Here is a 69,992-nt window from a genome sequence, read left to right as displayed (position 1 = left end):
TTTGTTTGGTTTTGTTCCTTATAATCTGAATTCAACACTGATGAACTCTGTATTTCAGGGAGAGGCCAGTTCTCCTTAGCCACTGCTGTTATGGAACAACCAGCAACACAGGCATGTTTAGCAATCAAATGACTACCTTCAGTTCTTAGAAGAAAAGAATGCAGATGAATACACAATACAGGGGTTTTCCCACTTGGTAAAATGGAATGCACTCTATGGAACTCATCCAAAACCTTGGCTGAGCGCACACATTATTTCAGAGGTGTGCAGTAAAAGCCCTGTGGTGTGGGAGTACCAACTTCTCTTTCTCCCCTTTGGTAATAGGAGAAGCCCGTTGCCTCTCAGGAGTTCATGTTGAGTCTCTTCCTCAAGATAGTATTGGCCCTAGAGAGCTCCTCAGGGTTGCCAACTGACCTGGACAAAACTATCTTTTCCCCTTAAAAGAGGGTTAACATGTGGACATGGACAGCTGAAGCTTTTCGGGCATGGAGGTGATAAATGACACCTGACAAATGGTATCCCACGGAGTCTCTGTTAAAGAGCCCCAGGGTATTGTTTTCTCCAGGCAGTTGGCAATCCCAAAGCTGCCAGATTTTCAACTGATCCTAGGGTTGCCAACTTTGGTTTGGGAAATTCCTGGCGATTTGGGGGTGCAGCCTGGAGAGGGGAGGGTTTGGCGAAGGGAGGGATTTCAGCAGGGTATAATTCCTCAGAGTCACTCTCCGAAGCAGCCATTTTCGTCAGGGTAACCTGATCTCTGTAGCCCAGAGATCAGTTGTAGTTCTGAGAGGTTTCCAGGTCTCTCCTGAAGGTTAGCAACCCAGCTGTATAATACACACCAACGCCTGTGTTTTTAAGAAGTTATGGAGTGTTTTAGAAGTAAGAAGTATGAGTAAAACATACTAAGAATGGGAAATGTATAAATGTTTGCTAGTTCCAGATGAATTAAGTGGTTCTCAAAAGTGCCACTTCTTGTTGAAGGCTACAAAAATGTATTTACAGTCCAGAAAAGTGTGTTAAGTCACTGACTCTCCAGGGTATAGTTGAACCAACTGGAAATGTAAAGGACATTTAATTCTCCCCCAGAGTGGGCTTGAGAGTGTGGAAAATGTTGTGGAAGCAAGAAAAAATACCAGAGAAATGGGACTGGATCGTGAAAGTTTTATCGTGGAGTGAGATGGACAAATTAACAAGAACTTTAAGAGACTATGATTTGGACGTGTTTAAAAAGGAGTGGAAGAAATTTAGAGGATATATAGAGCAAGAGTGGAATGTAAAAAGACATTGGACAATTTTTTAATACGAATGTGAGAAAAGAAAGACATTGAACTTTGATTGGTTAAGGGTACCTTTATAATTGAACTTAAGTATACAACCTCGGCGGGAGTCTAGTAACGGAGGGAGGGGGGATTGAAAATATCATATGGGTTAGAGATAGTAAAGATATAATTAGACATTCTAACCATATTTTATCAATAAAATTGTTTTTAAACCTAAAAAAGAAAAAAGAGAGTGTGGAAAATGTGGTTTATAGTAGCAGCACACTCTAGGATGGTATATATTGTGAACCTAATCTGTGCAAGTTGTATTGTGTGGATATTGACTGTGTTCAATAACAAATATAACAAGTAATATTAATTGTAATACTGGTAATGCATACTTAGAGATTGGCATTGTAAAATACCACAGGTGTTGGTGTGTATTATACAGCTTTCCTGGAGGTTGGCAACCTTAACTAGTCTTTCTGGCTGTCCCCTTTAGTTGCAGTCTGATCTCTAGATAGGATTGCCAATTTCCAGTTGGGACCTGGCAATTTCCTGGAATTACAAATGATATCCAGATTTTTCCTGGAGGAAATAGTTGTTTTGGAAGATGAAGTCTATGGCATTATACCCTGGTAGGGCACATCCCCTGATTCTATCCCAAAATCTCCAGGAATTTCCCCACCCAGAGTTGGCAACTCCATCTGTAAAGAATGTGCTTGAACTTCATGCCATCACAAGTTTGTAACTGCTTGGTCCAAGCCTAGGGCTGCCAGGTCCAATTCAAGAAATATCTGGGAACTTTGGGGGTGGAGCCAAGAGACTTTCAGGGTGGAGCCAGGAGACTTTGGGGTGGAGCCAGGAGCAAGGTTGTGACAAGCACAATTGAACTCCAAAGGGAGTTCTGGTCATCACATTTAAAGGGATGGTGTTCCTTTTAAATGCCTTCCTTCCTTTGAAAATAATGGAGGATGGGGGCACCTTCTTTTGGGGCTCATAGAATTGGACCCCCTGGCCCAGTCTTTTTGAAATTTGAGGGTGTTTTGAGGAGAGACACTGGATGCTATGCTGCAAATTTGGTGCTTCTACCTCAACACACAGCCCCCCAGAGCCCCAGACACCCGCAGATGAATTCTCCATTATACCCTATGGGAATTGGTCTCCAAAGGGAATAATGGAGTCCCTAGAAGACAGTTCCCTCCCCCCCCCACTTTCTGATGACCTTGAAGTGGGGGGAGAGCCTCCAAACTGGGAGATCCCCTGCCCCCACCTGGAGATTGGCAACCCTATCCAAGCCTCCAAGCAGGATATCTGAGCTAAGTGCTGGACCAAGCTGCCAGGCCTTTGAGGAGATTGTCCTAGGTGGGGGACATCTCACTGGTCCATAGAACACAGATCTAGGATGGTATAGTGCTTAGAGTATTGGATTAGGACCAGGGAAAACCAGGTACAAATTCCCACTCAATCTTAAAGCTAATTGCAGGGTCTTGGGCAAGGCCGGCTCGCCCACTAGGCAAACTATGCAGTTGCCTAGGGCGCCGGGAGGGTGGGGACACCAAATTGGACTCCCCAGCCCCCTCCTGGTGCCCCAGGCAAGCACCTAGTTTGCTTGCCTCCCCTGCCCACCAGCTGCTACCGCTGCCCGCCCCTCCATTGCCTTCCCTTCGCCTCCCCCCGCGGTTCCGCACCCCCCACGGCTCCCCCATCCCCGCCGAGCCTCCTCCCCTCCCCGCTGCACCTCCTCCTCCTCCTTGCTGCCTTCAGACCCTTCCCCACCCCATGTCAATTTCAATGCTGGAACTGGCTCTAGTGCTGCATTCCGACTATCTAAAGCCCCCCGTCCCCGGCCGATCACTCAATCGTGGGTAAAACTGCACCGCAGGGCCAGAACGCGCTCACAGGGTGTCAGGACCAGCGTCCTGAAAGCGCAACCCTGCTACCGCTGACTCCTCCCCTCCCCACTTCCTGGATGGGAGAAGAGTCAGTGGCAGCAGGGTTGAACTTTCAGGATGCTGGTCCTGACACACTGTAAGTGTGTCCTGGCCCCACAGCATGGTTTTACCCGCGATTGAGTGATTGGCCGTGGGGGGGGGGGCTTTAGATAGCCGGAACGCGGCGCTAGAGCTGGTTCCGGCATTGAAATTGACATGGGGTGGGGAAGGGTCCGAAGGGAAGGAGAAGGAGGAGCCACAGGAGGGAGGTGCGGGGGCGCTTGGGGGGGGGCGCCAAACCGTGAGTGTGCCTAGGGCGCCATGGGGTGTTGGGCTGCCCCTGGCCTTAGGACAATCACTGTTGCTCACTCTCACCTACCTCACAGGGTTGTTATGAGGACAAATGGAGCCACCCTGAGCTTCTTGGGGGGAAAGGCAGGATTTTAAAAAAATGGATCAGTGCTTCCTACTCAATAGCTGAAAGCAGTGTGGTGCAATGGTTAGTGCACTGGACTAGTATTGGGGAGACATTGGTTCAAAGTTCTACACTGCCATAAAGGTCACAAGGGTAACCCTGAGCCAATTATTCTGTCTCTGCTTAACCTGCCTCACAAGGTGGTTGTGAAGATTAAATGGAAGAGAAAGGAAAACAAAGATAGGATAAAAATGTATCCAGAGGAAACAAGTAAGGTTATAGCAACATCACAACACTGCTATGCACAGCCTTGAAACAGGTATGAACAAGACTTCACCACAGAATTTACATTTGCTTGCCTGAGGAATTCTTGCAGTAGTTCTGAGATTATTATTTTTTTTGGTGGAAAAGAGGGACCTGAGGCTGGTTACTTACCCAGCAGGGAGCACAAGGTCCAGAAGATGAGAATTTCCTTCATTAATAGCCCGGCAAGATCAGATGTGAAGCAAACCTGGCCAAATAGGTTTGGGATGTTTTCAAATTCCTGCCCTGGTGATCTTCAGCTAGTGGCCGGAGGTATCAGCATGGCCTCTTCATTCTCACTGCAGCACATGGAGTCCAGTCAGTGTCTCAGTGAGTAAAACCTTCCACGATCTCTCCTCCACCTAAGTGCCATGGGCATAAGACGGGAGCACGACAGAAAAGGTGCGCAGCCCTCCGGTCTTCTGAACTAAAGCCAAGTGAATTTCCTGATAAGGTAGGAGTTTCCTGCTGGCATTTCTCATAACAGGAGCTAGTTTTTCTGGTTTTGTGGCTTTTGTGTGTCTCACCTCAGGAGGTAGAGACAGCACAGTACGCATGTGCCTTTCACTGTGGGACTTCTGCAATTCTTGTTGCTCCATTGTGGCAGGAGGTGAAATACAGTTCTTTTAAAAATTTGCATATGTGCTGTCACAAATGTGGCTTGGGCCAGTGTTTCAGTTTTTAACAGTGTGTTTATATTTTATTCTGGGCTATTAGGGGTTTTTTTTGGGGGGGGGGGTAGGGTCATTTATTGCTACACATTCCTATCCCCAAGTTTGAACAGGCTAGAAATGTGAGTCAGTAATGATCAATGCAATGAAGATTGCATCAAAGTTTCATCCAGCGTGGCATAGTCATGAGAGTCTAGGACTAGAATCTGGGATATTTGGGTTCAAATCCACACAGTCACTGATGCCTAATGGGTAAACCCCTCTCAGTCTAACCTGTCTCATAAGGTGCTACAAGGTGCTGGTTATCACCTTTAAAGCCCTATATGGCCGAGGACCTGCCTACCTTAGGGACCGCCTCTCTCCACATGTTCCCCAGAGAGCACTAAGATCTAGCTCCCAGAGTCTTTTAAGGATCCCTGGACCAAAGGAGGCCAAACTGAAAGTAATGAGGGAGCAGGCCTTCTCTATAATGGCCCCCCACTGGTGGAATCAACTACCGGAGGAAGTGTGATCCCTGCGGGACTTTAATCAGTTCCGCAGGGCTTGCAAAACCACCCTCTTTCTGCAAGCTTATAAGGAACCCTGAAAGCGACATCTAGCCATCGGAATATACCTATTGAACATAGCACCTAAATTTATTGTAGTTTTAAATTTTATGTAGCTGTTTTAAATGTATTATTAACTGTATTTTATAATTGTTTTATATAATATCATGGTATACACCATGTCCTGTTAGCCGCCCTGGGCCTGCTTCGGCGGGGAGGGCGGGATATAAATAATTTTTATTATTATTATTATTATTATTATTATTATTATTATTATTATTATTATTATAGGGTTCTTGATTGTGAGGATAAAATGGAGTCACAGAGAATGATGCTTGTACTTTGGTTTAGATCCCCTCTGCAGAATTAAGCAGGATATAAATATCTCTATTAATGCTCTGCCTATAAATCTGACTTGAATTACACCAAGGAAGCATCACGGATGAGAGGAATCTAGAACTAGTTCATGTGATCTGATTCTTGGGCTTGGGGGTTGGGGCAAGGAGAACTGAAAGGAGCCCTGGCGTGACTGAGCTATGTGGATATGAGCAAGCTGTGACCAGACTCACTAGAGACCAGAGACCAGACTTTGCTTCATTTCAACAATCCCCCTTTTATTCTATGCAAATTATCAGTTGATGTTCATTCTCATGGGAAAAGCAAAGCAACACAGGTAGGCAGATTTGCTGGAAAGTTTTTAGAGCACTTAGGCCAAGGTTGCCTACCCCAATGTATATTTTCCCCTTAGGTCTTCCTCAAGTGTTTGTAATTAAAGAGCCAGATAGTGTCAAAATTCAGAGCAAGAACCTATACAACTTGACAGATAATTAGCCATGAGGATTAATAACCCATAAAATTCCCACAGCCCTAACACTTGTTGCGAGTCCTTTATCACAAAGATCTCAGAATAAATAATAAGCATACACAGGAGCACCCAGCATGGTGGTTTTAGTACATTGGCATAAATCTGTGTATGGTTCACATCTGGATTACTGGCAATTATTCACCTCTATTATTTCCTTTTTTAAAAAGGATCTCTAAGGAGCCCTTTAGTCCCATGGGAATCTCTGCCTGGTCTTCCATTTTTATATACTGGTTATTCTGAATCTCATCTCTTCAATATGCCTTGACTTAGGTCGTTTTCGCACTTACCTTATTCCGGAGCGACGTCCCTCTTCACCGCGCAGCGCCTGAGCGGATTTCGCTCTACTTGCTCCGCAGAACCCGGAAGTCCCGCGGCTTTTGCGTCGCAAATGTAAACCGCCAAAAACCAGATTTCATTTTCTTTATTTGGTTCCACGTTGTGCCATGTTTGACTCTGGGGCCATAGGTTGCAAAGCCCTGAACTAACTTTCATTCAGCCTCATTAAAAACAAAACTGCAAAATTTTAAATTAATTTCCAGGTGGTATTTGACCCCTGTAAGCCTGTACCATGCAAAGCATGTTTCAAATCCTAACTGTTGGAAGGGTTGTAAAATCCCAGGTTCATTTAAGCACTATTGATGGGAGTACCTGTCTATTGTTGACTTTTGGAAATAAATTATACCTTTAATTGAAGAAATTAGAAACCAAAAAAATTCCAGTAACTCCTGAATCAATTTTATTGAATTCCTGGTCTAATTAAATTATGTCAATTTACAAAACAGAATGTACCTCTTTCCTTTCGATGGCTGCCAAAATTTTAATAGCATGAAATTGGAAATCAAACTCCATCATTAAAACAATGGTTTCGAAAGGTCTGGGATATAATGGCAATGATTGCTATGCAAATAGTGCAGTCGGAGGTTCTAACTAAAACAAATAACTTCCTAGAAAAATGGTACCCTGTTCAATCTAATCAAAAAGAACATTGTAAATTGCCTCAAAATATATGGAGTTTGTCTTTTATTGAATCTTAACAATTTAGACAATAGCCTAATGTTTGAAGAACATGTAAGCTTTGTTAAGTTAATTGTAGTCTCTTGCTCTTTTGCTCCTTTGATTGCCCGGAAAGGAAAATGGGAAGGGCAGCTACAAGTGTTGCCTTGATTTCTTTTTGAAAAAAAGAGAATTGTTATTGTTGGGGTATATTAGTTAATCTGTATCATAACTAATAATATGTTGATTGCATAAGGATATAAAGTAATACAAATTTTAAGTGAAAAAAAATTGAAACATTCAGGAGGAAGTTTGGAACAACCCTAGGGAAACCAGGGCACCCTGTCGTTGCAGCTGTGAAATCTGGTAATCACTTTCAACACCAGGGCATTCTTTGAGCAGGAACACACAGGAATGCAGTTCCAGCTGGCTTGGTGTCAGGGAGTGTGGCCTAGTATGCAAATGGGTTCCTGCTGGGCTTTTTCTACAAAAAAAGCCCTGCTCAGCACTGGGTATTTGAGGGCAATATCTCTGCAGCAAAATGGCATATCCCCATCTTTGCATTTCCAGCATTCATTTTAAAAATACTCTCCAGCCCTTTTCTTTGCAGAGAAATAAGGGGAAATGTGCAAACAATGTTTGCTGTGATTGTCTGGGAAGGAATATGGGAAGGGCAGCTACAAGATGGGCTAGAATTGAGTTACTTAACTCCTTCCTGACCAAGTTCATTATCATCTATCCTATCACCCTTTCTCCCTGGGCCATAAGAACATAAGCGAATGTAAGAGAAGCCATGTTGGATCAGGTCAGTGGCCCAACACTCTGTGTCATACCAGTGGCCAAAACCCAGGTGCAATTAGGAGGTCCATCAGCAGAGCCAGAACTCCTAAAGCCCTCCCACTGTTGACCCCCAAGCACCAAGAATATAGAGCATCACTGCCCCAGACATCTGTACATTGTGGCTAATAGACACTTATGGACCTCTGTTCCACAAGTTTATCCAATCTCCTCCTGAAGCTCTTTATGCTTGTAGCCAGCACCACTTCCTGTGGCAGTGAATTCCATGTGTTAAATATTCTTTGGGAGAAGAAGTACTTCCTTTTATTTGTTCTAAGCCTACTGCTCATGGATTTCATTGTGTGCCCATGAGTTCTTACATTGTGAAAAAGGGAGAAAAGTACTTATTTCTCTACCTTCTGTATCCCATGCATAATTTTGTAAGCCTCTATCATGTCACCCCTCAATTGTCATTTTTCCAAGCTAAAAACCCCTAACCTCTTTAACCTTTCTTCATAGAGAAGGTGTTCCATATCCTTAATCATTTTAGTTGCCATTTTCTGCACCTTTTCCAATTTGGTAATATTTTGAGGTGCAGTGACCAGAACTGTGCACAGTATTCCAGATGAGGCCGTGCCATAGATTTATATAGGGGCATTATGATACTGGCTGATTTGTTTTCAATTGCCTTCCTAATAATCCCCAGCATGGCATTTGCCTTTTTTTATTGCAGTTGCACACTGTTTCGACATTTTCAGTGGGTTATCTAACACAACTCCAAGATCTCTCTCCTGGTCAGTTACTGCCCGTTCGGACCCCATCAACATATATTTATAGTAGGGTTGCCAAGTCCAATTTACGAAATATCTTGGGACTTTGGGGGTGGAGATGGGGGACTTTGGGGGTGGAGCCAGGAGACAGTAGGGGTGGAGCCGAGATTAAGGCTGTGACAAGCATAATTGAACTCCAAGGGAATTCTGGCCATCACATTTAAAGGGACGGCACACCTTTTCAATGCCTTCCTTCCATAGGAAATAATGAAGGATAGGGGCACCTTCTTTTGGGGCTCATAGAATTGGACCCCCTGGTCCAATATTTTTGAAACTTGGGGGATATTTTGGGGAGAGGCACTAGATGCTGAACTGAAAATTTGGTGCCTCTACCTCAAAAAACAGGGGGGCCCCCAGAGCCCCAGATACCCGCGGATCAATTCTCCATGATTTTCTATGGGGATAAATCTCCATAGGGAATAACAGAGTCCCCAGCAGACATTCCGCTCCCCTCCCCCCGCTTTCTGACGACCCTGAAGCAGGGGGAGGGCCTCCAAACCGGGGGATCCCCTGCCCCCACCTGGGGATTGGCAACCCTAATTTATAGGTTGTTGGGTTTTTTTGCTCCAGTGTGTATTACTTGTACTTGCTCCTGTTGAACCTCATTAGCCACATTGATGGCTACTTGCCCAGCCATAACAGATCCCTTTGGAGCCCCTTACAGTCCTCTGTCACCACCCTCTACAACTTAGTGTAATTTGCAAACTTAGCCACTTCACTGCTTACTCCTAACTCCAAATCATTAATGAACAAGTTAAAAAGCACCAACCTAGTACCAGACCCTTCAGTGCCCCACTGGTTACCACCTTCCACTGTGAAAACTGCTAATTTATACTCATTTTCTGTTTCTGTTAATTAACTGTTTTTTTTAATCCACAAGAGGACTTATCCCATGATTGCTGATTGTAGTGATTGCATATTCGTGTTCGGAGATCCACAAGTTCTCATTTGAGTTCTCTCAGAACTCTTGGATGTATGCCATCTGGGCCTGGTGATTTGTCAGTTTTTAATTTGTCCATTAGTCACAGGACCTCCTTTCTTGTCACCTCAATCCAACTCAGGTCTTTTGACACAGATCTTTTGACACTTCTCCTAAAATTGGCGGTTCCCTGGAGTGGGAAAGCACCTCCCATCTTCCACAGTGAAAACAGACAAAACAGTGACTTCTCTGCCATTTCCCATCATCCTTTAATAATCTTTTCACCTCTTGGTCATCCAAGGACTCCATTGCCTTCCTGGCTGGTGTTCTGCTTCTAATATATTTATTGTTAGTCTTTATGTTTTTTTGCAATATGCTCCTCATAATCCCTTTTTGCCTGTATGATCACTGACTTGCATTTTATTTGCCAAAGCCTGTGTCCCCTTTTATTTACCTCACTCAGACTAGCTTTCCACCACCTAAAGAAATGGTTACCTTTTGCTGCTTCTGTGAACTTTGTTAACCAGGTATACCTTTTAAAATACCTATTTGTACCTTTCCCAACCTGTGGCATAAATTTTATCTGAGCTTCCAGTATTGTAGTTTTAAATAGTCTCCAAGCTTCCTGAAGGGATTTGACCCTCCTTACCTTTCCTTTGTTTCTTCTTCACAAGCCCCCTCATTTGAGATAAGTTACCTCCTTCTAAAGTTAAATGTGGTTATGTTACTCTTTTGGGGGCAATTCTTTGTTTACATAAATGCTAAACTTAATAGCATTATGGTCACCAGGGTTCCCTCTGAGTTAGCATGAGCTAGCTCACAGATTTTTAGCCTCCAGCTCACACAATTTTTACTTAGCTCAGGAAGGATGACTCCAGAGCACAATAATTTATGCAGTAGCTCACAACTTTAATGCCAGTAGGTCACAAAGTAGAATTTTTGCTCACAAGACTCTGCAGCTTAGAGGGAACATTGATGGTCACTGTTCTCAACTGGTGCTGTTGTGTTCACATCTCTCACCCCTGGTAGGTTCTGTGATTATCTGCTCCTTGGCACAGTCATTAAGAGTATCTAGGAACCCAACCTCTTTCTCTTGTGTGCGTAATTAAAGTTACCTATTATGACAGTTATTTTATCTAGCTGCTTTCCTTATTTCTTTTGCTTCTTAAAAATCATCCTCTAATGTTTGATCTGGTGGTGATAACAGACTCCCAAAGTTAAGCTTCCTTTAGGGCCCACTATTTCCACCCATAGTGTTTCTATAAGTGAATCTATTTCTCTTAGATTCTCAATTTTACTGGACTGTATACCCTCTCTGACATACAGAGCCACTCCACCTCTGACCCTACCCTCCCTATCCTTCCAATATAATTTATATCTAGGAATCACTATCCCACTGGTTATCCTCATCCCATCAAATCTGTGAATGTCTGTCTGTATTCTCCTCTAGCTCTATAAAACAAGAGTCCATTTGACAGAAAACTAGAGTGAGATTTATACTAATTTAAGGTTGCTTCTTTTATTTGCATTGGGAAATTTATCTGAAGAGTATGTAGGACCATGGGAGGAGTAGAAAGATTAACCTCCAGTTTCACTCAGCCCATTACCAGATTTTAACCATAAATTATGAATCTCCTTTTTAGGGTTTGTAGAATCTTTCGGGCTCAAGTGCCGTGTTCTACTGGAGAAAGTTTTTCTTCCAAACGTTTTGTTCTCAGCTGCGGAGAACATCCTCAGTGGCGTTGCAGCCGGAGCAGGCGCTCTGACCTTCTTGGCTGCTGTGCATTGAGTGAGGCCAGGGCTGCTGGAGAGCTGCTATTTCTAGGCTGGAGGGGGTGTGGTGAAAGGGCAGTTGGTTTGTGGATGTGCCCATTGTTTGGTGGGGCTTCCTGGAAGGGTAGTGATAAGGAAACTGGCTGTTGAATGTGACTTTTTATAACTTTCTTGTGTAAAGGAATGCATACCTCTGAGCATGTGCAGAATGCCTTTTGCTCACCAAATAGGAGTAAGAGTTATGCTCCCCCCGACTAATAGATTGAAAGACTTACCATATATGTAAGAAGATGTTCAAGGCAAGATGGATTCAGAAAAAAATAAGAGCCATTAGAGATCATATTGCAAATTTACTATGGCTACTGGAGAATACCAGAGAATTTTAGAAGACAATCACTGTGTTTTAGAGATTACAGCGAAGCTTTTAACTGTAAGGATCACAAAAAGTTATGGTTTGTTTTAAAAGAAACTGGTCTGCCACCACAACATCTGATTGTTTTGATGAGCAACCTGTACTCTGGACAAGAGGCTACTGTTAGGACAGAGTATGAAGAAATTGAGTGTTTCTAACTGGCAAAGGGGTCAGACGAGCATGTATTTCTCCCTGTCTCTTCAATCTATGTGCTGAGCATATGATAAAGAAAGATGGATTAGATTTGGGTCATCAAGTTGGTGAGGCTTGTTTACTATCCCTGGTGTTGTTCCCATTCCTGAATAATCTGTTGTAGGCGGGTGCGCTGCCAGGCCTGTTGGGTGTCAGCTTGCTCACCTTCCCACCAAGCCTGCTGGTTTCAGGTGTGGTTCAGGGCTCTGACCACCCCTGCCATCTCTGCCTCAACCTTGCTTCATTCCTGTTCCAAAACGTACAACCGGCGGTCCCATTCCTGCAGGTAGCTAATGCAGGCTGCTGCATTAAGCATAGAGAGCTGTGCAGCTGACAGTGGGTTTGTCTCACCAAACTGCAATGGTGCTCGTCAGGGCACTTTGCTGGCGCTGGGAGCTTCCTCCTGCTCCGCTGCTGTGCCCTGGGGGGCTGGTACAAGCTGTTGGTTGAGGTGGGGAGGAGCTGGAAGCGCCTACCCCAGGTCTGTTTGAATCCGCTCCTATACTGCTACCGATCACAGAAAGATTTACCTCTACATCCGGATGGGTTTCCTTGTGTGCAGGTGCTGCAGCCGCCATCTCGGCTTCATTTTCAGCTGGAAAAAATGCTAGGGGCTTCCGAAACCCATTTCTCCATGGTGGGGCACCTCCCGCAGTGCAGGTTGCACCCCCTGGTGCTTGGGGGTGTTCCCCCATCAGGGTCTGCCATTCGTTCCTCCAAACTTAAGTTGATAAAGGTTGTTTTGGATGAAAATCAGAGTCGAAAGCAGAGCTCTGCTAAGACGCACCCTCTTCCCAGAATGTTAGGGTTCAAGCACAATTTACTCAGAGGTGCAGAGACCTTTATGAAATCATCCCAATATGTAAGGCCTGCCCCCCCCCCCACTCTCCCCAAGCTGTGATCGCAATGGACAATCTTGTACATGTGTACAAATGATCCCAGTTCCTACAGCACTACTGTTTTTAAAAAGCATCCTAGGCAACTGAGGCTACACGAGAGGTGTTATATAAACCCTACAGTGTTGCTCATTATTCCCTTAAACCCTGTCACCATGGCATTTTTTCATACTAAGAATGCAAAAACAGTGTGCCAGCAGCATGTGTGAGATCACAAGCATATGATCTTTCCGCAGAACAGCCATGTGCCCACCCAGGATGCACTCAGTGCTTTGTATGTCAGGTGGCTGGCAGAGAATTACCTACTACTCCATGTTTTTCTTTCTTGTTCCCTTCAGTCCTCTGCTCCCCTATTGTCAAGGCCTGGCAAGAAGTTCCCCACCTCTAGCTCCAATCACCCACCCTCAAGAAATTGAGTGGGAGAAAAAATGGGCTTCATAGAGCCTCTCTAAGATTTCCCCCAGTCTCTATGGTCTTTACCACAGAGATTAGGAAAAATTCCTACAGCATCACCCAGAAGTGACATCACTTCCTTCCCAAATTCCACCCTCCCCTAATCTCCAAGAATTTACCTAGGGAGGAGTATTCAAGACCCTTAGAGTTTCATAGAGGGACTTATGAAGGGAGAGCAATAAACACATTCTTAGGGGCCATGCTGGAGATCACTGTACTAACCCATGCAGCATACAGGCTCCAGTATGTTTTTATATTCATGCTTTTTGTTGTTTTAAATATGCTGTTAAGTCTTGAGCTGTCTCTGACATGGTGGATCTATCTATCTATCTATCTATCTATCTATCTATCTATCTATCTATCTATCTATCTATCTATCTATCTATCTATCTATCTATCAATCAAGATTCTGGTGTAGAACCAACATTTTTAGGGACTGCTGGCTGTCCCTGACCAAAAGGGTCAGACTATGGCCCTTTCTGCAAGTACAGTTTATGGCATTTTAACGCAGAAAATCCAAGGAGTTAATCCTTTAAGCCTGACTTCAGATTTGTGTTCCTACCATACACATCATTCTTTTCTCTGGTGTAATTATTATGTATTTTGTGCATGTGTTCTGAAGCTACAACCAAAACCTGCAGTTGGGAATGTCACTTGTGATGTGTTGGGGATGGCGTCCAAAGTTTTTTTTTAAAAAAAAAAATTATGCCCTACTGCAGCTGTGCAGTAGCGTCCAGTGAGAGCTTCCCATTCAAATCCTCCTTGTTCAGTTCCATGAATGAAACTGACTAGAGCAGCTGTGAAACTTCCTTTTCTTACTGCCAAGCTCTAGTGCACGGGTGGCCATATTGTGGCTCTCAAACCCGCCCCCCCCCACCACCCCGTTGGCTGACTTGGAGAAGACGTTTCTCCCTATAAATCATTTCTCCAAGCCCAGCCAACTGCCCACTTGAAGAATGCATTTAAAGATAAAGCTGCTTTCCACCTCTCCCTCTCTCCCCCATCTATTTTCCTTCCTTCCTTCCTCTCAAACTGTCAGACTTGGAACTTCAAAGTAAAACGGACCATCGTTTGTAGCAGATTAATCCATTTATTTGAGAACTAGTTGTCTAGGACAGGGACGAGTTGAGATTGATACATTTCAAAGCAAAGCAAAGCATGCCATTTTAACCTCTAACATCAAAAGCTAAACAATAAAACCATTCGCACACTTTCAGGAGGCAATAGCCGGTTCTCAGGCCTCCTTATCTCTTTCTCAAGGAAGGAACCCTGCTGGTTACCTTGAGGCTCACTATCTTCAAAGCTCTGTTACGTTTGTTAGTGCTATGCAAAGAATTCCCATGAGAGTTAGTAACTGTTGCAAAAGTGTTTGAAATGCAAACCTTCATTCCCAGGGTTAGTAGAACCATTCAAAATGGAGTTAGTTAGGGCAAGGGGACATGAACAGTTTAAGGCACATTTAAACAAGTAAGTTCCAATGTCTGACACAAACATCTGATGTTCGTGTCTTCTAGCTTGCAAATGTCTGATGTTTATGTCTGCTTTGTTGTCAGTCAATGTGAAAAATGTGATTGAGTTGACCTGATGCTAGTCTTTCCCTCCCCCCCCTTACAGAGCTTGTAAATTTCATTCCATGCAGCCTCATCCCCCTCCCTTTGTTTGCATTCAGTGTTGAGTTTGCACACTGATGAAGGGGTGCTGATAGTGGCTGAGTGGTTGCCCTGGTGCACCTGGCCTGGAGCAGCAGGTAGGCGAGAGAAGGGAAGGGTGACCTGAGGAAGAGGAGCCAACATAAGGAAACTGCTGCCAACTTGGCTGACCACATGCACAACAGAGGGGGCACACCAAGGCTGTAGTCTCCAACAGGACTAGGGTTGCCAAGTCCAATTAAAGAAAAATCTGGGGACTTTGGGGGTGGAGCCAGGAGACTTTGGGGGTGGAGCCAAGAACAAGGATGTGACAAGCATAATTGAACTCCAAGGGAGTTCTTGCCATCACATTTAAAGAGATAGCACACCTTTTAAAATGCCTTTCTTCCATAGGAAATAATTAAGGATAGGGGCACCATATTTTGGGGCTCATAGAATTGGACCCTCTGGTCCAATCGTTTTGAAACTTGGGGGGTATTTTGGGGAGAGGCACTAGATGCTATACTAAAAATTTGGTGCCTCTACCTAAAAAAATAGCCCCCTCAGAGCCCCCAATACCCACGGATCAATTTCTTTATTCCCTATGGGAATCATTCTCCATAGGGAATAATAGAGTGCCCAGTAGACATTTCCCTCCTCCCCACACGCTTTCTAAAGGGGGGAGGGCCTCCAAACTAGGGAATCCCCTGCCCCCTCCCTCTCACACACACACACTTACCAGATCTTCCTCCGGACAACTCTACTTCCTGTGAAAACGAAAGCAAAAGAAAGGGAGGGGCCGTTCTCAGAAGCCCTTTCTGCTTCCTGCTTCCTGCCCAGCCTTAAAGGGGCAGACATTTTGCAAACGGCTCAGGAGCTTTACAACATGAAGCCTAAAGGTATGTTCTCCCGCCCCTCCACCCCCCACCCCCGCTTCCAGAGTTTTGAAGAGTGGGAGATGAGGCTGCGAACCCAGAAGTCTCCCGCCAGAGCGGGAGGTTTGGGAAGCCTAAACGGGGCAGTAGGGGCAGCATCCCCTCTCAAATTAGGATGTGCCCCTACTCCACAGCCTGCTGGTCCCCCTCCCTCCTGGTGTCCGAGGGAGCCTGTGGTGACCGGTGGTGACCACATGGCTCCTCCTCCACACCGGCTCTCTCTGTGCCTTTCATCTCTTCCCTCTGTCTGATAGCAGAGCAGAGGGGTTTTAAACTCCCTCTCTGGAGTTGTGCTGTAGCAGTGGCACAATCTCTCGATTGGATACAATGGGGACATCCTGCCATAGTGATTCAACTCCAGAGAAGGGGTTTAAAGTTTAAACCTCCTCTCTGCTCAGCTGTCAGGTTTGGGGGGGAGAGAAGGGGGAGCTGTGGTCTTCATTGCCTGCGGCCAAGTCTTCTTTCTTCTAGCAAGCAGAGAAATGACTTGCTCAGCCAGGAAGCCATCAAGAAGAAGACGAAGATGATATTGGATTTATATCCCGCCCTCCACTCCGAAGAGTCTCAGAGCGGCTCACAATCTCCTTTCCCTTCCTCCCCCACAACAGACACCCTGTGAGGTAGATGAAGATATTGGATTTATATCCCGCCCTCCACTCCAAAGAGTCTCAGAGCAGCTCACAATCTCCTTTCCCTTCCTTCCCCACAACAGACACCCTGTGAGGTAGATGAAGATATTGGATTTATATCCCGCCCTCCACTCTGAAGAGTCTCAGAGCAGCTCACAATCTCCTTTACTTTCCTCCCCCACAACAGACACCCTGTGAGGTGGGTGGGGCTGGAGAGGGCTCTCACAGCAGCTGCCCTTTCAAGGACAACCTCTGCCAGAGCTATGGCTGACCCAAGGCCATTCCAGCAGGTGCAAGTGGAGGAGTGGGGAATCAAACCCGGTTCTCCCAGATAAGTGTCCGCACACTTAACCACTACACCAAACTGGCTCTCCCAGAAGACCCAGCAAGGGGAGAGGGTCGTGGCTGCCAGTTGCATGGCCTCCTCATTGCTGGCTGCCCAGTCTTCTTCCTTCTAGCAAGCAGAGAAATGACTGGCTCAGGCGGCAATGAAGCGGGGCTGCCTCTCTTTCCCCTCCAGAGAGCCTGGGATGTCAGAGAAGGGGCCAACCACTGTATGTGTATTTTATTAATACTTCAATTTTTGTGATGTCACACCCTCCAGTGGCTCCACTGCCCCTCCCAATTCCTGCCTACAGGCCAAGGACCCACTTCAACTTCCCCTTTCTCTCCTCACTCCTCCACTCTTTGGTTTACCACCGCTGGGCTTCTCCAAACATGGACATGAGCTTGGCAGTTGGCTGGCTGGTCTGTAGGTTTGTGCTTTGATGGTGGTGACCTTGATGTGGGCAGGGAGTGGTCTCCAAGGGGAAGGAAAAGGGGGGGGATCCAAATGAATGTCTGCTTTTGAATTTTACCTTTGGCTTTTAAGTGAAGCAAGAGGAAAGACCACCACAAAACAACTCTGAGAAACCCTGGGAAAAATGGAAAGCAAAGCAATCACTGAAGGGCAGTAGAAAACAAAAAAAGAAAACCTGATGGACATGCACAGAGACGGGGGGGGGGATGACAAAAAAACCCCACCCAATGGTGATGCATGGTGAAAGTGAGGAAAAAGACCAGTACATAGGGGAGGGACAGTGGCTCAGTGGTAGAGCATCTGCTTGGGAAGCAGAAGGTCCCAGGGTCAATCCCTGGCATCTCCAACTAAAAAGGGTCCAGGCAAATAGGTGTGAAAAACCTCAGCTTGAGACCCTGGAGAGCCGCTGCCAGTCTGAGAAGACAATACTGACTTTGATGGACCAAGGGTCTGATTCAGTATAAGGCAGCTTCATATGTAGGAGGGACGGTGGCTCAGTGGTAGAGCATCTGCTTGGGAAGCAGAAGGTCCCAGGTTCAATCCCCAGCATCTCCAAAAAAGGGTCCAGGCAAATAGGTGTGAAAAACCTCAGCTTGAGACCCTGGAGAGCCACTGCCAGTCTGAGAAGACAATACTGACTTTAATGGACCAAGGGTCTGATTCAGTATAAGGCAGCTTCATATGTAGGAGGGACGGTGGCTCAGTGGTAGAGCATCTGCTTGGGAAGCAGAAGGTCCCAGGTTCAATCCCTGGCATCTCCAAAAAAGGGTCCAGGCAAAGAGGTGTGAAAAACCTCAGCTTGAGACCCTGGAGAGCCGCTGCCAGTCTGAGTAGACAATGCTGACTTTGATGGACCGACAGTCTGATTCAGTATAAGGCAGCTTCATATGTCCATATAATAGGCCTATATTTCATTTTGCCAAAACTATCCAGCTGTTTTTAAAACAAACTTAGCTGTCTTTATGGCTGCCTGGCATTGTGTAATCATGTTCAAGAATCTCTCCTATCAAGGACTCACAAGGACCACTTCAGTAGAAGTTTTGAAACTTTTTATTGTTCCCTCTTTTGGGGGACTAAAAACATATAGCTTGTGGCAGTGTAAACTTTTAAACAGGAGCACTAGGAACACTTTGAAAAAGAACACAGTCGGACAACACAACACACAGTCTATTGGTTGCAACCTGGAAAATTCCACCCTAATATACTTTCAAATCTGCTGCTGAATCAGGAGACAAGACTGCCAGTTTCCCTTGTCACTTCTGGCACTTTCCTTTCATGTGCCCCCTCCAACCTGTTCTGCATATCCTTCTCTAGGAGTAGGAAGGACTGAGTGGGAAATAACTGTCGGCATAAGCTGCAACTGCCTCATCTCCTTATTCAGCACATTTAAAAGGCACCAAGGATCTGGAAACCTGCTTTACAGACAAACATACAACTGTCGTTATTCACCTGAGATTTCTTACAAGTAGCAGACCAGCTGCTGATGTTGGTGAAAAGGAACACACCAAATAGTGTCACCAAGAGGGATTCGGGGAAACAGAATTAGAATGTTCCTCAGAAAACACACTGTTTGAATTCTCCAAGTGGGAGTGGAAGAAAACAGCAGCTTCTCCAGCTTGGCAAATTCAGGATGCAAAGGAAAGGTGGAAAGCACCCTGAAGAAAGAAGGTCTGTTTTCTCCAAAATCCCCACAAGGGATATAAACATTTAACATGAGACAGAAAGCTTTTAAACACTTGAACAGAACTCAGCACTCGGCAGCCACTGGATCGAATGTGACCTATTGACAGCTTGAACCCTGACCTCGCTGTTGCCTATCTCCTCTGTCCCTCCATGTTTCCTGAAACAATGTGGAAGGAGGGAAGGGAATGGAAAAATAGAAGCCTGGAAGTAAGAGAGGAAAGCAATCTCCCTTCTGTTTGTTCTTCCTCCTCCTACTTTTTTCAGGCAGCAGTATGGGTCCAGAAATCAGCTTTTATACAGATTTTTCAAATTAAATAACTCTTCAAACACACAAACACGTTGGTTGTCCTGGCAACTGCATAGGAATGTTGAAGTGACCCTCAAAGGCTCTTGCTGAAGCTTTTATGATGTTCTGGTATTCATATCTGAAGCTTTGGGAAAGCAAATAATTCTACCCTCATTTTGCTCATGAAAGAGATAAATTTGTGCTGTTGGAAGTCTGGACGGAATCAGAATGCAGAATGTCCCATAAGCTTACAGGTGAGTGCCATCCATAGCTGTTCTTTCCCATGCCAAAGTCAACATGGTTCGTGGATGGATAGTTCCATGGTTCGTGGATGCCAAATAGACTTGAGAACAGTTTGATGGATGTCTGAGGATTAGAATAGCCTGACACATCTTCAAAATGACAGAGCCCTACTATATTCTAGCACTACAAACCGAGTGCATGTTGGAATTTTTCAGAAGACTCGGACAAATTTTCTGTCAGGGTGGCAGTGACCCCAGTGTGTCAGGAAAACATAGGAGGAAGTGAGCCAGACCAGCAAGACAGACAGTATGGAACCCAACAGAGAACTTTCAGTTCTTCAAACCTGTTAAGACAGTGGAAACTGTAATCAAAGTTTACTTTACAAAATAACCCTCAGAATTACTGCACCATATTCTAATAATGGCAAAGTAATAATTGTTCTAATAACTGCAAAGCAGCCAGCACAAACAACTGGAAGCCACCTCCTTCAGGAAAAGGAAACCCACTTTTTTGGAACCACTTTAGCTCCTATAATTTGCCAGTTCTCTCATCATCCATTATAGATTTCTTCTTCAGATTATCTCAGTCTTCTAACTGCTTTATAGATGATACCCTCAATCTAGGCTCATCTTCATCGCAATGGGGTTTGACCTACTAACAGCCCTAGTATCTGCCACTTCTTTGGATATAGAAGGTTCAGTGGCTTCTTGTTGCCCTGAGTGTCTCTGTTAACATTCTGTTATCAATGAAAATGATGAGAGCAACACAGGATACAGGATGTACACTAATTATGCTCTACTGATTGTTACACTCCAAAAATCCCTGAAACTAAAAAACTACGCAGGTCTGATTCACGTTGGCCTCCCTTGCTGCAGTACTCCACTTCTATGTGGCCCAGACTGAGAAGATCCCTAATAGCCCAGCGGCTCTAGCTTCTGAGACGATTGCATTTTAACTGATAGCTACCTGTTTTAATTTCTGTGGTTTTTAACTGTTTTAATTATTGCATTATTGTGATTAAATTATTGTATACTGTTGCTGTGATCCACCCTTAGCCCCCTTGAGGGGAGGGTGGAATAAAACTGAAACAAATCTGCTAGGCACTAAATTTGTGGTTCCCATTCACTGTATTTGCCAGTCCTTATTGTAGAATGTGGACATTTTAGTGCAAAAATCTGCAACCCTGGTTTTGAAGGGGAAACGTCTAATTCCTACAAGTACTTTGAGGAGAATATCAGTCACCTCTGTAAAATTCTTGAAAGATAATGCACAGGCCTGGGCTGATAGCCATAGGATTTAGGTTCTGGAAAACTGCCCTCTATAGAGTCCCTGTTTCCACCTACTATGTTGCTTTTTAAGCCTTCTCTAGAAGGCACATTCAAAGGAGATAATTCCTCCACAGGACTTCCACAGCCACAAGAGTCATTTTCAGATAGTTTCTCATCCTCAAGAAGGAGGTCACAGAAGTCCTGATTACTTTGTACTCCAAGGAGTGATATTTGTGGGTCTCCCGGGATTCTGAAGCTGGCTTCATGAAAACTTTCTGAAGGCATGAATAGCTTTCCAGTTGGAAGGTTAGAGTCAGACAATTGAAATAAGTCTGTAACCTCATCCAAATCTCGTCCTTCCCTTTGAGCAACTGGGTAACTGTCTGGATATACAGAGGATCCCTCTGAAGAGAATCCCGCAGACAGCGAAGTTGTCTCACCTTCTTGGAACCCAGAAGTCACCTCCCCAAAGAACCTGGGCATCATTAGATCTGGCATGGAGCCTTCATCCAGCTGAGAACTGTCTGATTCAGAACATGAATCAGGCTCTTTCTTACTCAGGTCAACTATCTGGTTGTGAGTGTTATTCTTCTTGAATCGATGCATTTCGGTGTATGGTCTGGAACCACCAGTATCCTCCTCCTCTTCATCCTCATATTCTTCTAACACAGAAGGAACTAACTGTGAATGTATCTGAGATGTAAGTCTGCTCCAGTTTTCTGCTACAGCAGAGTGTCCAGAGTATGTCAAGTCGCTGATTAATTCCTTTCCAGTGAATTCCAGGAACTTCTTCGGACATTTAAAGCTGGAAAAATCCTAATTGGGGAGAAAAAAAAATTGCAGCTGGTCATTTAGAGGCAAACAATTTTGCTTTTTACTTTTTAATCCCTTTTAAAAAAAGAAATAGTTTAAAATGATATGGAAATTACAGAGTTGCACATGAACAGCAAAACAGATATGAGCAAGCATTCAAAATTCAGGCACCTTTCCTGTTCTTACATTTCTATTACAAATGAGGAATTTCTTCTTCAGAATCCACATTTCAATCCGAAACAGATGGGCTTAAGACAGTTGTTAGAGATGAAAACTCCTAAGTTATCGATTATGAAATACCCAATATCCTTGGCATGACGATCAGCCTCTAAATCAGGGGTGTCAAACATGCGGTCTGGGGGCCAAATCAGGCCCTTGGAGGGCTCCTATCGGGCCCTCAAGCAACTAGCTGTCATCTGCTTCCTTCTCCCTCTCTCTTGCTTCCTTTTGTATCACAGCTTGCTTTGCAAGGCTTGCTCTGCAAGGCTTGCTCAATTGCACAGGAGCTACAGAGCAAAACCTCTATTTTGTTCATTAGCTGAGGCTCCTCCCTTGGGGAGGAAGGGGGGGGGAGGCAGAGCTTGTTCTTCCAGGCTCTCTCAATCACGCAGCAGAGCTACTGAGCCAAGCCTCTCTTCCTTCTATTGGCTGAGGCTCTCCTCTCTCCCCACCCCCCCTGGCCGGTCTCCTGGGGAAGGAAGGAAAGAGCCACGGCTTCCTTTGCCCAGTTCTCTGGATCCCATGGGAGAAATACAAAGAAAGCACCTTTAAGACCAACAAGTGCTGTTTTAAGTTTTTAAAAAAATATATATATTTGTGTTTGTGTCCTTTATGAAGTTTCTATTTCTGCTACTTAATCTTAAACAGGTACACACGTGGCCTGGCCCAACATGGCCCAGCCCAACCCAACATTGCCCGGCCCAACAAGGTCTCATTTACGTCAGATCTGGCCCTCATAACAAATGAGTTTGACACCCCTGCTCTAAATGCCATCTATTAAAACAATGAACTATGAAAAGGGGTCAACGCATGGTTGGGGGGGGTAGTGTGTATATGCCTTGCATGTAGACCTTTCTGAATTAATTCTCTCGCAACTCCAGTTAAAAGATCTTGTGTAGACCCTCTGACTGAGATCTTGGCACACTAATCTGGGTTACAGTGGTCTACTTGGGCCAATGGTTTGACTTTCATAAGGCAACTTCGTGTATTCATGTATTGCTTGCTAGCTCACACATAATGTCAAATAGCGAATACCAAGAAATCAAGCAACACAGACTCTGAAACGCTGGTGTCAAATGTTTGAACAGTCAGGTAACATATTTCTAACAACGGAACAATCTGTCTTTGTGGATTCATCTGAATGTACTATATTTAACTGAACATCGGTTATGTTCCACTGAAATGCATTTTGTGGTTATTTCTCTTCACAGACGGAATTCTTTAATTACAAGGAAAATTGCCTGGTCTTTGCAATTTCAAGAGAGAGAAAGAAACCACTTGTTTCTTCCTGCTCACATAAACCAGGGTGATACCAAACGGGCACCAGCACCATTCCTGCTCAGCATTAAGCACAGGCATGCTGTTATGAATAGGTCTTAAAATCATAGTCTGGAATACCATCATTTTTTCCTCCTGTGCCTCTTTCTTATTTTCGTAATGTCTAGCTCAATGAAGAGTTCTGGAGAACTCAAACGCCTGCACACCATTTTGTGGCATTTTGGTTGTTCCTGATAGAAGTTACTATGCGGATTGTGTCTTCCTTTTTTGGGGCTTTTAATTTTGCAAAAAGAAAAAAAAAACCCAAACTTTTCTGACTTTCTACTATTACAGAAAAAACACTTTGCTAAAAAAAAGTTTTGTTGAGGAACTTTCATCATACTGTTTATGGTTCAGGCCATTTCTCACACTTCCAGGCCTCACTTTTGGCACATGACCTAGAATATGCTGAACACTTTCCTGCAGCTCTACAGTGCAGGGGAGAACTGGGAGTGGTGAGCAGGCTGCCCTTTAAGATGCTGGCTGCCATTAGCTGCCTGCTCACTGAGGAACACCAGGAGTCCTTATTTCACTGCCACAGGAGGTGGTGGCGGCCACAAGCATAGCCAGCTTCAAGAGGGGTTTAGATAAAAATATGGAGCAGAGGTCCATCAGTGGCTATTAGCCACAGTGTGTGTGTATGTATAAAAAATTTTTGCCACTGTGTGACACAGAGTGTTGGACTGGATGGGCCATTGCCTGATCCAACAGGGCTTCTCTTATGTTCTTATGTGACACAGAGTGTTGGACTGGATGGGCCATTGGCCTGATCCAACAGGGCTTCTCTTATGTTCTTATGTGACACAGAGTGTTGGACTGGATGGGCCATTGCCTGATCCAACAGGGCTTCTCTTATGTTCTTCTGTGACACAGAGTGTTGGACTGGATGGGCCATTGCCTGATCCAACAGGGCTTCTCTTATGCTCTTCTGTGACACAGAGTGTTGGACTGGATGGGCCATTGGCCTGATCCAACAGGGCTTCTCTTATGTTCTTCTGTGACACAGAGTGTTGGACTGGATGGGCCATTGGCCTGATCCAACAGGGCTTCTCTTATGTTCTTATGTGACACAGAGTGTTGGACTGGATGGGCCATTGGCCTGATCCAACAGGGCTTCTCTTATGTTCTTATGTGACACAGAGTATTGGACTGGATGGGCCACTGGCCTGATCCAACAGGGCTTCTCTTATGTTCTTATGTGACACAGAGTGTTGGACTGGATGGGCCATTGCCTGATCCAACAGGGCTTCTCTTATGTTCTTATGTGACACAGAGTGTTGGACTGGATGGGCCACTGGCCTGATCCAACAGGGCTTCTCTTATGTTCTTATGTGACACAGAGTGTTGGACTGGATGGGCCATTGCCTGATCCAACAGGGCTTCTCTTATGTTCTTATGTGACACAGTGTTGGACTGGATGGGCCATTGCCTGATCCAACAGGGCTTCTCTTATGTTCTTATGTGACACAGAGTGTTGGACTGGATGGGCCACTGGCCTGATCCAACAGGGCTTCTCTTATGTTCTTATGTGACACAGAGTGTTGGACTGGATGGGCCATTGCCTGATCCAACAGGGCTTCTCTTATGTTCTTATGTGACACAGAGTGTTGGACTGGATGGGCCATTGGCCTGATCCAACAGGGCTTCTCTTATGTGACACAGAGTGTTGGATGGATGGGCCATTGCCTGATCCAACAGGGCTTCTCTTATGTTCTTCTGTGACACAGTGTTGGACTGGATGGGCCATTGGCCTGATCCAACAGGGCTTCTCTTATGTTCTTATGTGACACAGAGTGTTGGACTGGATGGGCCATTGCCTGATCCAACAGGGCTTCTCTTATGTTCTTATGTGACACAGAGTGTTGGACTGGATGGGCCACTGGCCTGATCCAACAGGGCTTCTCTTATGTTCTTCTGTGACACAGAGTGTTGGACTGGATGGGCCATTGCCTGATCCAACAGGGCTTCTCTTATGTTCTTCTGTGACACAGAGTGTTGGACTGGATGGGCCATTGGCCTGATCCAACAGGGCTTCTCTTATGTTCTTATGTGACACAGAGTGTTGGACTGGATGGGCCATTGCCTGATCCAACAGGGCTTCTCTTATGTTCTTATGTGACACAGAGTGTTGGACTGGATGGGCCACTGGCCTGATCCAACATGGCTTCTCTTATGTTCTTATGTGACACAGAGTGTTGGACTGGATGGGCCATTGGCCTGATCCAGCAGGGCTTCTCTTATGTTCTTATGTGACACAGAGTGTTGGACTGGATGGGCCACTGGCCTGATCCAACAGGGCTTCTCTTATGTTCTTATGTGACACAGTGTGTTGGACTGGATGGGCCACTGGCCTGATCCAACAGGGCTTCTCTTATGTTCTTCTGTGACACAGAGTGTTGGACTGGATGGGCCACTGGCCTGATCCAACAGGGCTTCTCTTATGTTCTTATGTGACACAGAGTGTTGGACTGGATGGGCCACTGGCCTGATCCAACAGGGCTTCTCTTATGTTCTTATGTGACACAGAGTGTTGGACTGGATGGGCCACTGGCCTGATCCAACAGGGCTTCTCTTATGTTCTTATGTGACACAGAGTGTTGGACTGGATGGGCCACTGGCCTGATCCAACAGGGCTTCTCTTATGTTCTTATGTGACACAGAGTGTTGGACTGGATGGGCCACTGGCCTGATCCAACAGGGCTTCTCTTATGTTCTTATGTGACACAGAGTGTTGGACTGGATGGGCCACTGGCCTGATCCAACAGGGCTTCTCCTATGTTCTTATGTGACACAGAGTGTTGGACTGGATGGGCCACTGGCCTGATCCAACAGGGCTTCTCTTATGTTCTTCTGTGACACAGAGTGTTGGACTGGATGGGCCACTGGCCTGATCCAACAGGGCTTCTCTTATGTTCTTATGTGACACAGAGTGTTGGACTGGATGGGCCACTGGCCTGATCCAACAGGGCTTCTCTTATGTTCTTATGTGACACAGAGTGTTGGACTGGATGGGCCATTGGCCTGATCCAGCAGGGCTTCTCTTATGTTCTTATGTGACACAGAGTGTTGGACTGGATGGGCCACTGGCCTGATCCAACAGGGCTTCTCTTATGTTCTTATGTGACACAGAGTGTTGGACTGGATGGGCCATTGGCCTGATCCAGCAGGGCTTCTCTTATGTTCTTATGTGACACAGAGTGTTGGACTGGATGGGCCACTGGCCTGATCCAACAGGGCTTCTCTTATGTTCTTATGTGACACAGTGTGTTGGACTGGATGGGCCACTGGCCTGATCCAACAGGGCTTCTCTTATGTTCTTATGTGACACAGAGTGTTGGACTGGATGGGCCACTGGCCTGATCCAACAGGGCTTCTCTTATGTTCTTATGTGACACAGAGTGTTGGACTGGATGGGCCACTGGCCTGATCCAACAGGGCTTCTCTTATGTTCTTATGTGACACAGAGTGTTGGACTGGATGGGCCATTGCCTGATCCAACAGGGCTTCTCTTATGTTCTTCTGTGACACAGAGTGTTGGACTGGATGGGCCATTGCCTGATCCAACAGGGCTTCTCTTATGTTCTTCTGTGACACAGAGTGTTGGACTGGATGGGCCATTGCCTGATCCAACAGGGCTTCTCTTATGCTCTTCTGTGACACAGAGTGTTGGACTGGATGGGCCATTGGCCTGATCCAACAGGGCTTCTCTTATGTTCTTCTGTGACACAGAGTGTTGGACTGGATGGGCCATTGGCCTGATCCAACAGGGCTTCTCTTATGTTCTTCTGTGACACAGTGTTGGACTGGATGGGCCATTGCCTGATCCAACAGGGCTTCTCTTATGTTCTTATGTGGCACAGAGTGTTGGACTGGAGGGGCCACTGGCCTGATCCAACAGGGCTTCTCTTATGTTCTTATGTGACACAGAGTGTTGGACTGGATGGGCCATTGGCCTGATCCAACAGGGCTTCTCTTATGTTCTTATGTGACACAGAGTGTTGGACTGGATGGGCCACTGGCCTGATCTAACATGGCTTCTCTTATGTTCTTAGTCCCCCGAATATAGACTGAAAACTATGGTATTAAAGAATGCTCCAGGTCAGTGTGGTTCTCAAACTGTGAGCTGGCCCCTGAAAGTAAACACATGCAGCTGCCTTATACTGAATCAGATCCTTGGTCCATCAGATTCAGTACTGCCTACTTGGACTGGCAGCGGCTCCCCAGGGTCTTGGCAGAGGACTTTCACATCACTTACAGCCAGATGCTTTAAAAGGGGGTGACTGAGATCAAACCTCAAACCTTCTGCATGCCAAGCAGGTGCTCTAGCGCTGAGAAATGGGGTGAGGCGGCTCTGAAACTTTGGGTTTGCCTCTGTATAGTGTATAATTACATAACCATGTAGATCAGTAATATCTAGCTATCTTATAGCCAACCCCACACTTTGTGCGGATATCTAAATCCGTGCATCGGAGAGGGTGTACATGGAGGCTAAACAGATGTTTCCACACATCTGGCGGACTCTAAACATTTGCAGAAAAATCTGAAACTTAAAAAAAATGCAAGGGGGGTGTTTAAAATCTCCCCAAACTAAAAGATGCTATCTGTGCATGCCCAGACAATGCAACTTACCTGACCAGCCAGCAAGGGAAGGAGGCCCCTCAGTCAAGTTGGGTTATCCCACAAGCCACGGCGGTCTGAGGGGAAGTGGCACTCCTCCGTCTCTCCCCACCGTTGGAAAAGACATGGCTTGCCAGTGCTGCTGGTTGGCTTCCCAAATTGCCAGTTGCCCGTCAGCAGCGAGGGCCCTATCTTTGCCAGTGGTGGGGAAAGAGGCAGCAGGGAGAGATAGAGGAGTGCCACTTCACCTCCGGCCGCCAGGTGAGGGAAGGGGGAACCCACTGCTACCAAAATGGAACCCTCACCACCTCCAGGCAATCAGAGACCCAGGAAGCCCCCCAAGCTATGTCAGCTCCCAACCACTTGGCAGGGAGCACCAGCTAGAGGGCCAGGTAGGCCAGGCCAGGCTGGGCAGAAGAGATGAGGGGAAGGAAAAGTGGGGGAATGCCCCTTCCCCACAAGTTTTTTGTGGGTCTCCCATTTGTTATGTAAACTAAAGCACCAAACATGGAAAAATAAAATGTAAACTTGTTCAGTGTTAGCTGACATAATATTCCTGCATTTGACATTGGGGAGGGAGAAAATAACATGGAATAGTAAGATGTGAAGAAGTTCCAAAATCTATTGTAAATTTAAAAGTGGGTCCCACTTTAAGAACCACCACTCTAGGTAAATTGGGCAGAGACTTTTAAAATGACAGAACATTTTGGAGTGGAGCAGACAGTTTTCCAGATGTGTTCTGTGGCTGAAAATTTACTGCAGAAACTACTTTTGTAGATGGGGAAATCTTAACCCACTCCTCCCCCCATCTCCCTGGTGATCTATCTATCCTGGCAATGGGAAGGGGAGTGAACTTTGTCAGGCTATTCAATAAGAATTGCTGACTGGATGTTAACTGGGGAATCTATCTTCTGCTTTCTATATTTCAAAGCCAGCCATACTTTCCATACCAAAGCTTGGGGGCTTTTGACAGTCTTAGGTCTACTTCTGGACTGGTAGAGAGAAAAGACGATGCAAACAAACAAGATGAACAGAAGTGGCACTGGGACAGCGGCAAATGCCCAGGTTTCTGCTGCAAAAGAAAACAAAATAGAACCAGCTCAGAAACTGTGAAGCATTCTTCATATACTAATATAGGGGATACATCTAACCTAAAAACTGGGTTAACATTCACTCCCCTTCCTCAGAGGGAACCATGGCTATGTATGGCAAGCAGAGGGGGCAGCTACAGATCTCTAGTCCTCAGCACCCTCTCCAAACTACAATTCCCATGGTTCTTTGTGGGAATCCATCACACTTACAGTGCCTTAAGAGACAGAAGCACATTTAGAAATCAAAAGGTCCAGATAAACGGCAGCAGGATTTCTCCACCCTTCCCCACCAACTCAGGAGCCTGACAAAATAATACAAAGGCTCTCAAAAACTTGTAGATATTTTCCTTGAATGACCAATCTCCCTGCCCATGTAGGATCTGGGACACATGTCCTTCGGGTGGTGTATGTGAAAAAGCAACAGGCTTGCAATCTGAATTCAGAAAGAGACACAGGGAGAGCAGATTCATATGTCACCAAGTCCTTATGGCTGCCAAAAGGATTTTTCATCAGAGGTGTTCTGGGACTCCCTGCTTCTCAGGTGGGCAGTTTGGATCATGACGGTTGTGTGGAGAGAGAGAAAGAGAGAGGGAGAGAACTTAAATCTCCCTCACTTCATGTCATTTTCCCCATCTGAAATGGTCTGGGAAGTCACTGTTTGCTCCACCGGGAAACATAATGTGTTGCCAACTGTAGATGGGGCAAACAAAAGGTCCCCTGGGCAGTTTCATGTCCAAAAAATGGAGCAGGGAATGCTCAAGGCCCTTCGTCCTGTGGTGCCAGTCTGAAATGGGCCCTGCATACTTGGGAACCCAACTGTGAAAATGAAACACCCAGACGCTGTGGCAGCCACGCAGGGGACATAAGAACTTGGTACTATGTGAAGCAGTTCAGGACAAATAGCGGAAATCTGATACAGTATTGGTGTGTTTGTTGCAGGAGTGCCTACCTGCTTCTGATATTTACTGTGTTTCTTATAACTGTGTTATTTGCCAACATGACAAAGACGCTATGAATTTTCAGTGTTCCAGCGGAAAGGAAACTAAAAACTATAGCACTTCCTCTATCGCTTCTGTCTTTTGGCTAAAATCAGGTGTGCGGCACTTCCTCTGCAGCTTCTTGCTACTTAGGGAAGTTGCATCTTCATCAAAATATATGTTTTTGTCATTTCAGAGGGGCCAAGGTGAGCACATCTGCTGTGTATGCCCTATATGGCTCTGGCTTGCTAGATCAGGAAATCAGAAACATGGCTGGGAACTGCAGCCTTTGTAGAAATACTTAGTCCCTCTTTGCAGGGCTGTACCTTTGCTGTGTAATTGTACGCAAGTCGGCTCAGAGAAGTCGCTGTGCGCGTTGTTTAAAACAGCTCGGGCTCTGAAGCAGTAATTGCTGCCGTTGAAAGTCGTTGCATCAAAGTTCTTTGTGTTATTCTTCATGCTGATTTTTTTCTAGCAGATAGGAAAAAAAAAAAGCGATGGCTTGAAATCGACAGGGATATCGGCAAACATAACCTTTGCTGAGTCACAACAGGGCTTGTCCCCAGAACAAACAGAGGTGGATCTCAAATTGGAACTTGCTGACCCACCCCCATGTCTTCAGTGAAAGCCAGTACAGTGCAGAGGCCGGAGTGCCATGCTAGGATCTGAGAGGCCCAGGTTCAAATCCATGCTGCGCCATGGAAGCATGACAGCTGACCTTGGGCCTGTCATCCACCCTCCACTTGACCTACTAGCTGAGTAAATAAATAAGTGTGCACATATAAATGTACCCCAGAAAGCTTTTCCTGGTGTAAAGTCACAGGGAAAGATTTTACCTGCTTAATGCCTGTGTGCCAGCCCATTGTTAAAGTCACAGGAGCAGGGCCCGTTAAAAAGATAACTGCCCTGGTATCATTGGCATTTTGAGAATACATTCCTATCCTTTCTGCCAAGCAGTCCAATGAGAGCATGCCTGAGTCAGACTGATGGGTCCATGTAGCCCAATTCTGTCTATCTAACTACCAACAGGTCTTGAACATTTCAGCCAGAGTTTTTTCTCTTGGGCCTGCAGTCTAAGTACCTACCTGCATATTATAAAGTCCTTGTGTCCCCCTTTCACCATGCCCCAGTCCTGTCAATCAGACATGCTCTGGGCATTCTTGACTTTGAATTTAATTCACAGGCATTATGTGGGACCAACTGGGATAGCAACTGCAGCACATGGGCAGAAAGAACTTAAGCCTTCCCTCCTACACCATATTTCTAACTTGACACTGCCTCAGGAAGAAGTTATTAAATGCAGGCAGGGCTCAGCTACATTATGTGTGTGGCACAATCCACACTGGGGGTCCCTCAGCCCAACTGGCAGTCACATGAAGCATCAAGGAACTGAAGTTTCCAAGCTCTGGGACAGGATTTGGCTCAGGAGTGTGATGCAAGCAGAGGAGGAGTTTCAGCCTTTCCTCCCACACTGCTTTCCAGAGTTGAAACTGCTTTGGCAGGCCCCATTTGCCCCATTGTGGGGCCCTACACGCTGCAGCCAATACATGTGCAGCCCTTCCATGAAGCAGACATCCTGCACCGTTATCCTGAGACAAAATAGTCATGTATTCCAGGCAGTACAGGTGAAGCCCCACAGCAGGGCAAACAGGACCCCTCCACTACCATTTTGGCTCAAGAAAACAGGATGGGACAGAAGACTGAAGCCCCTCGTTTCCCTGTGCTGTGCTCCTGAGCAAAATCAGACCCTGGAACACTTGGAAATGTTAGTTCCCTGATACTGCATGTGCAGCTTGGGTTGGGCTGTGACCTGGCCTTTGTCATATTCATCATCTAGTTTGGCCTTTAAAGTTTAGCCCATCATTAAATCTACATGTCTTCCATGTGGCAAACAGTGGATCTCCAGGGACATTTCAGATTAGGAGGAAGTTTAAGCTCTCTTTTCCCCACTGCACCAGTCGCAAGCCAAATTAGGCCTCCATGCACCTGGGAACTTCTAGAACATCAGCTTTACAGCACCCATAACTGGAGGCACATGAGGACTTTGTAATATGTTAATAGGTCCCAAGATCCCTTTAATAGAAGAAATTGGATTTATATCCCGCCCTCCACTCCAAAGAGTCTCAGAGCAGCTCACAATCTCCTTTCCCTTCCTCCCCCACAACAGACACCCTGTGAGGTGGGTGGGGCTGGAGAGGGCTCTCCCAGCAGCTGCCCTTTCAAGGACAGAGAGCGGCCTACAATCTCCTTTACCTTCCTCCCCCACAACAGACACCCTGTGAGGTGGGTGGGGCTGGAGAGGGCTCTCCCAGCAGCTGCCCTTTCAAGGAAAGAGAGCGGCCTACAATCTCCTTTACCTCCCTCCCCCACAACAGACACCTTGTGAGGTGGGTGGGGCTGGAGAGGGCTCTCACAGCAGCTGCCCTTTCAAGGACAGAGAGCGGCCTACAATCTCCTTTACCTTCCTCCCCCACAACAGACACCCTGTGAGGTGGGTGGGGCTGGAGAGGGCTCTCCCAGCAGCTGCCCTTTCAAGGAAAGAGAGCGGCCTACAATCTCCTTTACCTCCCTCCCCCACAACAGACCCCCTGTGAGGTGGGTGGGGCTGGAGAGGGCTCTCACAGCAGCTGCCCTTTCAAGGACAGCCTCTGCCAGAGCTATGGCTGACCCAAGGCCATGCTAGCAGGTGCAAGTGGAGGAGTGGGGAATCAAACCCAGCTCTCCCAGATAAGAGTTCGCACACCTAACCACTACACCAAGCTGGCTCTCCATAAGTGCAAGAAGCTCCACAAGCTCCTCTTCTTGGTGGAAATCTTGTCCAGCAACTCCTCTAGCTTACAAGAGTTCACTCACAAGCTGGAGTCCAGTAGCACCTTTAAGACCAGCAAAGTATTATTCAGAATGCCCACACAGATTCACTTACAAGCTGATCTTTACAGAAGTTTCCCACTAAGGTTTTGGTAGTTGAATCTTCTGTGTTCCAAGCAGATGCTCAGCCTCTACCCTTGGGCCCATCTCCAACAGCCTACCAGGAGTTACGTCATCCGCACTTTCTCTCAAAAGTGACCAGGTGGTATGAAATTATAATTTCAAACATGGGCTGCAGTTGCCTCTTTGAATTTTGAAAGGCAGGGAGAAAGTTGCAAACAGTTGTGTGGAGTCCCAGTTATGTAATGTAAAAAAAGAAAAGAAAAGGTTGCTTCCAAGGCTAACAGCCACATTCACCTTTGGAATACAGAAACAATCTGCAAGCTGCAGACTGTGCACTTTTCCAGACAAACCTCTGACAATCAATCATTAAAAACTTCCAGCGGTGGAGAGTTACAGTCCATCAAGACTGCACTTACTAAGAAAAGACTTGAAGATCCCAGGACTAAAAGTTCTTGCATGTGGAAATCTAATAAATCAGGAAGAACCTGCAATCCTGCACCATCATTCTGAAGTGGTCCAATTGTAGAAATACTGGTTTTCCCCTAAAGTTTCAATTGCCTTTTAGGAGGGTTTCTAACCTGAGCTCCTTAGCAGGAGGACAGGATCCAAGACTGATTATAAAACTTGCTTGGGTAGTGTTCATTAACTAGGCTTAAACTTATATTTGGGTATATTTGACCGTTAACTATAGTTTACAGTGGTCTTCCAGCATCCTGCCTTTGGGAATTCCATCCAAACAAATGCTGCACTCTACACAACTTGCATTTCCACATAACCAAGGGCAAAGACAAAGAAGCTCATGGTCTGAAATTATTTGGAAACCATATAAGGTTCAAATTTGCTGAGGATCCACAGGGATCTCTAAGGGATGACACACATACCATGGCTACCTGACAAGTTTCTATTAAACATGTTTGGGAAGTTCCCCATCAGGAACTTAATTTACACATGCACACAGGCTACGTTCAGATCAGGTCTATGGCACACTGTTTTCCTGATCTGAAATGGACCCAGGAGAAATGTATCTGCAGCCACCAGTACACGCTAAGTTTCCCAATGAGGCCAAAAGTGGCTCTACAGGGCCATTTTGGGTTGGGAAATCTGGATAGTTGAAGAGTGAGGGTAAAGCCTCCTCTCTCTGCATATCACTACCCCAATCCAAATGGCATACACATGACTGGGAAATGAGTTCCAGGCAAACCTCTCATAGGAAGTTGTTGTGGCAGCCATGAAGACTATGTGAACTGGTCCTGAATCTTGACCTGTTATGTTCCGGAGATCTGGTAGGTTTAAATGACAAAGCTCTGGTTCTTCTACTCACTCTATTGTTGGCTCCAGCTTCCCAAAATTCCAAATCAGAGGTCAGTTCGTTATATATGTCCTTCAAGCATAAAGGGTAGGAGAAATCGATATTCACCACAACAGTGTCCCCGACCTTCCTTATCTGCAGAGCTGGGGGGGCGAGTGTCACTGGAAATTAAAAGCAGATTTTAGGGAAGTATCCAAGAATAGAGATCAATGTATGTGTAGATAGATAAGATAGGCACCCTCATAAATAGGCTTTTGCAGACATCACATGATCCACCCAAGCCAAACTAAGCACATGATGCCCTTTTTCCCAGAAGAAGTGTCCAACCTTCCACACTGTTGTTCCCTGGAACAGCCATAGGCTGCCAGTTGGGCTTATATTACTGGAGAGGCGGCTTCTCTACCTCCACCATTACTGTCTTTGCACTCTCTCCTTTACAGGTTTCCCATTTTGTCTTCAGTTCTCTTTTTTTTAATAAAATTTTATTCCTGGGTGGTGCCAAATGTCTGCCAGCTTTAAATCTCAAGCTGAAAATATAACCATGCACATTTCCTGAGGGGAAAAAAACCTTAATATTCAGCTTCTATACAAACCCATTTGCTGCCATCACTCCCCCTCTCCACTGCCTCTTAAATGTCCCCTTTTCTAGTTAACGGTTCTTCCTCATGATCCTGATCATTCCTTCAGGGAACACACTGCGAATGTAATGAAGCTGTGATGCTCAGTCGTGGAGATGGGCACAAATTGGGGGAAATGGTGATTTGTTCCATTGCATGATCCATTTGCTTTCTGACCCAGTTTGTGATTCGTTGGTTTGCGAGGTGTTAAACTTACTGGGAGTCTTCAGCAGGCTCTCCTCCATCTGCCCTCCATGTTTGGTGAAAATTTGATTTGGAATGTCCGAATTATAGACCCCAAAGCAGGCCCCCCCGGGAAAGCTCGGCTTCAGCTCTCACTGACAACTCTTTGTGCTGCAGAATGGGAGCTCCATGATTGGCTCCCAGAGCTGCCAATCAACCTATGGCCAACTGCTGTGGGTATTTTTAGGGCTCCTGGAAATCCACCTCCAGCACTTCCTAACAATTGATTGAATCAGCACCAGGCTGTCTGGGAAAATGAACAGCAAAGATGAAACAAATAAAGCACCACGGTAGGAAGGTGTTTGAAATGATCCACAAATCAGCCTGATTTCATGCAAGAATCGTGATTTGGTTTGTGCCCATGCCTACTCTGTAGCCACACAAAGCAAAAAAAAAAAAAAAGATCCTGTCACTTTTTGCACTTCAGATCTTCCTCAGGGAATAATATTTTATATCTGGGACAGGACATTTAAGGTCCCTGTGTCAAGCATTGATATTTCTCAATAATCAGGCTTTTGCTCTTTAATCAAAAGTTGCTTTATTGTAAAACTCAATAGCTGCCCAAGGACGGACTCCTTGGAAGTAATGACGTACATAGCATTGGATAGTAACTTATAGGCGTACTTCAAAAGGATAGGTTACAGATAACTTCAAAAGAATAACATAAAGATGCAAATGGGAGTTGAGGGTTCAAAGGCTACTCACTAGTACCTCTTTTATGACTAAAGAGTGTCAGCTAACAAAAACATCTCCCTTTCTCACACAATCTCCGAGAACCGATAAGACCTGGCTGTGTGAATCTGGAGGAGAGGCACTCTACACCGTTAGCACAAAGTTACTCTAAACATCCTGGGTCCAGAGGAATTTATTATGCCTCCTTTGGTAAGAAGAAGAAAACAGGAGGGGTTAGAAGCAAGAGGGGTGTTCTGCTTTGTGTCTAGCTCTAATCACCTTCAGAAATGGCATATAGAAATAGCATGCTTGACACTCTGGAAGGATCATGTGGTTAAGAGCTTACTTTTCTTAGTCTTTCTCTGCACCATTTTGACTTTCCCTCTCTTTTTGATGTCACACTTAACATCATTACTTAAGTAGAAAATGGACACATCACAAGAAGTCAGATCAATTTCAGACATTGTAGTATTCCTCCTGGTTCTTTCTCATTTGCTGCAAGTTGTTTGGGAAAAAAACTACAGAACAGGAAGAATGCATGGGGCTGCCACAAAAAACAGCAGCCTCCTGTCTCATCCTCTCCTCTCTCTCCAATTTATTTTTTGTTTTGCCATGAAGTTGCAGCCAATTTATGGCAACTCTTTAGGGCTTTCAAGGCGAGATGTTAAGTGATTTGCTGTTGCCTACCTCTGACCCTTTTCATGTTACCATTCTAAATTGAATGTTATTCACTGTTGGCCCAATTTTGAATACAGCAGTTCAGGGACAAGGGTTTCCTACAGTGAATTTCCTTCCATTAATGAGCTGTCTCTGAAACACTATGGTCATTTCAAACAGTGCTGCTCCCCCCCACCCACCCTTTTTTGCCATGTGATCTTCCTTGGACTTTTTTTTAATGTTCAAAGTTGAGTGCTATAGCATGAAACCAATACAGAATTCAGTGCTATAGCAACACCACTGAGATAAGTTGGCTCCGCTGACTCCATGGAGTGTTAAGGCATTTCAGTGGTGCCACTATAACACTAAAGTGCTATATTGGTTTAGTGCTATAGCACTCAACATTGAACGTTAAAAAAAAGTCAGAGGAGGGTGAGGAGGAAAGTGGCATTACGGGGAGCACTATGGACATTTTAAACAGCACACCACAGCAATTCAGAAGTGCAAGGAAGGGGAAGAAAACAGTTTCCCTCAAAAGCAACTCAACCACGTTTTGCTAACCTGACACAAGTGGGTTTGTAGGAACAGGTAAATAAATTCTGCTAGCAGCCAGTTACTAAAACAGGTCTGTCTGAAAAGGGCCTCTGGATAGCAAACCTGGACTTCCTTTGTGGTCTCCCACCCAAATATTGACCAAGGCAAAACTTGCTCCAAGATCTGATGAGATTGGGCTAGCCTAGGCTATCCAGGTCATAGGTCTCTCTCAGGTTCTATTAAAGCCCAGTGCTGCCAACACTCTGAGATTTTCCCTCACCTTTGCAAGTGACAGCAAATGAAAGAGGTAAGTGTGAAAGTAGGAAAGCGTGTCTCTTATAGCGTTACATCACATGGTTTTCTTTCAGAAGATATTACCTGGGAGAGACACAGGGCTTCTGCTTTCTGCTGGAGCAACATGTCCTCCATATTGTCCACTTCTGACCTTAGCAAAATAACCCTTTTAGGCCTCTTGTTTTATGCAAAATCAGCTCAAATTTGGTGGAAAGCCCCAGACACTTCCATATTTGGCGTTCCCTGTGCCTTCAAGGTCGTGTGTACCTCTGAGAACATATAGAAGATTTTTCCCATTCTCTTGTTTCTGGGACTCAGATTCCCCTCCCCCAGATTAACAACTAGTATCATTAACAGTGTGAGTTCCTCCCCGCCATGCCCTGCCAACCTAGGTCCAGAGGCTACTGACCGTACCATTAACTTCATATTCAATGTTTTCCAAATTCACCCATGCTGAGGAGATGGTTCCAGCACTCCCCTGAGCTTTCACTCGAACATCAAAGCTGTGGAGAACGTCTGGTGATGCGCATGTTATATCACAGACTGTTTCTGAGATGTTTCTACAAGGCTGGAAGTCCTTCCAGGTGCTATAAACATTACTGAAAGAGGAAACGAAAACAGAACTGGGTGAATTTAGAATCAAGTACAAGGTAGCGGCTACACATCTGCAGACTGCTCAGTCACAAATGGCAGAAGAAGTTTCACTGGAACCAGAATCCTCCAAGACTCAGCCTCTCTCATGAAATACAGTACCTAAGAAGGTATATTGATCAAAGCAGGGATTCCCAACTTTTTAAAGTCTGCAGGCACCCCAAAATGGTTGCTGCAGGAGAAAGAACCAAACTGAATACCTCTCAGTGCAGAAAAGGGCAACTAGAATGATTAAAGGGTTGGAACCCTTTCCCCATGAAGAAAGGTTCAAACGCTTGGGGCTCTTTAGCTTGGAGAAACGTCGACTGCGGGGTGACATGATAGAGGTTTACAAGATTATGCATGGGATGGAGAAGGTAGAGAAAGAAGTCCTTTTCTCCCTTTCTCACAAGAACTCGTGGGCATTCGATGAAACTGCTGAGCAGTCGGGTTAGAACGGATAAAAGGAAGTACTTCTTCACCCAAAGGGTGATTAACATGTGGAATTCACTGCCACAGGAGGTGGTGGCGGCTACAAGCATAGCCAGCTTCAAGAGGGGGTTAGATAAAAATATGGAGCAGAGGTCCATCAGTGGCTATTAGCCACAGTGTGTATATATATGTGTGTATGTGTACTATATATATATATATATATATATATATATATAAAATTTTTGGCCACTGTGTGACACAGAGTGTTGGACTGGATTGGCCATTGGCCTGACCCAACATGGCTTCTCTTATGTCCGTATGTTCTCCTAACACCTGGGATGAAGGAAAGCCTGAAGGGGAAGTGCAGCCACACACATACCGATTCCTCACTAGCAGCTGCTCCACCCCAGGGCTTCTGCTTTGCCCAGCTCAAATAATCGATTCCCCACCAGCTGCTGTGTGGCTGCATTTTGACCCGTGGCTCCCTCCAATTTCCCTCACAGCTTCTTGGTCTTGTTTTCTAGACATCAGGAAGCTGCAAGGGAAACTGGAGAGAGCCACAGTTCAAAATGTGCCCACACAGCAGCTAGTGGGGAATCGATTGCTTGAGCCAGGGAAAGCAGAAGCCCAGGGATGGAGCAACTGCTAGTGAGGAATCAGTCACCAACTAAGGAATGCCCAGACTTACCAGCCCTCTCGATCCTCCAATGGAAAGCCCTGTCTATCTTCGGGACCGCCTTTCTCCACATGTTCCCCAGAGAGCGCTGCGTTCAGGAATACAACATCTATTGTCCATCCCCGGACCAAGGGAGGCCAGGCTGTGCTCTACACGGTCCAGGGCCTTCTCAGCGGCAGCACCTGAAATGTAGTATGCACTCCTGGAGGCCATAAGGGCCCTGTGGGACCTGTCTCAATTCCATGGGGCCTGTAAAACCAGGTTATTTTGTCAGGCCTTTGCCACCTAAACCGGGAGAGGACTGCCACCCTACACTTCTGAGAAATTGTGATCACTATGGGCTCACTGTTAGTAAAGGACAATCCTGCCTAGGTTGGTGCTTAACAGCAGCATAAAATGTTTTAATTTGATTTATTGTTGAAGTTTTGAACTGATTGTTAGCTGCCCCGAGTCCTCTTGCGGAGAAGGCAGGAAATTTAATGTAATAAATAAATAAATAAATTCCAGTGATGACAGCCAGTAACAAGCCCAACCTTACATTAGTCAGGGCCGCTATCTGAAAAGCTCAACAGGTGCCAAGGGCCAACTGCAAGTGTCCATAGCGCCCACAGGTACTACAGTGGGGGATGCTGCATTGTGGCCCAGGTGTGACCTACAAAAAATCCTTGTTAAAGAGCTGAAGAAGGGCAGAGCTTAGCATCGCCATTGACAAGGGAGCTGTGACAGACAGGAGGCTGTCTTGTCTCTGAAGGGAAAAACAGTCACTCAGCTTTTTCATCCCTGAGAACTCTGGGAGTGATGCTCCAGCATCCAATCACCCTTCGGAGGAGATAAATGAAATAAGTAAAAAGCAGGATGTAAATGAAATAAGTAACTGAATAAATATTGCATCAACTGGAAAAATAAAGATTTGTGAATGGGGTTATCCCTATCAAACTCCTGTTGCGTCGGCGTCCCGGAAAGATTAAATGGAAAATACAGCCGATACTCACGTCCACTGAACAGTGTAGAACACCCCAGGTGGGTAACCAATCCCTGGTAGCCAAGTCAAAAACAGACTGAAATCCTTTGACACAAGGGTCACCTTGCGAGAGGGTGGTAGGAGCATCTCACCTGCTGGAAACAAAACCCTTTTTAGCAGATTTCTGGAGCAGATTTCTTGCTTTATTTCAGTGCTTTGGGAAGAATGCCTAAATGCAATCTATCCTATGCATGAATTTTGTGAAATAAAGAGTATTTTTGTTTGTTTTCTGTTTCTCTATATTTTCTTTGTATCAGATACTACCACTTCTAAAGGCAACACACCCTTTTATCAATTCATGTGGAGTGTAATGTGCTGGGAATTTTTGCCATGCCAAGTAATTTAAATGAAAATACCCCTGATACAGAGAAAGAGAATCTTTTTTGCTCCCTCTATTCTAGAAGTCGGGACACCCAATGAAGCCAATGGGCAGCAGATTCAGGTCATGCTAATTAGCAGCTGATGCCCTCCATAGCCATGATAGCTAAATGAAACCTCCATGATCAGAGGCAATGTACCTCAGACTACCAGGGTTCTTGCTGTGAGAGTAAAATGGAGGAGGAAAGAAGGTGGTTTATTATGAGGGTCCCATTTCCCATTCTAAAGTAAGAATTCTCCAAGAGGAAGAGGTGCTTCCTGAGGCAAAACACCTTTGTGCCCTCTCCTGTGGAATAGCCACCGCCCCTTGCTGGCAATAGTTTCACATTCCCTTTTGTGGCATTTAAACCCAGCGGCACCCAAACATGGCTGGCTTTCCCCTGATCCACTCACTGGGCTGTTTCAAGCGGCCTTCGCTGAAAACTTTTCCTCCTTTTCTGTTGGCAGTGCCGGATTAAACCCTGTGGAGGCCCCTAGGCAGTCGAAATCTTGGAGGCCCCCTTGCAAATTTATCTCAGAGTCAGGGCGCCCGCCCCACCACCCATGGTCCCCGTGGCAGCCACCTTCTCAAAAGCCCCTTTGACAAAACTGCGGGGGAGTGGCAGAGAGAAGCAAACTTGGCGAGGACACCAGCAGCAGCTGCACCAGCCAAGTTGGGCAAACAGCTGCTCAGTAGCTGGCTGCATGTGCAGGCTGGGAGAGCTGCAAGCAGGGAGGAAACCGGGGTGAAAATCCAGCCGGGGCCCCCTAAGGCGTGGGGGCCCATAGGCCAGTGTCTATTTGGCCTAATTGTTAATCCAGCCCAGTCTGTTGGTGTTCCCTGGGCCTAAAGAAAGGGCTCACTTCCGGGATTCTGCACATGCTCCATGTCCCCTCTGAATGGGGCTGCTCCTCGCCTTGCTAACTGCCTGCCTATGGAGTTCACATGTGTTCGGTGGGTGTTGATAAGCTCAGCCCTCAGTACCGACGGTTCTGTACCGCTGCCTTGAACGCGTAAGAGATGCTGCGCGCCTGCAGTCTCCGGGACGGGACCAGATCCTGTGTTTCTGCGGCGCCGCACTGAAATCCGGCGGGAGTCGCCTTTTCAGCCCTGCGAAAGCGAGCAGCGACTGATTCACGGCGGGAAGCGCCCAGCGAGAGAGGCTTTCAAGGGTGACCTACCGTTAGGGTTGCCAAGTCCAATTCAAGAAATATCTGGAGACTTTGGGGGTGGAGCCAGGAGACATGGGGGTGGGGCCAGGAGAAAGGTTGTGACAAGCATAAGTGAACTCCAAAGGGAGTTCTGGCCATCACATTGAAAGGTACGGCACACCTTTTCAATTCCTTCCTTCCATAGGAATTAATGAAAGATAGGGGCACCTTCTTTTGGGGCTCATAGAATTGGACCCCCTGGTCCAATCTTTTTGAAACTTGGGGGATATTTTGGGGAGAGGTACTAGATGCTATACTGAAAATTTGGTGCCTCTAACCCAAAAAACAGCCCTCCCCCCGAGCCCCAGATACCCGCAGATCAATTCTCCATGATTTTCTATGGGAATAAATCTCCATAGGGAATAACAGAGTTCCCAGCAGACATTTCCCTCCCCTCCCCCCCCGCTTTCTGAAGCGGGGGGAGGGTCTCCAAACCGGGGGATCCCCTGCCCCCACCTGGGGATTGGCAACCCAACCTACCGTACCTAGGGCTTGGCGGACGGAAAGGAGGGCCAGCGCAGCCAGGCTCCAGCGAGCCATTCTGAAGTCGAGAGAGCGCCGCCGCCCGCTTTCTCCGGCTCTGGATCCTGCTTACTTTCATTCGGAGGCTTCCCGGAACCGGCAGCACCAGCAAACGTGCCCACTAGAGGGCAGGGCAGAGATTTTGGCGTGCGATTTACGGCGGTCTCAAGAAGGGGCTTTCCAGGCAAGTGAGCAGCAGAGATATAGTTCGCAGTGGCCTTCCTCTGCGGAGTCTGCCTTGGTGGGCTCCCTTCCCAATAGTGACTCCGGTTAGCTCCCAGGGAAACGTATTAACCAGCTTAAGGCGGGGCACACAGAGAGACACGGACGGATTGCGGACACACACACACACGCCTTTTGCCCTTGCTGTGCTGGTAGAAGAATTTGCGCTTGCGCTTCCGGAGGCACGTGCGTATTTGTGCGTATCTCTCATGCCTTTCTTCATTGCCTCTTTTTCCCCTTTAAAAAACGTGCTTCACCCCCTCCCCCGTTCCTTTTATTATCGCCTCGTTGAGAGCCAAGTTCGCCTTGTGCGTTGGCGAAAGTCTACATTTTTTTTTAATGTACAGTTGGTTGCGGTTTTATAAATATGTAATATACACGCGCCACACTATCAAACAACCCTTTCCTTCTCATAAACCCAACCTCTCCCCTAACCCTAAACAGAGGAAGGCGCAGAGGGATAAAAACGAAAGGGTTAAAAATGAATCAAACAGGAGGCATCTTAGCCCAACAGATTTTTAAAAGTTGGATATCAGGTTTCATAAATCTTTTCATTTTCTCCCTAATCGAGCTGAGTCTCTCCAACCGGACAGGAGGAAAATGTTCCCTTGCTGTAATGGAGTCTCAATGTCTTGATGGTCAGTTTGAAGCTTTCTGTAGCTGTGAAAGGTAAAGGTAGCTGATATTCAAAAGGGGCAGAGAGAGGAATCAGTTAAAAGCTTGCAATGCTAAAGAACGTTGAGGGGAAACTATTTCTTGTCCTACTGGCAAAGACCAGCCTGCTTAGTTTTGAGAGTTCAGCCGGTCATAGGATTGCCAGGTCCTCCCTGGCCTCAAGCGGGGGATGGGGGCAGTAGTGTTGCCAGATCCAGGGAAACCTGGAGATTTGGAGATAGAGCCTGGGGAGGACAGGGATGTAATGGGGTATAATGCCATAGAGTCCACCCTTTGAAGCTGCCATTTTCTCCACGGAAACTGATGTGTGTAGTCCAGAGATGAGCTATAATTCCAGGGGATCTCCAGGCCCTACCTGGAGGATACAAGAATAAAGAGAGAAATCACTCTAGACCGTGCAACAATAAACAACCCAAAAGGTTATAAGGACCAGAAATTACTCAAGTGTAATGTACTACAATTCACATCTACAGATGAAACATAATTCATAAATACGTATTCAATAAAGAACAATCTCAATATAAGTAAAATCCCGCACAGGATTTTCAATGATGAAGTAGAGGTCCAATGTACAGGAAGTTGACTTGATATCCTGCTTTGAAGTTTCTTCCAGCAAAGGTATACTCTACGATCTTTTCTTGAATGAAGCTGCAAGGTAAGTATTATCAAAATAACTCATAAACAAACCACAACCACTCAACTCTAATACAAAACATGATACTCCAGAACTCTAGAACAAAACATATTACTTACACAACTTCAGTAATTATAAGAGCACTCCAAATGGAAGGCAACTCCCGAGTTCTTCCTCCCCCAATTATTGTTACTGAAACATAACATCAGTTATTTACTAAACTATCACACACACACATACCCTGCACCCTAAACATGCAATCACACCATATTACATACACGTTTCCCACAGTACATTCACAATTGGACCCACAGTCTCAATTCACTATTTTCATGACGGCAGCAGCCCAAAGAATGGCTCAAGGCGTCGCCATCTAGTGGCGTTCTGACTTAAAAACGCCTAATCAGTTGCACCTGTCACAGAGCCGAAACCTACCGCATTCCATCTACATCAGATTTACAATTTTATAAAGCAATTCATAATAATTTTTGTACACAGCAATTACAGCAATTTACAATACTTCTTATAAAAAGCCAGAAAGATCTAATGCATTATTCAGACCATATGGCGTGACTGAGTTTAGCCGTTGGATCCAATAGCACATCTCCCTTAATAAAGCAATTTGTATATCCTTTCCTGATCCTCTCTGAGAATATTTATAGAAAACAAAATATTTAAAACTGTCACATGGATGGCCTTTATCACTGAAATGATTCACAAGGGGTGCTTCACTCACCCCTTTCTTAATGCGACTCCTACGCTTGAGAATCCTTACAGGGTGTGTAGTATTTCCCACATAGAGCCCACACTCACACAGAATTAAATAAATGACATTTTTACTAGCACATGTTGAATAATGTTTTAGAGAAATGCATGGACCACCTTCATTAAGCACAAGCTCAGAGACTCCCAAGGCTTGTGAGCACACAAGGCATCGTTTGCACGGATGGTGTCCTCTTAAAGAGTCACCCACATATGAACATATGAAGCTGCCTTATACTGAATCAGACTCTTGGTCCATCAAAGTCAGTATTGTCTTCTCAGACTGGCAGCGGCTCTCCAGGGTCTCACGCTGAGGTTTTTCACACCTATTTGCCTGGACCCTTTTTTGGAGATGCTGGGGATTGAACCTGGGACCTTCTGCTTCCCAAGCAGATGCTCTACCACTGAGCCACCTTCCCTCGCCTTAAGTCAGTACTGTCTTCTCAGACTGGCAGCAGCTCTCCAGGGTCTCAAGCTGAGGTTTTTCATACCTATTTGCCTGGACCCTTTTTTGGAGATGCCAGGGATTGAACCTGGGACCTTCTGCTTCCCAAGCAGAGGCTCTACCACTGAGCCATCGTCCCTTCCCTGCTCTCCAGGGTCTCAAGCTGAGGTTTTTCACACCTATTTGCCTGGACCCTTTTTTGGAGATGCCAGGGATTGAACCTGGGACCTTCTGCTTCCCAAGCAGATGCTCTGCCACTGAGCCACCATCCCTCCCCTAACTGGCAGTGGCTCTCCAGGGTCTCAAGTTGAGGTTTTTCACACCTATTTGCCTGGACCCTTTTTTGGAGATGCTGGGGATTGAACCTGGGACCTTCTGCTTCCCAAGCAGATGCTCTACCACTGAGCCACCTTCCCTCGCCTTAAGTCAGTACTGTCTTCTCAGACTGGCAGCAGCTCTCCAGGGCCTCAAGCTGAGGTTTTTCATACCTATTTGCCTGGACCCTTTTTTGGAGATGCCAGGGATTGAACCTGGGACCTTCTGCTTCCCAAGCAGATGCTCTACCACTGAGCCACCGTCCCTCTCCATCATTACTTGATTCCACTGAAACGCTCGTACCTGAATGGACTAATCTATCTTTTAAACTCCTAGTTCTTCTATTGCCAATAAACGGCATTTCAGGTGGGCAGCCATGTTGGTCTGAAACAACGGAACAAAATTTGAGTCCAGTGGCACCTTTGGGTTTAAGCTTCTGTGTGCTAGCACACCTCATCAGATGAATAGGGAGGAATTGGCCCCAAAAAATCTTTTCAAGAATGGGCAGGGAAAGGCCCATATTTTAAACCAGAGGTCCCCAACCTTTTTGGCACCGGGGATCGGTTTTGTGGAAGACAATTTTTCCACGGACCAGAGGGTGGGGGGGGCGATGGTTTTGGGGTGATACAATTGTGCACTTTGCTCACCCTAATGCAGAATCAGTGGGAGCCCTGAGCGGCTGTAGGTATTCACTTGCTTGCTGCTCACTTCCTGTGTGGCCTGATTGCTAACAGGCAATGGGCTGGTACCAGTCTGTAGCCCAGGGGCTGGGGACCCCTGCTTTAAACAATGTAGTTTTATTCCCAATAAAAAGAAAGATCTCTTTGAAAGTTTGGCTTCATTTTTAACCCACTCTCCAAGAACATAAGAGAAGCCATGTTAGATCAGGCCAATGGCCCATCCAGTCCAACACTCTGTGTCACACAGTGGCAAAAATTTTTTTGTGGCTAATAGCCACTGATGGACCTGTGCTCCATATTTTTATCTAAACCCCTCTTGAAGGTGGCTATGCTTGTGGCCGCCACCACCTCCTGTGGCAGTGAATTCCACATGTTAATCACCCTTTGGGTGAAGAAGTACAAGGAACTCGGGCTCATATAAAAGACTATTTTTCTCTCTCCCTCCCCCTCACAACAACCATATGAGGCAGGCTAGACTGAAGAATAGCAGTTGGCTCAAGGTCATCCAGTAAGCGTTGCAGCTGAGTGGGGAATCTGAACTCAGGCCAGCCCCATCTCATGCCTGACGTTAATCATGATACCACTCTGGGGGTGGGAATGGGTTAGGACCCACCCTGTATCTGTGCCTTGCCCACCTGAGCAGCAGCCCCCCTCCAGCTTTCAAACCAATGCTATCTTCTAGCTGAAAATAAAACTCGACTCACAACAGCTCAACTTCCAAAGTTTTCTCTCACCCCTTTAAGCTGCTTCACCTGGCTTAACTCTGCAGTCCTTCCAAGGTTGGGGGGGGGGGCAGGATTTAAAGAAAAAGAAACTAAATTATGCTGAACATTTCTTTAAAGAAAAGATGGCAATGTTATAAATCACTGTTTCTTGTTTATGGGCATCTGTCTGCACCCCTGCTTATGGCTCTGCTAGAAGTATCATGTATTAGGGTGAATTGGCCCAAAGGAGTGCTGTGGGCAATGCCAGGGCATCATAACATCTAGCTTTAATCATGGGACAGATGGCTGACTAGATGTCTGTCAGGGCCCAGTAACTGTGAAGTTTCAACTGCCAGGGAATCAGCAACTAGCAGCCCCTCAGGCAGACTCCCTGCCTGCCGCCCCCCCCCCCCCCCAACTCCCCTTTGCAGCACTGCAATGCGTTGCCGCGCTCAGTCGTGCCTCCAAAATACTTAAGCCTTTGCTACCGCGGCCACTGCTAGTACAGATTATATTATTTCATACATACTAAAGCACTTTCACACTCAGCTATCACTGTTTCTCCTGGAAGGTAAAATATACCGTCAAACTCCAATATCTTGAGATTAGTTAAGCATCAGTTTTAGAGACACTCTACAGTAATATGAATCAAAATATTAAAGTGGCTATTGAAAGGTTACTTGTTAAGACTATACAAGAGTATATCTGTATATAACTGTTGTTTCATATGCATTCCGTAAACTTTGCCCTGGGATATCAGGATTGTTTCTTCACATTTCCGTGAGCTGCGGGTGTGTGACAGAAGACTGGACCTGCCAGGATCAGCTTCTCGGACAGTTCTACCACGACGCCATTAACAAGGCTTGTTGCGATGTTTTGCTTTGTTTGAAGAGTGGAAACCTCCCAGCATGTGCGTGTCTACTTCAGCTGAGAGTGGCTGCTTGAAGACAAGCCAAGTTTCATGCACTCTTGCCTGAGCATCTGGAATGAAGGTGCTGCTGTATCCCCAAATGCCAGGTGCATCAAGTGAAAATGAAAGGCAGCTTGCACCAAACTGGTTGGCTGGTCCGGGAGATGAGCCCATGGCTTTTACCCAAGCCAAATCCAGGGTACAAATCCAGAGGATGGGGTATGCCATCTATTTAACTGTGCAAGCAGAGAGAAAACAAAACAGCGTGCCACATATGCATGAAGGCAAAATAGCTGGGTGAAACACCCAATTTCAGATGGGAGAGCAACATCAAATCATTGACCTTAAAGTCTGCTGAAAAAAAGGGGGCACTCTTTAGCGTGGGGGGGCGTCTCCTCTTCCTACTATGTTTTAGACCAGGGGTGTCAAACATGCAGCCCGGGGGCCAAATCAGGCTCCCAGAGGGCTCCTGTCAGGCCCCTGAGCAACTGGCTGTCTTCTGCTTCCTTCTCACTCTCTCTTGCTTCCTCCTGCATCACAGCTTGTTTTGCCAGACTTGCTCAATCGCACAGGAGATACAAAGCAAAACGTCTGTTTTCTCCATGGCTGAGGCTCCTCTCTTGTGGAGGAAGGGTGGGGGGGGGAGGCAGAGCTTGCTTTGCCAGGCTCTCTCAATTGCATAGCTACTGAGCCAAGCCACTCTTCCTTCTATTGGCTGAGGCCCCTTCCCTCCTGATCCTCTGGGGAAGGAAGGAAAGAGCCACAGCTTCCTTTGCCCAGTTCCCTGGATCCCATGGGAGAAATACAAAGAAAGCACCTTCAAGACCAACAAGTGCTAATATTTTAAGCATGTTTTATTTTAAGTTTTAAAAAAAATCTTTAATTGTGTTTGTCTGTGTCCTTTATATCTCTGCTAACTAATCTTAAATAGGAACGCCCATGGCCTGGCCTGACGAGGTCTCATTTATGTCATCTCTGGTTCACATAGCAAATGTGTTTGACACCCCTGTTTTAGACAGTATGTGATGATTTTTCAGAAGTACATACGGGTGAAGACAGATGGGGCATTTAAAGAAAAGTTCCAAGCAGTTCCTCTCCACCCAGTTTTGCCATTGTACGACGCAGAGGAATCTTCACTCAAGTTGAACATGAGGTCAGCCGTCACTCTTGCTTTTTGTACCATCCTTCAAGTCTACTCTTTACATTTTTAAACTGTGCTACCTGGACGCGTACATTCTGGTCACTTGGTACCTGACAGTCAACATGTCAACACAGATATGTTGCCTCTCCTGAGACTTGCTCTAGGAAAATCAGAAGGGCTCAGCTCATTTGCAGCCATTGCTATATGACTCATTTGATAGGGCCTGAAGATCTTCTGGAATTACAACTGATTACAAGTATCAGTTCCCCTGGAGAAAATGGCTGTTTTTGGGAGGTAGAATCTGTGCCATTATACCCCACTGAGGTCTCTCCCCTCTTCAAACTGTCAGGCGGGCGTTCATTGAAGCTCACAAGTAAGCAGACTTGGTATTTTGAAACAAAGTTGCCTTTATTGGATACTTCAGAGTTACTCCAGCTTGGTAGGCATTGGAACTGATGGAGATCAGTTCACATCATTGGTATTTAACACTCTACATCAAAGCAATTGCTTCTACCCCTCATTCCCCAAAACAAAAGGCTGCTTTTGCATGTGAGAGTTTTCCCAACGTTCCCCCTTATCTTTTCAGTTGGTGGTTACATTTTCCTGGAGGCGATGTCCTTGCTGCCTCTGAGGAGGAGGTGAGAATCTGGCACATACTTTCTACTTCAACGAGACCTTGGCAACCTTTGATATTCTTGGGAAGCTACTCTCTACTCCCCCCCCTCTTTACTACCCCGGCCCCTGTGTTAGTGAGCGCTTCTAAGCATTGGTCAATATGGTTAGTAAACAGCGTTTAGCAATAGTATAAATGAACAGAGGCTGACACAAACTCCACCCTCTCAAGGCTCTGCCCCCAAATACTTTCCCAGCCTGGAGTTGCCAACCCTTTCAGGAGGTGCTGGATATTACTCTCTGGACTTCTGCCACCCTCAGCCAGGTGTGGCCAAGCCTCTTTGGCCTTGCTGCAAGGCCTTGCCTGGAGCTGTACAGCGTGTGTGTGTGTGAAGGTCAATAGGTGTAGCTTGCTTGAGGTGATAAACATGCCCTGAATGGGGCTGTACTGTGCAGCTCTTCTTCACTTTCTCTCTTTTAGCCCAGCTATTCCCCAGCTACTGCTAGATGTTCAGGCCTATGAGAGCCCACCCATCCACTTGTCTTACTTCCCTGTTATTGTAAAAATCTATCCAGTCATCATGAATTGAGGGAAGGAGTGAATTTTTTTTAAAAAAAGCAACCTGTGACAAGGCTAGACAGTGGATGGCCCCTTTCCTCCGCCATATATCTGAGACGATTAATAACTTCCTTTGAGCTGATGCCTGGTAAGGGGAGGGGGGCATTGTTACTCCCCCACCATTCTCTTTTCCCCAGCCGTCCTTGACTCGTTTCAGAAATCACACAAAACCAGGCTTGTATTAATCTAACTGTGGTTACAGTTATTGTTGAATGGAGGCTGCTCTGCTTGCTGTGAAGATCTGTCAGATCTTAAGCCATGGTTTGAAATTGACATTAGCTATAGTTAGTGCAGGGCTTTTTTTCTGGGGGAACACAGCAGACTAGGGTTCCAGCACCTCTTTTTCCAGAAAAAAAGCCCTGAACTATGTTTTCATATGGACCTTTCATATGATATGTGTCAGAATCTAAATCTTGTCTTAAACCTGGCTGTTCTTTCCAATCACTGCATTCTCCAGCTACAGAAGGCAAACCAAGATCTGAGTGTTCATTTTAAAGTTAAAATCTGGTTTCACAAACCGTAAACAAAATAAAGCAGGAGTCCCAATCTTCCGAAGCTTGTGGGCAATTTAGGAATTTTTATAACAGGAAGTGGGTGTCTGCCATTGTGTGCTGGGGGCAAGCACAGATTGCCCAGCATCCCCCTACAGTGGAGTCAGCTGTTTCTGATTGGGTGCTCCCCACAGACAAAAAGATGAGGGGGGTCTCCTGGGCTGGGCACATTTGAAACTCTTCTTGCTGCACTGAAAGCCAGGCTTGGCTTTTTTGCTTTGGAAAAGACATGCTTTTAAAAAAAACAAAACAAATGGATGCCACAGTACATGTCACAAAAATCAACAAAGGTTTTATGTTATGTCTAAACTGAGTCTCTGGTTCTGAGTCTCTGGTTCAGGGGAGGGACGGTGGCTCAGTGGTAGAGCATCTGCTTGGGAAGCAGAAGGTCCCAGGTTCAATCCCCGGCATCTCCAAAAAAGGGTCCAGGCAAAGAGGTATGAAAAACCTCAGCTTGAGACCTTGGAGAGCCGTTGCCAGTCTGAGAAGACAATACTGACTTTGATGGACCAAAGGTCTGATTCAGTATAAGGCAGCTTCATATGTTCATATGTTTCTGTGAAGTTCCTGGAGGATTTGAAGTTGCAGTGGAAACTCACTGTCAGGAGGTGGCGCTGCAGGCCAGAAGAAATCACCTGCCTGCAAAAGTCATGCTCGTTTGAAATGTGTTTTGATTTGAATCCATATTGCACTGCTCTCGCTGTTAATTTTTCCATATATGACAAACACCCAGTGCTCAAAGCAGTTCCCAAGCATAATAACCAGATCAGTATTATTATACGGGGTGCGGGTATTGAGGCTGAGAGAGAGGTTTGCCCAAGGACTCCTAGTACTCCTCCTTTCTTTATCAATGCCTTGACATTGTTATAATCTTTGTCCTCACAACAACCCTGCAGTGTTAGCCATTATAATTCTTTTAATAGAGATAGGAGGAGGGAGTGTGAGAATGCATGAAGCTCCTTTCTGCTGAGTTAGACCGAGGGTTGCCAATCCCCAGTTGGAGGCAGGGAATCCCCTGGTTTGGAGGCCCTCTTCCCACTTCAGCAATATCAAAAAGTGGGGGAGGGAGGGGTTGAGTGTCTGCTGGGCTCTCCATTATTCCCTATGGAGACTGGTCCCCATAGGGTATGAGAGAGAATTGATCTGTGTGTATCTGGGGCTCGGGGAGGGGGTGCTATCTCTGTACATAGAGGCACCAAATTTTCAGCATAGTATCTGGTGCCTCTCCTCAAAAAACTCCCCAAGGTTGAAAAAGATTGGACCAAGGGGTCCAGTTCTATGGGCCCCAAAACAAGGTGTCCCCTTCCTCCATGTTTTCCAAAGGAAGGAAGGCATTTAAAAGGAGCATGGCCCCTTTAAATGTGATGGCCGGAACTCCCTTCAGAGTTCAGTTATGCTCATCACAACTTTGCTCCTTGTTTCACCCCCAAAGTCTTCAGATATTGTTTGAGCCGGACCTGGCCACTCTAGTTAGACTCTTGGTTTACCCAGGGATAACATTGTGTACTCAGACTGGCAGCAGCTCTCCAACGACTCAGGCTGAGGTCTTTCATCTCACCTATGACATGATTTTTAACAGAAGATGATAGGGATTGAATCTAAGACCTTTTGCATATAAAGCAGAGGCTCTTTCATTGAGTCATGGCTCCTCCCCATGAGAGACAGAGAGAGAGAGAGAGAGATGCCTGGGTCATATCAAACGTCCTTGACAATGGAGGCCTCCCCTTTTCTTTTCTTTTTCTGCAAAAGTGCAGTTACTCTCCCAATCCCCTCAAGTCCAAAGCCACTTATATAATTACCTTAAAAATAAATTTGGATGCTACAGTCAGTCAGTTTATCACAATCCAAGATCAGAAGTCGACTCTTCAGGAAATGTACCCTTTAGATACATATCTAAAATATTCCTTGCAGGGATGCTACAGAATATTAGAGGGGAAGAGGTCCACCAGATATATGTCACGTATAAGTCTACTGGAGATGTGAGATAGTTAACATTTATTGTACATGGCCAAAGGCTGTTACGATAGATCACATAGAACATAACACAATGAATCATAACTAACATTGTTAAAAGAGCCAGACCTGAAGGTGCTTATCAAGTAAAAACTTTTAACTTTTCAGATGCAACTTTGGTCTGCATTTTCTTGGCTCCCAAAGCCAACCTCTGCAGTTGTTTTATCTGTGCAAACTGGGAGCCTGCCAACCGTCCACAGTGGGCGCAGCCGCTCCCTGAGATGCACCCGATACATGCAGTCACCGTCACATGTGCATTGGCAACATGGAGATGTACAACTTCCACTGCACATGGAAAATCCACTTGTTGCCTAATTCATCCAAGGCAGTGATCATACATGTTGAGTGCACTGTAGGGACTGCATGATCCTTATATGCATGGTTGTTGGCCTTGCAAGTCATGTGCATGTAGAAAGCTGTTTGTTATGTCTCTGTAACAAGACCCAGAACATTTTAGTGACCCTTTGCTGTAATCTGCCCAGCTCTGCAGTACATTTTAGATGGAATGAACTTGAGTTTTTTTGCCCCCCCAAGCTGAGTTACCTTGTCTTAGAATGCAGACAGCCAAATGCAGAAGTTGCAAAAGGGACTTCTGTGAGAAAGCAAATAAACTAATCTAAGGCTTGAACTGGCTAAACATTCCCCACCCCCAGGCCTGTGTTTCCAATAAAGCGGTGACTGACAGATACAAGGCATTTCTTGCAAAGCCCTGGTGAAACCCCCCACACCCATTTCGAGACATAATGGAGGCATTTTCCCTTATGGAAAGTCTGTGGGGATTAAGGCCAGAGCTCGAAGACCCAAGAGTGACATGACTTCCAGACTCTCTGAGATGCTTTAACTGTTAATTGCCTGGAAACAAAAGCCCAGTCAAGCATTCTGAGAGGAGAAAAGTCCAAAGGCCTTGCTAGATGATTTTTTTAAAAGAAAAGAAAACTTGATTCGTGCTCTACTCACACCGGCCGGAACCTTGTGCTTATTTAGGTCCCTGTCATTGTTCAAACGTTTTCAAAAATAATTTTGATTGTTTTGAATCAGACCTATATCGGTTTAATTCTTTTCACCGTTTCATCATAAGCTGCCAGGGTTTTTATTTATTTAACCTGTTTTCAGAACATTCAGGGCCCATGTCTGAAACCTGAACCGCTACCATTACAAGGATCTAATAACAATGAACTGAGAGTAGCAAGAAAATAGTACAAAAAATGCATACTGAGATAAAGGAGAGTCCAACAACAGTAAATAGTCACTGAAAGCAAAGATCAAACAATGCTCTGCTGTTGAAATGTTTCCACATGGAGATAGCAAATGGCGCTCCCTGGGGTTAGTTCACGTGGAGGAAAACATCATTAGGTCTAAGCCCAGTGGGTTTTTTGAGCAGGAATGCACAAGAACTCAGTTCTGGCTGGCTTGGCACCAGGGGGTGTGGCTTAATATGCAAACGAGTTTCTGCTGAATCTCCCCCCCTCTTTTTTTTAAAAAAAGCCCTGCCTAAGACTTTTTCTGCATGCGGTGGCCCTGATCCAAACTGGGCTCATGCGTGTCTGGTGGAGGAAGTTCATCCACGTGGTCCCCTTCAGCACTGTAGTTGGACCCCATATTAGATTTGTGTGCGTGTAACAGCTCTTGTGCAAGTAGAAGCACTAAAAGAAATAATTTAAAATATCTATATTTTCTTCTGCATATTCTGCTCATGCAGGAGCTCAGCTTTACTCCCTGTATCATAAATCATTTTAAAATTAAAAATCCAGCAGCCGTTGTTAAAAAAAAAATTACAGACAAAACACAGATTGGGATGTGATTAATTTAAGCGCAGAATTCTGCTGTCTTGAACACTGTAGGAAACAAGAAGAAATGCTATGAATAAATGCCACTACCCATTCCTATCCTAGCTAGTGTATACAGTCATTTGCTCCTGACTACACAGGAAGGGTTTGTTCAACTACAAGTCCTGTCCCACCCACCTGCCCCAAATAACTGGGTTCTGCTAGGCATTCCTGAGAGAAGAGACACGTGACAGTTCTCAGCTTTGCTGATTCTGCTTGAGCAGATTTTTTTTTAATTGATTCATGCATTTGGCTGGATTGGTAGCACCACCCTCGCATGAAAGAGCTCCTTGCTGCCTTAACCTCCACCATGTGGGTAACATCTAGTACAAACTGCTTGTTCTAAGGAAACACCCAATTGCCTGGAGAAGCCCAGTTCACTTGACTCCACCCCTCCTTTTTAGAGAAACCATGAGATCCCAGCCTCCATATGTGGATAGATCTAGTCACACAAAAGCTTACATTCTGAATAAAACTTTGTTGGTCTTAAAGGTGCTACTTGACTCCTGCTTTAGCCTCCAAATGATTGGCTGGGTGTGCTGATGTTGGACAGAAGGAAGGGGCAAGTTTGGTTCTTTACTACAGGATGGCCCAGCCAGGCTAGTCTGGAGACAGTTTGGTGTAGTGGTTAAGTGTGTGGACTCTTATCTGGGAGAACCGGGTTTGATTCCCCACTCCTTCACTTATACCTGCTAGCATGGCCTTGGGTCAGCCATAGCTCTGGCAGAGGTTGTCCTTGAAAGGGCAGCTGCTGTGAGAGCCCTCTCCAGCCTCACCCACCTCACAGGGTGTCTGTTGTGGATGTTGTGGAAGGGAAAGGAGATTGTGAGCTGCTCTGAGACTCTTCGGAGTGGAGGGCGGGATATAAATCCAATATCTTCATCCACCTCACAGGGTGTCTGTTGTGGGGGAGGAAGGGAAAGGAGATTGTGAGCCGCTCTGAGACTCTTCGGAGTGGAGGGTGGGATATCAATCCAATATCTTCATCTACCTCACAGGGTGTCTGTTGTGGGGGAGGAAAGGAAAGGAGATTGTGAGCCGCTCTGAGACTCTTCGGAGTGGAGGGCGGGATATAAATCCAATATCTTCATCTACCTCACAGGGTGTCTGTTGAGGGCGGGGGAAAGGTAAAGGAGATTGTGAGCCGCTCTGAGACTCTTCGGAGAGGAGGGCGGGATATCAATCCAATATCTTCATCTACCTCACAGGGTGTCTGTTGTGGGGGAGGAAGGTAAAGGAGATTGTAAGCCGCTCTGAGACTCTTCGGAGTGGAGGGCGGGATATAAATCCAATATCTTCATCTACCTCACAGGGTGTCTGTTGAGGGCGGGGGGAAGGGAAAGGAGATTGTGAGCCGCTCTGAGACTCTTCGGAGTGGAGGGTGTGATATCAATCCAATATCTTCATCTACCTCACAGGGTGTCTGTTGTGGGGGAGGAAAGGAAAGGAGATTGTGAGCCGCTCTGAGACTCTTTGGAGTGGAGGGCGGGATATAAATCCAATATCTTCATCTACCTCACAGGGTGTCTGTTGAGGGCGGGGGGAAGGGAAAGGAGATTGTGAGCCGCTCTGAGACTCTTCGGAGTGGAGGGTGTGATATCAATCCAATATCTTCATCTACCTCACAGGGTGTCTGTTGTGGGGGAGGAAAGGAAAGGAGATTGTGAGCCGCTCTGAGACTCTTCGGAGTGGAGGGCGGGATATAAATCCAATATCTTCATCTACCTCACAGGGTGTCTGTTGTGGGGGAGGAAGGGAAAGGAGATTGTGAGCCGCTCTGAGACTCTTCGGAATGGAGGGTGTGATATCAATCCAATATCTTCATCTACCTCACAGGGTGTCTGTTGTGGGGGAGGAAAGGAAAGGAGATTGTGAGCCGCTCTGAGACTCTTCGGAGTGGAGGGCGGGATATAAATCCAATATCTTCTAGTCTGAACTTGTCAGCTCTCAGAAACTAAGCAGAGTTGTCCCTGATTAGCACTTGGAAGGGAGACCAAGGCAATCTGGGGTCACGATAGAGAGGCAGGCAATGGCAAACCACCACGATCCATCTCTTGCTTTGAAAACCCAGTAGGCTGCAGGGTCACCATTAGTTGGTTGCAGCTTGACAATACTTTCTACCACAACAGTAACATCCCAAAAGCAGTCATGGAAAGTGTTTCTAAATCATCTTTGCAATGCGTGTCATAGACATGCATGCCAGCAAATGGAACACAGGACTGGCAAATTGTTTCCTGTAGCAAGGTGTGTCAGCTCACAGTCTTTAGTCTCCCTTGTAGTTTGCATTTTCATTTTTTTGAAGTAGCACATATGTGTTTATGTATATGCAGACCCCCCCCCTTTACCATTCCAAGATAGGGTTGCCAATCCCCAGGTGGGGGCAGGGGATCCCCCAGTTCGGAGGCCCTCCCCCCGCTTCAGGGTCATCAGAAAGCGGGGGGAGGGGAGGGAAATGTCTGCTGGGAATTCTGTTATTCCATATGGAGATTTATTCCCATAGAAAATCATGGAGAATTGATCTGCGGGTATCTGGGGCTCGGGGGGGGGGGCTGTTTTTTTGGGTAGAGGCACTAAATTTTCAGTATAGCATCTAGTGCCTCTCCCCAAAATAACCCCCAAGTTTCAAAAAGATTGGACCAGGGGGTCCAATTTTATGAGCCCCAAAAGAAGGTGCCCCATCCTTCATTATTTTCTATGGAAGGAAGGAATTGAAAAGATGTGCCATCCCTTTAAATTTGATGGCCAGAACTCCCTTTGGAGGAGTTCAATATGCTTGTCACAGCCTTGATCTTGGCTCCACCCCTAATGTCTCCTGGCTCCACCCCCAAAGTCTCCTGGCTCCACCCCCAAAGTCCCCAGATATTTCTTGAATTGGACTTGGCAACCCTATTCCAAGATAAGACAACCAAATGCACCAACATTTTTTAAAGTGGCAATGCTGTTACAATGTTGCGGGGTGGTTAGTCACTTAACTGGTGATATCCAATAGGTGACCACAGCCTCCAGTTCAAACTGAACCAGTTGGAAAACCTGCAGAATTCTGCGCCCCCTCCCCCCCCCAATAATTTGGCCAAGGCAGAAAAGATTATTTAGGTTTGGAAAGCAACAAGGTTTCTGGAAAGCCATAAGGTGTTTGACCATCTTCATTTTCCTTCCTTCCTCCCTCTCTCCCTCCCATTTCAAGAGGGGAGGGACTTCTGCAGTGTATACCATAGAGTTCGCCCTCCAAAGCTGACATTTTCTCCAAGGGAAGTGATCTCTTTAGGCTGGATATCAGTTGTAATTCTGGGAGGTCTCCAAGTTTTGCATGGAGATTGGCAACCCTAGGGCCAACATGTTACTAAGCTTCTTAGTCAATCATCTATTTTACTAATCCAACCAATAAAGACACACTCAGTCAAGTAACTAGCAATTGGGGTCTGCAGGCCCCAGATTGTACCATTTTGCTGTTTTGTGCCTGGCAGTCAAAACCAGATGTTGGAGATCCACCTAATATGAGTGTTACATGACTGAACTTCTCAATACGAAAGCAGGGCAAAAGGTACTGCTTCCTTAAAGGCTTTCCCCCCAGGTTTCAGTTTGGGCTCACACAATCATCCTGTAGCAACAAAACTACTGTGCTAGATAGACGTTTAGTGGGAAACGCATGCAAGGCTTTGTGTGTGTGTGCGCGTGTGTACACATACACATATATTTAGTATCTGAGGCTGCTCTGAATCAACCTATGAGTAAGTGCTCACTTGCTTGGTCACTCTCCTTCTCCTCCACCTTTTTCAGCTGCACATCACCACTTTGTCATCCTCTCCAAAGATCATTTCTTGGGGCAAAGGTGACTGAAACACACCAGACGGCTGGGCCAGTCTGGCTTCTAGGCAAATCTAGCTGATCACTGAAGGCACTAGATTATGAGGGGTAAAACAAAACCAAAACCAAAAAACAAAAGGAGTATCTTCTGCTGACTTGAAGGGAAGGTTGGCATTAACTGGTTTCTAGAATCAATACAGGTTATTTATTTAATGTAACTTATGGTCCACCTATCTCACTGAGACGCAAAGCAGCTTGCACAATGTAAATCAATGCAATCAATAGGATGATACAGCTAATAAGCAATGTGCTAGAATTAGGAACTGCAGCGTTTCGAAACTGAACTGTCACGTAAACAGAGCACAAATATGAAACAATACGTTAAACAAGGCAGAATATGGCACTACATGAGGAAAAGGAGGAGGAGGATAAAATTGGATTTATACTCTACCCTTCACTTGGAGTCTCAGAGAGGTTTACAATCTCCTTTCCCTTCTCCTCTCCACAACAGACACCCTGTGAGGAAGGTGGGGCTGAGAGAGATCTCTCTCTAGAACTGTCCTTGAGAGAGCAGCTCTGAGAGAACTGGTGACTGACCCAAGGTCACCCAGCTGGCTGCATGTAGAGGAGTGGGAAATCAAACCTGGTTCTCCCCATTTAGAGTCTGTGCTCTTAACCACTACATCAAACTGGCTCTCCTGTAGAAAAAACAACACATTTTTCTGGACCAATCTGTTACATTGTAGCCCTATTTCCTTTACAAAACATGCCCTTCTGTTTTATCAGGAGCAAGGGAACCTTCCTGACCTCCTCAAGCAGGCTATTCTACAGAGCAGGGACCACTATGGAGATGCTACATGTACAGGCAGTTGTTGATCTCGCCCATCTGCAGGGTGGTACATCAGTTCCAGGATTTACTGTAGAGAGATTCATAGAGGTACCCATTGCTCTTACTGGGTTGTACCTTCAAGTGACATAGTTACTGATGTCACATGCCCATCCATCCGTTGGCATGAATCCCCCCCACTTGGCTTTCCTCCCGCCCCACCCTCAGCATCTTCCCACCCTCCTCCAAAGCTTGGCATTTGTTCCTCCTAACCTTACTGTCTCCCTGCCCCCCAAAGCCTTGGCATTAACACCCAAAGTGCTTGTTCCCTCCCCAAGCCTTGGCATTCATTCCCTCCCTTGCTGTCTTCCTACTCTCTCAATGGTCGGCAGTAGTCCCCCACACCCCTCGCTGTATTCCTGCCCCCTGCAACACTTGGCAATCAGTCTTCCCCCCTGCCCTTGCCATCTTCCCAGCTGCCTACCCTTAGCATCCGCCCCACCCCCATGTTGCCATCTTCCCACACATGCCTTGGCATACATGCCCCCTGGCTCACTTTCCTCCTGCCCACTCCCATCACCTTGACCATCACATTAACCATCACGGGTTATTGAGGAAGACTCAGCATGGGTTCTGCAAGGGAAGATCTTGCCTCACTAACCTGTTACATTTCTTTGAGGGGGTGAACAAACATGTGGACAAAGGCGACCCGATAGATGTTGTTTACCTTGACTTCCAGAAAGCTTTTGATAAAGTTCCTCATCAAAGGCTCCTTAGAAAGCTCGAGAATCATGGAGAAAAAGGACAGGTCCTCTTGTGGATCAAAAACTGGCTGAGTAATAGGAAGCAGAGAGTGAGTATAAATAGGCAGTCTTCGCAGTGGAGGACGGTAAGCAGTGAGGTGCCGCAGGGCTCAGTACTGGGTCCCATGCTCTTTAACTTGTTCATAAATGATTTAGAGTTGGGAGTGAGCAGTGAAGTGGCCAAGTTTGTGGATGACACTAAATTGTTCAGGGTGGTGAGAACCAGAGAGGATTGTGAGGAACTCCAAAGGGATCTGTTGAGGCTGCGTGAGTGGGCGTCAACGTGGCAGATACGGTTCAATGTGGCCAAGTGCAAAGTAATGCACATTGGGGCCAAGAATCCCAGCTACAAATACAAGTTGATGGGGTGTGAACTGGCAGAGACTGACCAAGAGAGAGATCTTGGGGTCGTGGTAGATAACTCACTGAAAATGTCAAGACAGTGTGCGTTTGCAATAAAAAAGGCCAACGCCATGCTGGGAATTATTAGGAAGGGAATTGAAAACAAATCAGCCAGTATCATAATGCCCCTGTATAAATCGATGGTGCGGTCTCATTTGGAGTACTGTGTGCAGTTCTGGTCGCCGCACCTCAAAAAGGATATTATAGCATTGGAGAAAGTCCAGAGAAGGGCAACTAGAATGATTAAAGGGCTGAAGCACTTTCCCTATGAAGAAAGGTTGAAACGCTTGGGACTCTTTAGCTTGGAGAAACGTCGACTACGGGGTGACATGATAGAGGTTTACAAGATAATGCATGGGATGGAGAAAGTAGAGAAAGAAGTACTTTTCTCCCTTTCTCACAATACAAGAACTCGTGGGCATTCGATGAAATTGCTGAGCAGACAGGTTAAAACGGATAAAAGGAAGTACTTCTTCACGCAAAGGGTGATTAACATGTGGAATTCACTGCCACAGGCGGTGGTGGCGGCCACAAGTATAGCCACCTTTAAGATGGGTTTAGATAAAAATATGGAGCACAGGTCCATCAGTGGCTATTAGCCACAGTGTGTGTGTATATATAATTTTTTTTTGCCACTGTGTGACACAGAGTGTTGGACTGGATGGGCCATTGGCCTGATCCAACATGGCTTCTCTTATGTTCTTATGTAGTACCATACCATACCATACCATACCATACCATACCATACCATACCATACCATACCATACCATACCATACCATACCATACCATACCAAACCTTTAATGGCATAATAGATTCAAATAAAAATACACAGAATATAAAAATTTAAACATTGGAGATAAAATCAAAATGAAACCGAGCTTACAGATGCATTCAAACATGGTCAGAATTAAATTTAAGGATGTCAGCCAGAAATTTTGCCACAGCCTCACTAACCACCCCCTCAGTGTCACTCAATAAATAATAACAGGGTGGCAGAATAGACAAATCTGGGGGAATAGAAAGCTTGCCAAATAAATCTTTACGGAGGTTATGGTAAAAAGAACAATCAAGCAATATATGCTGGATTGAGTCAGGGGTATTCGCTCCACAGGAGCAAAGTCTGTCGGCTAAAGGGACACCTTGTAGTATCTCTGCCTCTGTCACTTTCCCCCCAACCCAGCCCTTCCCATTCCCCCCTACACACACTGTCATTTATCCTGGAGCCGCCACCACCATTGGGTCCTTGCTGCAGCCTACCTAGGCTTCTGCAAGGGTCCATTAGCTGATGGTGCAGGTGGTATCCTTCACAATGCCCAGCGAGGGCACTGGAGGGCTGAAGGGGTGGCGGCAGCTCCTGGAGCCTTGAGGAGGGAGGGAGGGAGGGTCCGAGGGATGGCAGGGGAGTTGTGGGCCTTGCGGAGGCTGCAGGAGGCTGTGGGTGATGGGCAGCATTGGCTGTGTCTGTCGGGCCCTTTCTCATGGTGGGAGAAAGCGATGGTGGTGGCTCCCTGGCTATCTTGGCGGCCTTTGGAGGCTGCGGGAAAATGGCTGCAGTGGTTCCTGGGCCTTTTCGGTGGGCTTGGGAGGGTGTGGGAGAGTGGCAGCGGCAGTGGCTTGGTGACCCTTTCCGGTATAATGGGAGCTATTGGGAGAGTACTCCAAGGGCATGCTGGGGGTTGAGGTAAAACTGCCAAGGCCTAACAGCAGCCTTGGAAGGGCAGAGGAGGGAGATTGGGGCCACTGGAGGTCGGAGGCTGTCTGGGGCCAGTGGCAGCTGGGAATGCGGGAGTTCGAGTGCTGTTGGTGGCGTAGACCCTAAGGGCATGTTGGAATCGGTGGCAGAGGGGCAGGGCCCAGTGCAAAACCACTGAAAGCCACTTGTGTGGGCCATTTAGGGGCCAGTAGAGGCTTGGTGGGTGCAGGACAGTGTGAGCCATTTGTGAGGCGTTCTGTAGGAGAGCAGACAGCTAAAGATGAGTCTGTCTGAGGTAAGAATGGCTCTGAGGATTTTGGTGGTTCTTTCCAACATTCCTTGGCTGACATGGGCAGGGACAGGGGAGTGAGCCAATAAGTGTGCAGAGGTGCAGAGTGACGAGTGATGGGCCAATGGTTTTTGGAGCACGGGTTTCAACCATCGGGAGAGCACCATTTTGCCAATACCACTACACTTTTATCATTATAAAGGATAATGGTGTGATAATGACCAATGTACCCTTGGGACTGCCCCTCCTGGTACATCCCATGAAGAGCATTGCACTCAGCTGAGAAAAATCTTCTGGAGATTCCTGGCCCAAAAAATATCTGGCTGTTCTCAACCAGAACCAGGGCTTTTTGGGGCCTGTTCCAAGCCAGCGGAACTCTCTTTCAAATGACATCCATGTCCTGTGGGACCTAGTTCAGTTCTGCAGGACTTACTTGAAGGCAGAAATGTCCCACCAGACCTATGGTTGAGGACAGTCTGACCTCTTTTTCTGTTCACTCCCCCCTGAGTAGGGTTGCCAAGTCCAATTCAAGAAATATCTGGGGACTTTGGGGGTGGAGCCAGCAGACTTTGGGGGTGGAGCCAGGAGACATTGGGCGGAGCCAAGGGCAAGGGTGTGACAAGCATAACTGAACTTCAAGGGTGTTCTGGCCATCACATTTAAAGGGACTGCACATCTTTTTAAATGCCTTCCTTCCATAGGAAATAATGAAGGCTAGGGGCACCTTCTTTTGGGGCTCATAGAATTGGACCCCTTGGTCCAATCTATTTGAAACTTGGGAGGCATTTTGGGGAGAGGCACTAGATGCAATACTGAAAATTTGGTGCCTCTATCTCAAAAAACAGCCCCCCCAGAGACCCCGATACCCGCAGATCAATTCCCCATGATTCCCTATGGGAATCGTTCATAGAGGTGCATGATGGCTCTGGGGGCGGGGCTTTCCCCGCCGGCCAGCTGGCTGGGGGAGGGGGGAAGCCTGTAAAACCGGGGGATCCCCCTATGGGACCTGGGGATTGGGAAGCCTACCCCTGAGGGGAAAGCAACCTGATTTAGACACCCTCTGAAATGGTTACTGAGATTACTTTACTGTTTTTTAAACTATTTGAACTTTGATTATGACTGCAATTTTGAATGTTGTACACTGCCCTGAGCCCCAAGTATGCGGGGGAGCAATCTACAACTTGAATGAATGAATGAATAATGTATAGAAAACCATGACATCATCAATGAGACAGCGTTGACCTGGTTAGTTCTTTTCAAATTCACAGAAGTCAATAAGTGGTTAGAAAGCCACATGTTGACCAACAAAACAAAAAGCTGAAGTTAACCGTTCCTCTCTGACAGGCTCACTCAATGCAAGGTTGTAAAACAACTGCTGACTCGTGCCTATTTAATTAAAATACTAGGGATGGGCACAAACCGGCTTACAAACTCAAGTTTGTAACAAATTTTGGCTGGTTCATGGTTTACAAAATGAAGTTTGCGGCAGGGCGACCAGCATGAACTTTTCACAAACTTTCCTGCTGTTTGTGGCGGTTCGTGCTGGTTGATGACATTTCCAGACAGACTTTATCCACTCACTCTAAATCCAGGTGGGTAGCCATGTTGCTCTGAAGCAACAGAACAAAGTTAGAGTCCAGTGGCACCATTAAGACTAGCGAAGTTTTATTTAAGGTAGACTAACAAAGTTTTATTCAACAAAGTTTTATTCTAAATGTTTACCTAACTTAAAAGCAAGAGGGAGGCCAGAACTTGGGGGGGCGGGGCTTGTAGAGGAGCACCCAGGGGAGGTCCCCTGCAATGTTGATGTCTCTAGCTTGCACAGATGGTCATTTTAACAGGTACAGGTTCAGAGGTGTATAGAATAGATCCTGTGCTACCTAGGAACACCAAACTCACAGACAGGGCCGGCTAGGCAAACTAGGTGGTTGCCTAGGGCACTGGAAGGGAGGAGGCGACGAATTGGGCTTCCCCCCCTCCCGGTGCCTAAGACAACCACCTAGTTTGCCTCCCTTCCCCCGCTGCCACCTTCTGCCACGTTCCCGCCTGCCCCTGAGAAGCTCGCCCTGCTGCCACCAGCTTCCTCCCTTCTGCTGTGCTCCTGCCAACCCCCTGAGAAGCTCGACCTGCCGCTGCCGCCAGCTTCCTCTCTTCCACTGCACTCCCACCCCTGCTCACAACGATGACGCTGAGTCATACCGGCTTTGAAGTCTGTGCGTGTTTTTGAAGAGACCGCTGGAGGAAGCTTCTCTCCCCCCACCCTCACTTCTGGATCTCCGGGTGACTTTCCTCTACCTTCAGTTTTGGTGAAAATTGGATTGATGGGGTCCAAGTTATACCTCCCCTAAAGAAGGTTCCCCCAGGAAAGTACTTTCTGGGGAAATGGCAGGTGGTTGTTTCCCCAGAAAGCACTTTCCTGTGGGTACCTTTTTGGGGGGGGTCATAACTTGGATCTTCCAAACTTAACCAATTAGGGTTGGCTGTTGATGACCTGTCTACTTCTGATTAATCATATATCTTCAGTTGTATTAAAGAAATATTGCTTGATTTAGAGAAATTTAAATTATGCCCAGCTAACCCTAATGTTTGCTCTCCAACCACCTTAAGTTTGGACATTTGTTGTGGTAAGATGCCACCATATTTAACTGATTTAGTGATCCCTACTTATTGTAGGGCTTTTATGTTGGTCAGATAGAATGCATTTCCTTCCAGGGTTTTGCAGGGAAGACATCTCCAAATTCCTTTTCATGAAAGACTCTGATACAATTTCCCACTTATTGAATAATTGTAATCTATTTGAAAAACCCCATCAGGAATTGTTTCGCAGATTCTCTCTGCCTTCCATCAATCAGAACAATTTGTCTTTCTGCCGTTTTTTCCTGAACGACTCTAATTCAGAAATTACCTGTGCTGTATCAAAATTCTTGGCCACTATTCTTCAACACAACTCTGGCTATGCTTAATTTTCTGTTTAATCTAAGTTTAATTTTGATTTATTTTGCTTATTTAAATCATTCTTATGTATCTTATGTTATGCCATTAAAGGTCTAAAATTGAAATTGAATTGAACTTGAATTGAACTTGGATCCTGTAAATCGAAGGTTGCCAAGTGTACCTAAGAAAATATCTGGGGAATTTGGGGTGTGTGGCCAGGAGGCTTTGGGGGTGGAGCTAGGAGACTTTCCCAATCCCTAAAATAAATAAATAAACATACAGCAGTGCAGTTCCCTTGCATTTCCTCATTCCCCAGCAGCTGACTGCTCTCTCTCTCTCTCACACACACACACACACACACACTTGGGTTGCAAAGTTCCTTTACCTTTCCGGTGGAGGCCTTTGGGGGGGGGCGGTGTGTTCCAGGAGGTGGGGGGGGATGCAAACAACATTTTGGACCACTTCTGGTAAAATCAGAAGTAGCCCAAACAGGAAACAGCTGACAGCCATTTGAGTGGTATCTAGGGGGATGAAAATAAACCACTCAAATAACTGCCAGCCATTTCATGGCCAGTTTTGCTCCCCCCCCCCCAACTTCTAATAGGGGCAGGGAGAGGAGCAAAACCGATCCCTGAAAAGGGATAGCTGTTAGCCTAAACTAACTGCAAGCCTGATCACTGATCAGGATCACTGAAGCTCTGCAGTCATTTTGAGAGGTCCTTTTTGTTTCCCCAGGGGAAGCAAAAGGGACCACTCAAGTTTCTAGCAGCCATTTGTGCGGTCCTTTGTGCTTCCCCAATCAAATGGCTGCTCTGGGGCAGCACTTCTGGTTTTTCGGGCCGCTCTTGATTTTACCAGAAATGGCTAAAAAAAAACTCATTTTGGGGTGGGATTTCCCCAGCTGGCCGGTGGTGGAAGAGCCCTCCCCAAATAGGGGAATCCCTCGCTGGGACCAGGGGATTGGGACCCCTACGTCAATCCAATCCTCACCAAACTTGGAGGGCAGGTAGAGGAGAATCAGCCAGAGAGTCCCTATGAGTTTGGTGTCTCTAGTATGCTGGAGAGGTTCTACCAGGTCACGAACCTTACAAAATAAATTGGTTTGTTTAGCCCCTAAAAGTCTGTGATGTTTTGAGGTTCGTTAACCGGTCACACCATGAACCACAAACCAAACTGAACTGCATTTTCCCAGTTCATGCCCATCATAAAAAACACTCATTACAAATGGGCCAAAAATAAGAAGATAAAATATGACAAATCCAACTGGTTTTTCAGATCACTAGGCTGCATGTAGGCCAAAGTATGTATCCGAAAAGCTGCTCTCTGAAGCACAACATGATTCATATCATAATGAGCATGTTTGTTAACTATACAATTTTCCATTTTTAAAAGTGAAAACTGTTGAAACTAGGGTTCATTTCTAAAAAATGAGGTACAAATGATGCCTCTACAGACTTGTTATTTAACTTGCTGTGGTGTTCTTTATTTCTAATTCTCAAGGGCCCGCTCATCTTACCAACATGTGGAATTACAACTGAAGAAATATCTCAATTCATATATTCTGCCTTCAACTGGATGCTCAAAACTTTTAAGTGCAAAATCTGGGAGCAATTTAATGTGCTTTATATGTCCCTTGGGGTTCAACGTATGTTCCTGTACCCTAAGATGTACCAGGGTATCTCCAAATGAGTGGGTTCTGCAAAAATCTACTACAGGGCATCTTCCAAAACCAAGTAGACCACTGACTAAACACCAGTATTTTAGAGCGAGATGTTGGATATTCTGTGGAAAAGAAGTTTTTCTCTCTTAGAGATCTATTATTTTAGATGAATAATTCTGTCTCACTTTCTCCTCAGACCTTGTTTTAGTTGCTGTGATTACCCTTAAAAGGATAAGCCCAGGCCAAATGTTGGATATCAGGACATAAGGATCTACCTTGAATGTCCCACTGCCTCGTTTTGCTCAGAAATGGGATAGGAAAAAAATCCCATCCCTCCCTCTCCCTTCTCATTCTGCTGTTTGTTCTGGAGATGGAAAACACATGAAGAGAAACAACTCCCTTTTTGCCATACAATTAAAAAAAATGGAGTGATGGTCATCATTGTGTGTGTGAGTGTGGGCTGTGGGGAGAAATCACTTGACAAACAAAAAGACCGTCAGGATGAGGAAAACAACGTGGTGCATCTCATGAGGCCTGTCTGTGTGGAAGAGAGATGCTGGTCCCCTAGCAGAACATTTAAGGCCTCTCAGTCAAGAAGACAGTTTGTGCTGTAAATTTCAAAACAAGCAGATAAAGAAGATCTGATCTCCTCCTTGGTTGACCTAAAAGCCCACATCTGTGGCCTAGAAATGCTGTCCCTCTTGCGTACTCTGTAAATTCAGAGACAGGATGTGGTTGATTTAGAAAACACTTCTTGGGCAGGGCCAGAGGAGAAATGGCCCCATTTTACACTTAATCACGGAAGAAAGGGCAGTTCCTGCCGACACTGGGCGGACAGAATGCATTCCTCTCCTACTCCAGGGATGGGCAACAAGGTTTGGTGAAGAAAATAATAATAATAATAATAATTGTTTGCTGTTTCACTTGTAAGGAAAGGAAGGCATCCCATCCCCTGTATTTTAAATAGGTTTTGTTGCATCACTTTCTCATGCAGGAAAAGGTAAAGGACCACTGCCAAGTTTCTGGATAAGACTTTTGAGGAAACACATGAGTTCCGCAGCTTTACAGCAATGACTTTTTGCCATCCATGTGCATGCTTTCTGCCTGAGGTAAAGCAAGGACAGCATTCCACCTTTGTGCATCATAGAACTCAAAGGGATCTGAGGTGTCTCAGTTAGACCCAGACCTGCTCAGCTTCAGCAAGGCTTTACTAAGTACCCGAAGAACACACCCAGGGACCTGGCTATTGCAGAATATCTACCCATCCATATCTTGGTCATGGTTAAGCCCCCAAACCAGCCTGGAGAATACAGTAACCCTTGAAAAAACTTCAGCTGTCCATTCCAGTCCTATGTCCATTGCTCAAGATGATGACTTCATTGCAAGATGCCCACCAGTCCTCCTTTAAAGAACACTCTTCTGCTTCCTATCCTCCTTTAAAAGACCAATCCTCAAGAGAACCAGCTGTGATGCTTTAAAGCAGGGGTCCTCAAACTACGACCCGCGGGCCAGATGCGGCCCGCTGAGGACGTTTATGCGGCCCGCTGAGGACGTTTATGCGGTCCGCCGGGTTATGGCAAAATCAGACCGGAAGTGATGTTCGACCTAAACTCGCGTTAGCAACGCTCACTTCTGGCACTGGGCTGAGGCGGCGGAGACAGAATGTGAGGCGATACTGAGGTGAGGTGAGTTCCCAGGCTGAGGTGTGTGGTGTGGGGAAGGGAGAGAGATGCAGAAGACGGAGAACTGACGGCCCGCGGCCGTAACGGCAGTCCGGCCCTCCAACAGTCTGAGGGACAGTGAACTGGCTCCCTATTTAAAAAGTTTGAGGACCCCTGCTTTAAAGCATTGGTTCGGGTGCCTCTGTGAGAAGGACAGTCTGGCCGTTTTCCCACTGACCTTACTCCAGAGCGACGTCCCTCTTCACCGCACAGCGTCTGCGCGGATTTCCCACCAACTGCTGCGCACAACCAGGAAGTGCCACGGCTTTTGCGTCGCAGATGTAAACCGCTAAAAACCAGTTTACATCTGCGACGCAAAAGCCGCAGTTCTTCCTGGTTGTGCGCAGCAGTTGGTGGGAAATCCGCGCAGACGCTGCGCGGTGAAGAGGGACGTCGCTCCGGAGTAAGGTCAGTGGGAAAACGGCCTCTGTGTTCTGCAAAGGAGATGATGGAACCCCAGAAAGCTAGTGTTCAACAAGAAATGAGTGCGCAGCTTACAACGCACCAAGGTGTCATAGCAAATGCACAGATTTTTCTCAGTTAGTATGGAAAAGGTAGACAGCTTGAAAAATTCCATTTTGTAAAAGAGCCAGTTGTTTCTTGAACATAGCCATCTGGAATATGAAGCTCTTGTATCTATACAGTTGTCCTGAGAAAACACGGGAATGAAAAAACTTCCTGCAATATACAAGTTCAGTGGGTGGGCACCCACTCTCCTCTAAGCTATGCTGAAGCTTTGAAGAAACCCCTCCTTCTCCTCTGTTGTATGGCTTTGAAGCTAAACCTCAAACCTTGTTTATTACCAAAGAAGGAGAAACAGATAAGTCTTCCTTGGTCTCAAGGCTTAGTCCTCTGTGTTTATGGCAAACTCTAATATCCTGGCTTGGTAGGTGTTTGCAAAACACCTCTTGAATCAGGCTTGTTTGAGCTTGTGGTTTATTGAAGTATAATCCCTGCTCATTTGCACACATTAAAGAGGTGTGAATTAACCCTTACTACTCCCTTCCCAGTGTTCCTCAGAAGTCTTGGCTGTGTCTATGCAGGGACATTCTCCATTGCTACTGTAAGGGCAAAGCCATTCACAGCAGCAATTAGGGTTGCCAAGTCCAATTCAAGAAATATCTGGGGACTTTGGGGGTGGAGCCAGGAGACTTTGGGGGTGGAGCCAGGAGACATTGGGGTGGAGCCAGGAGCAAGGGTGTGACAAGCATAATTGAACTCCAAAGGGAGTTTTGGCAATCACATTTCAAGGGACCGCACATCTTTTAAATGCCTTCCTTCCATAGGAAATAATGAAGGATAGGAGCACCTTCTTTGGGGGCTCATAAAATTGGACCCCCTGGTCCAAACTTTTTGAAACTTAGGAAGTATTTTGGGGAGAGCTACTGGATACTATACGGAAAATTTGGTGCTGCTACCCCCAAAAACAGGGCCCCCAGAGCCCCAGATACCCGTGGATAAATTCTCCATTATTTTCTATGGGAATAAGTCTCCTTAGGGAATCATGAATACCCAGCAGAAATTTCCCTCCCCTCCCCCCGCTTTCTGATCACCCTGAAGCGGGGGGAGGGCCTCCAAACCGGGGGATCCCCTGCCCCCACCTGGGGATTGGCAACCCTAGCAGCAATGGATCATCCACACAGGAGTATATTCCATTTTTTCTTTGCTATCCTTTCATACCCACCTCCATAACCCACTGTTCACCTGTTGCAGGGGTCCTCTGCTGGCTAAAAAAAAATGGTGGTAGCTATATCTCTAAAATACTACAGGAATATAACAACTACCAGTTTTTTTAACTGTCTAAAATTCCTAACCTGGGTGGCCCAGGCTGTCTTGTCATTTCTTACAAGCTAAGCAAATTGGCCCTGGTTGGCATAATGAATGGGAGACCTGCAAGAA

General features: G+C 46.1%; 2 protein-coding genes across 3 annotated transcripts in view; both read right to left on the bottom strand.

Annotated features, from left to right (window-relative positions):
* Positions 1 to 4,118, bottom strand: part of IL22RA1 (interleukin 22 receptor subunit alpha 1) — a 32,892-nt gene extending 28,774 nt beyond the window's left edge. Inside the window, exon 1 of the mRNA XM_060258497.1 lies at positions 4,044 to 4,118. Coding sequence (XP_060114480.1) covers positions 4,044 to 4,086 — 43 coding nt within the window. The 5' untranslated portion in view covers positions 4,087 to 4,118. The remainder of the gene's footprint in view (positions 1 to 4,043) is intronic.
* A 14,142-nt stretch (positions 4,119 to 18,260) lies between these two features.
* Positions 18,261 to 46,294, bottom strand: IFNLR1 (interferon lambda receptor 1). 2 transcript variants are annotated; one of them, XM_060257604.1, is made up of 11 exons: positions 46,218 to 46,294; positions 45,182 to 45,286; positions 44,263 to 44,369; positions 43,017 to 43,101; positions 41,813 to 42,731; positions 39,730 to 39,850; positions 37,414 to 37,598; positions 33,995 to 34,143; positions 30,069 to 30,213; positions 28,625 to 28,746; positions 18,261 to 21,524 (listed from the first exon to the last, which is right to left on the bottom strand). In XM_060257604.1, the coding sequence occupies exons 5-11, from the start codon at positions 41,865 to 41,867 to the stop codon at positions 20,679 to 20,681; spliced, it is 1,623 nt and encodes a 540-aa protein (XP_060113587.1). In that variant the 5' UTR covers positions 41,868 to 42,731; positions 43,017 to 43,101; positions 44,263 to 44,369; positions 45,182 to 45,286; positions 46,218 to 46,294; the 3' UTR covers positions 18,261 to 20,678. The 2 variants fall into 2 exon arrangements, 1 of the variants encoding a protein (XP_060113587.1); XR_009556337.1 differs by lacking the exons at positions 18,261 to 21,524; positions 28,625 to 28,746; positions 30,069 to 30,213; ... (4 more) ...; positions 45,182 to 45,286; positions 46,218 to 46,294 and adding an exon at positions 43,659 to 43,818 and having other exon boundaries at positions 42,574 to 42,731.
* Between the last annotated feature and the right edge of the window lie 23,698 nt (positions 46,295 to 69,992).

Source organism: Heteronotia binoei, chromosome 17 (assembly GCF_032191835.1).
Source record: "Heteronotia binoei isolate CCM8104 ecotype False Entrance Well chromosome 17, APGP_CSIRO_Hbin_v1, whole genome shotgun sequence".
NCBI lineage: Eukaryota > Metazoa > Chordata > Lepidosauria > Squamata > Gekkonidae > Heteronotia > Heteronotia binoei.
The sequence above is the reverse complement of the archived record's forward strand: the minus strand, read 5'-3'. Positions and strand labels throughout refer to the sequence as shown.

What these genes read in the sequence shown, in the direction of transcription:
- IFNLR1 (XM_060257604.1), bottom strand. Translation starts at nt 41,867, where the DNA reads ATGGCTCGCTGGAGCCTGGCTGCGCTGGCCCTCCTTTCCGTCCGCCAA. An exon ending in CGTACAATTACACAGCAAAG is followed by an intron (nt 28,747 to 30,068) that starts GTACAGCCCTGC and finishes TTTCTTTTGCAG; the next exon opens with CAGAAACCTGGGCATTTGCC. An exon ending in TCAAAAGCCCCCAAGCTTTG is followed by an intron (nt 21,525 to 28,624) that starts GTATGGAAAGTA and finishes CTCCCCAATTAG; the next exon opens with GATTTTTCCAGCTTTAAATG.